This window comes from Macaca thibetana, chromosome 6 (genome assembly GCF_024542745.1).
Source record: "Macaca thibetana thibetana isolate TM-01 chromosome 6, ASM2454274v1, whole genome shotgun sequence".
Classification (NCBI taxonomy): Eukaryota; Metazoa; Chordata; class Mammalia; order Primates; family Cercopithecidae; genus Macaca; species Macaca thibetana.
In genome coordinates, this window is record NC_065583.1 from 63,349,216 (window position 1) to 63,421,304 (window position 72,089).

Below are 72,089 nucleotides of genomic sequence, written 5' to 3' on the forward strand. Positions count from 1 at the left end.
ATAACAATAAATAAATAAGGATTAAGTAAATAATATTCTTGAAACACGGACCAACACTTTTATTTTTTCTGTACCATTTATGTTACCTTCAGAGAATATTAGCCACATTTTAGTATATTATTTATGAATATTAAGAAACATATTTTTTAGAGATATTGCCACTTTAGGTTATAATATTAGTATGCTAAATCAAGTATTATATGGTTTATGTTTGTTCTTTACAAATTTTGTCATCCATTACAATTCTTTAACACAATTGTGAATAGCTCTATTATTTAATTAAAATTACTTTTTACTTATGAGTTTTAATGAATATGAATATATATACATATGTGTATATATAAATTCATATATTTCTAAATATATTTGTATACACACATACACTCCAAGGTCATCTCATAAATATTATTTAGCATAAATAACTCAGTGCTTTATTAAACTAAGTAAATATTTTGGATTTTATACTACCTAAAATCAATAGGCACGCTCCTAGCAGCATGCATTGCATACTTTTGATAAATACTATTGTAGAAATACTCTTGTACAAATAGCTACATTGACAAGAAATATGAAATTCCATGAACAGGGAGTCAAAAGCTTTTTAGTCTTCAAACATTTTTGTGTAAAAAGGATTACAATTTAGGCAAACTGAACTCTAAGGTAGATTATAATTAATAGGTATCAGGAATCGTGATTGTGGGGCCAAATGTAAGATAAAGATGAATAAGAAAAACAGAAGACAGCACTGAAAACATAGCCTAGGAGGGTGTCAAATGTAATATGAGTTGCTTTTATCAGTCAGTATTAGCCCAAGGTGTAGCAGAGCCATACTTCTTCCTTTATTGATAACTGAGATAGATGAATATTGAAACTAGGGTTTTCCTAAAGCTTACTACTTTTAGAAAATCCTATTCTAGTATCAATAACTTAAGGCAAAAAAAAAAAAAAAGTAGACATATCATTACCATCATTGGGAATAGGGTAACATTGACAATTTTAAAAGAGTTTTTGCTTTAGCAAAATGGAAAATTGCAATAGCATTGATATTGTTTGAATATGTGTCCCCACCCAAGTCTCATTTAGAATTGTAATCCCCAGTGTTGTAGGTGGTGCTGGTGGGAGGTGATTGAGTCATGGGGGTGGATTTCTCATGAATAGTTTAGTGTCATCCTCTTGGTGCGGTTCTCATGATAGTGAGTTCTTGCAAGATCTGGTTGTTTTAAAAGAATGTGGCACCTGCCCCACTCTCTCGTTGCTCCTGCTTTTGCCATGTGATGTTCCTGCCCCCACTTCACCTTCCGCCATGATTGTAAGCTTCCTGAGGCCTCCCTAGAAGCTGATGCCAGAGCTATGCTTCCTGTACAGCCCACAAAACCATGAGCCAATTAAACCCCTTTTCATATGAATTATCCAGTCTCAGGCATTTCTTTATAGCAATGCAAGAATGGTCTACTACAAGCATGTTACGATATTTCTTCCAAGTATATATATACATGCATGTTATGTTGTTCTATTGCAGTATCATGAATGCCTTCCAAGCCAATCCATGGTCGTAGGAACAGAACATATTTAAAGCATATTTATTGAATAACTCAAAAATCTTTTTAAAAAGTGCCTTGAAAAGGTTATATATGCTTATTTTTCAAAATAGTTTTTCACTAAAATCATTTGGTTTCTGGTTTGAAACATATACTTCTCCATATAATTATTCCCAGAAAACAGAATCCTCATGGGATTTTAATACCCTCTACCTGGAATATTTATTAATTTAGACTAAAAGCCTGTGTTATTTTAAAGATTCTAAATGGACAATGTTTCCACTGTTCTCAGTTTTGAGGTATATTTAGTTTTAGGTGTCTACTAATGCTAATAAATGGTGCTGAGAAAACGGGGTAGCCATAGGCAGAAAATTGAAACTGGACCCCTTCCTTACACCTTCTACAAAAATTAACTCAGGATGAATTAAAGACTTAAATGTAAAAACTACAACTTAAAAAATCCTAGAAGAAACTCTAGGCAATACCATTCAGGACATAGAGACAGGCAAAGATTTCATGAGAGACCATCAAAAGCAATTGCAACAAAAGCAAAGATTGATAAGTGGGATCTAATTAGATTAAAGAGCTTCTGCACAACAAGAACAAAAAACAATTATCCGTGTGAAAAGACGGCCTAAAGAATGGGAGAAAATTTCTGCAATCTATCCATCTGACAAATGTCTAATATCTGGAATTTACAAGGAACTTAAACAAATTTCCAAGAAAAAAACTCATCAAAATATGGGCAAAGGACATGAACAGACACTTTTGTAAAGAAGACATTTGTGTGGCCAACAAACATGAAAAAAAAAAAAGCTCAACATCACTGATTATTAGAGAAATGCAAATCAAAACCACAGTGAGATACTACCTCATGCCAGTCAGAATGGTGATTATTAACAAGTCAAGAAACAACAGATGCTGGCGAGGCTGTGGAGAAATAGGAATGCTTTTACACTTTTGGTGGGAGTGTAAATTACTTCAACCATTGTGGAAGACACTGTGGCAATTCCTCATAGACCTAGAACAGAAATACCATTTGACCCAGCAATTCCATTCCTGGGTATATACCCAAAGGAATAGAAATCATTCTATTATAAAGATACATGCATATGTATGTTCGTTGCAGCACTGTTCGCAATAGCAAAGACATAAAATCAACCCAAATGCCCATCAATTTTAGAGTGGATAAAGAAAATATGGTACATATACACCATGGGATACTATGCAGCCATAAAAATTAACAAGATCTTATCCTTTTCAGGGACATGGATGGAGCTGGAAGCCATCATCCTCAGCGAACTAACAGGAGCAGAAAACCAAAAACCACATGTTCTCACTTATAAGTGGGAGCTGAACAATGAGAACACTTGAACACAGGGAGGGGAACAACACACACTGGGGCCAGTTGGGGGGTGGGATGAGGGAGAGCATCAGGATAGAGTTAATGTCTGTGGGGCTTAATACCTGGGTGATGGGGTGACAGGTGCAGCAAACCACCATGGCACACATTCACCTATGTAACAAACCTGTATGTCCTGCACATGTATCACAGAACTTAATAATTTAAAAATATGTTTTACTGTTCCATCCACAGTGTCTCATTTGGACATGGGTATCGTTAAATTTGAATTGGTCTTGCAGAGAATATATAATATTTCTGACTACATACAGGTTGTAAGTGGTGCACAGATAATTCTAGCTATTGTATTTATAAAACATCATCATATGATATTTCCAGGGCTAGGGAGAATACTGCAGCAAAGGTTATACCCTTTCCTTATATTTAATTTAATGTAAAAATATGTTACATTCCAATTGGAATTTATAGTGTGCTGTGTAATTTTCAACGCCATTATAACATGTAAAGTCATGCTATAATACCTGTGCAAGATGTTCAGTAGAAGAAATAAAATTATGATTGGTGCTTCCAATCTTTATACCAAAATAGCATTTATTATATGTGGTTGAAAGAAATACATTTTTGGACTTAAAATAGTCAAGAGTGCCTTGTTTTCATCAAGGTTGGAAGATTCATATATACAACTCCAGTTTAGGCTGCAGGTGGAGACTGATGTTTATCATTATTAATGTAATTCAAATCCAAGTTCTGAAGAAATATAAAAGAAAATAAAAGTTCTTCCTTTGAAGATTGGCAACTTTCAAAAAGCAAGCAAGCAAATGAAATCTGTCTGATCTGATTTGGAAAATACTTAATGTCATATATATCTCAGAAGGGACAGATAAAATAAAACAATTTTTAGGGTCTATCCAATGTGTCATAAAAAGTTTTCTGACCTAAAACTTTACACCAAAAAATAAAAGATGCAGCACGTCTTTTGTGGGTAAAATGTAGTCAGGTATTCAGGCTCTGGGGATGCAGTAGCTAAAAGTGCAGGCAGGTATGGGATTCTTGGGGTACATTCTGGCTGTCCCACTTACTGATGTTGAACACTGACCAAGTTTCTCAATGGCTTTATACTTTAGGACCTAACATTCAGATTTGTTGTTTAGGATTAAATTTTAAAACATCTGCAAAGTACTTAAAATAGTGTAAATAATACTTATAGCTATTAACAGGTTGCTTAATAAAAAATGCATTTTTAGTGTATAGTTTCAGGTTAGTTTTCTACTCACATATGCTAAATATTTAATCAATACCCACGAATTGACCAGTTGATTATAGCTTAGGTTGGCTACTTTCATATTTGTAATAAAAGCACAGAAGCCAATGGGTTGGTTTGTAATGGTTAGTTTTCATATAGAATGCTGAAGTTAAAATATTCCAAGTAAGGTGGTTTTAATGATGACTACAGGTTTCTTCTCATTAACTGGCCAATTTTTCACTGATAGAAAGAAATAGAAGTAGAATACATGTCAAGATTAGTGGATATGCAGTACAGCATGGAAAAGTCTGAAGTATCCTAGCCCCAATTATGTGCAAAAGTTGGTTATACGGACATAACCTTGAACCACTAATCCAAAACACAATTTTAGCTTAATATGCTACCTTCAGGAAATGACTTAGGGTAATTTACAGGGTTTTCACCAGTAAAAATACTTCAGCTCACTTGTACATGGCAGCTGAAAAAGAACTCATTACTGATGGTAAGATTACTTCATTGTCATCAGTGGATTGTAATTTAGAAACACACACTCATTTATGAGTAAATTTCCCAAACTATATCCAAAAGAGTTAGCTTAAGCATCTTCACCAATCCTATTCTGTAATTTCTGAGCAGATATTTTAAATGACTGAGAAATTCAAAGGAATAGTTGAGGGGCATTAAACAGTATCCCTGAATATCTATTAAATGCCAGGCTGTGTCAGCCACTAGAAATACAGAGAGAAACATGATAGATTCTCTTGTCTAGGAGGAAACTAGCACACCATCAACATATTTTATAATAAAGTGGAGACAACATATCTTCTAGAACCATGAGCACTGTTCCAGTACTACCACTTCTAATAGACATGATTACCTTGAACCTACCACTGAAGCTGAACCTGCTTGATGGGCATTGTCATTTTACCCTCATAATAACACTATAAATTCCACTTTGTCCCTATTTTACATGTGATAAAATACTATGGGAGACAAAGGAGCTCAGGAGAAAATGTGTTGTCTACATTTTAGCAATGGCGTAAAACTCTGTGAAATGAAAAAATAGCCGTCTCCTAGAATTATTTTCTTACCTGTATGTTTTTCCTGTCCAATTTACTTTTCTTTTAACTTTGTTCTCTTGTTTTTATTAAATGTACTACTAAACCACCTTAATGGCATACTGGATAAACAAAATGTACATATACACTATCGAATACTATGCAGCAATAAAGAGGAGTGAAATCATGTTCTTTGCAGCAACATGGATGGAGTTGGAGGTCATAATTCTAAAGTAATATAGAAACAGAAAAACAAATAATGCATATTCTCATTTATAAGTGGGAGCTAAACATCGAGCATACATGAAAATAAACATGGAACAATAGATACTGCAGATTACTAAGTGGGGAGGGAGGGAGGCAGGCACAGGTTGAAAAACTACATATTGGGTATTATGCTCCTACCTACATGTTTTGATTCATACCCCAACCATCAGCATCACGCAATATTCTGATGTAACAAACCTGCAAGTGTGCCCCTTGAATCTAAAATAAAAGTTAAAATTAAAGAAAACTTATTTTAAAAAAAAGATTTGGAAGTATAACACCTTAAACCCTTCAAATTCTATTTATGAGATGGGAAATATATATAATTTTCTTTATTGGCTTCTGTGATGCCATAGGCTCCTGGTTATCCTTCCTACTTCTGATAACTTCTCTGGAGTTTTTGTGGGATCATCTTTTTCCAACTATTCATTAGATGTAGATTTTTCACATGACTAGACACAACCTTCACTTCCTGCTCTATAGACAAGTAGATGTGTCCCTCCTCACAGCCGTAATTTCTACTCATATACAACTGATTTACAATTTATTATCTCTAGTTCGGTTTTCTCTTCCAAGGGCAAAGTTAATGTGTTCAGTCACTTCATAGAAATCTCATAGTGGAACTTCAACAATTCATTCATTATTTCTACTCCATCCACCAATAAAATAAAACAAAATCATGGTCCTCTTTATGTAAATGGTGCCACCATTCGCTGAGTTTCTCAGTCACATAAGTAAAAGTCATCCTTGATTCTTACCTTTCCTTCACTAAACTCCTTCCATCCATCTCTGGAGTGACCTCAAATCCATCCACTTTTCTTCATTCCCACCACCAGCATTATAGCTCAAGGTACCCATCAGACCCCTCCTATACTTCTCAAATTGTCTTCTAACTGGTTTCCCTGTAAAAATAGGCTCTGACACCCAACTCCAAACCACTAAAGCCAAAGTCACATTTTCAGTGTTAAAATATTTTAAATAGCTTTCTAGGACTCTTAATGATGAGCAGAGAAGATGCCTTAAAATGGCCCACAAGGTCATTTATTGTCTGGGCCCTATCAGGCACAGTGGGCTTCTTCATTTATTTGTGATCATCCTGGTCCTGTTCACCACAGGATATTTTCACATGCTTTTCTCTCTGCCTAGAATATTTCTAACTTCCGTTTTATGTGTAATACAAATCTGTCTCATCATTCACGTCATCATTCGTGTTTCGGTTGACCAAGCCAATTTCCCTATTATATGTTGTCATAGTACCATGAACCATTATGTCATGCCACTTTTCATAGTTGCAAATTTGATATATATTAATTTACTATTCCACTAGATTTTGAGGTACATGAGACTAGGCATTGTCTTTTTTGCTCACTTAATATTTTCACTGCTTAATATAATGATGGTGCATAAAAGGTTCTCAATATGTATACTTCATTAAGGTTAAATACACGTATGTATTATATACAGAAGCACTCACAAACATTTTCAGTGATATAGAAAGACAGAGAAGGGAGCAACAAACTGTTTTAAAAAATGAAGTAAAACATTATTGAGTTCCAGATGTGTGTCCTAAAAGTTTGTGAATAATTATTGAATGGGGGTGGTAGGAATACAGTGACGATAGAAACAAACAAACCAAAAAGCTTTCTCTCTTCATTGTCAGCTGAACTGGTCTGATTGTAAACCCTGGGCTATGTATTCTCTTGTTGAATATAAATGATTTCATATAACATCAATATCAGAGAAGATAACTTTATAATCATGCTTAAGCACAGTTAAAAAAAAATACTGACCAAAGTTTAACAAAAAAATAATGATCAGACACCCACCCCATACCAGTCTGGTATGAGTGACTACTGCTTATTTACAAGATATAGCATTAGCCATGCTCCATTTCTTTTTTCTTCTAGATAAAAAATAATTAAGATATCCAGTCATAGAGTTGGTAGTGCCCCATCTAGAGTGAAACTTTACTTCCTTAAACACTTTCCAAAATCATGTAACACAAACACATATTCCCAAACAAACTTCTCCTAATTCCCTCTTGCTGAGTCATCCCACAATTCCCTATGGTATGCCATATCCCTTGTTTCAACAAGCCAATAAACCCAACTTTATTTGACTCCAGGAGAGTTCTTGGTCGGTTGGAGCCATCTTTGGTAAAAAGAGTGTTTAAGCAGATGTAAGATCATGTGCAAAGGAGATCTTCTAACATGGAAGATCTAGCACTTCAGCAGTGATTTTAGAGTGATAATAGTGCCATTAGTTGATGTTAAGTTAGGCATACTTAGGTTGTGAAGCCTTGGATGCCATTCTAAGTCAAATGTCCTTTGGAAGAAGGGGGAGATTTTGTAGACGTAACAATACAATATATACAGTTCTCCTCAATTCATGAGAAAATTGGTGACAAATTGTGTCTACATTATCCATAGCAAGATACAAATTACATATGTAAGTATAGTTTCCTGAGATCATTTTTTTATAAATAGGCCCCTATAGATATGTTCTTCTTCTCACGTGGAAGAATTCTGGTTTCCCTATGCATTTGGGAAATAATATCCAAGGATGACATCTAACTAAGGTCAAGACATTTAGAGAAAGAGTGTATGCTAGATCTGCACTTTTCAGTAAAATATCCCCTAGCACATGTGGTTATTTATATTTAAATTTAAATTCATTAAAATGAGACAAAATTTAACATTCATCTTCTCAGTCACAGTAGCCACATTTTAAGTGCTCGATAGACAGATGTGGTTCGTAGCTACCTAACAGTGCAGACAGAGAACATTTCCATGAGTGTGGAAAACTCTGTCCAACAACTTTGCTGTAGGTACCTTCTACTGAAGATGAAAGTGTTAAGTGGAATTAGAAAGAAAAGAAAGGATTTCCGAGGTAAATTTAATTGCTTTCAAAGCAAGAACTCTTAGAGAAGCTAAAAGTAATTTTAATGAATTTCCCTTAAGCAGTTTGTGCTGGCTTGTAAAATACAGTCATATCTTTCCAAAAGCCCTTTTCTCCTCAGAGCATTCTATTTATAGATACATGAAACTTTACTGATGTTTTCTACAAGGTAAATTGAATAACAAATTCAAAAACTCCCACTAAACTGCAGAATGCAGTTATAATAAAGTTTGACTTAAAAATTGCTAGGTGCAAAGATTTATGCAGAAAGTTATGTTCCGATTAAGAATTTAGTGTTTTCTATTAGATATGTGTTACACAAATAAGGCCTTTATCCCCTTCATCCCTGTTTCTTTTTATAGGGAACTCTTTTCACTTCCTGTTACTAAATGGTATTTGAAGGCAAAGGTAGAAGGTGCACTTGCTTTTTCTGGAGGATCAGTTGAAGCTTCTCATGAGAACTGTTGAGGACATTCATTCATTCATCTGACATGTGCTCACACACACTGTACTTTGTGCTGAGTCTTGTGATATACTCTGATGGAGAAATGTAGTGTTAACTGAAAGAAGGAGGGCCCTGGGAAGGATGGAGTATTGTGGGTACAGGTAATAATAAGCAAAGGACTGAAAGTGAGAGAAAACATATGCAAAAGTATGAGTAATTCAGTCTGGCTGAATTATGACATAGTTATCCCTAAGCACATTTTAGAGATAGGAAAACAGATGCACAGAGGAAACATAGTCACACTTCTGTGGAGAGTTATTATCAGAGATGGAAGCAGAACACATGTTTTTGAGTGTGAACCACTATTCATCCCAGTGAAACTGGTTTTTCATAATAGACTGAAAGCATCTGGAGACACAAAAAATACCTCTGAGGTTTGGGAAAAATAGAAATTTCTGGGTGCCTCGGACTAATGACTCAGACTTAAGATTAGGAAGGTTGAGTTGAAAATTGCTATATAGAATGGGACACAAAAAATTGCAATGAAAGGAACTGTGCTCAAATTCAGATTCTGGCTCTACCACTTATTAGCTGTGCAATCTTGGACCAGTCTTTAATCTCTGACTCTTATTTTCTCAATCTGTAAAATGTTTCTAAAAATAACAGTGTCCAAGTCATGGGATAGATCTTAGAGGTCCTACAAAGGCCATATATGAGCTGGATCTTTAGAGGTCACATACAATGTAGCTTTTTTTTTTTTTTTTTTTTTTTTTTTTTTTGAGACAGAGTCTCGCTCAGTCGCCCAGGCTGGAGTGCAGTGGCGCGATCTCAGCTCACTGCAAGCTCCGCCTCCTGGGTTCACGCCATTCTCCTGCCTCAGCGTCACGAGTAGCTGGGACTACAGGCTCCCGCCACCACGCCCGGCTAATTTTTGTATTTTTAGTAGAGACGGGGTTTCACCGTGTTAGCCAGGATGGTCTCGATCTGCTGACCTCGTGATCCGCCAGCCTGGGCCTCCTAAAGTGCTGGGATTACAGGAGTGAGCCACCGAGCCCGGCCAGTTTAGCTTTTAAAGGTGTTCCCCAAGAGGTGAAAATAAACATGGATATCCCAGGAGATAAAACCACATATGAAAATATGTAGGATCACCAAGGAGTATGAAGTATTTGGGGAAAGATGAGAAAATTAGTGTGACTGGCACAGAGAATGTGGATATTTGTGTTTGAATCAGATCAGTAGGAGTTGGGGAGAGTGGTAAGAGATAAGGCTGGAGAAATAATTTGAGGTCACTGAGCTAGGCATGCCTTGAAGGTAGAAACTTCACATTACCTTTATATTGTCAGCGCCTAGCAAGGAACCTTATCACTTAAATTCATGTTTTGGAAATAGATAGATGAGGGAATAGATGGATAAATGAATGGACAGATGGATGGATGGATAGGAGAGGACAGGACAGGATAGCATAAAGATGGGATGGGATGGGATGGAATGAGATGGGAAAGGATAGGATAAGATAGGATAAGATAGAATAGGATATTAAATACATTTAGTTAAAGTAAGGGTACCATTGATGTTATGTCTTAGCTAGCTGAGCTACAACAAAGTTTTGAAGCAGGAAAATGATGTGATCAAATTTGCATTTTCAGAATATAGTTGACAGTGATATGTAAAATTGACTAGATTGAGGAGTATATATAGGCAGATCAATAACAGAGGAGGTTATTGTGATATTCTAGGTAGAAGATGTTAAATGCTGTGAGTTGGGAAGTAGAAAAGAAATGAAATGTAATAACATTCTATGCAGATGGAATAGAATGTATAAAGGTATTTTCATGGGGCAGGAGACAAAGATGAGAGGGGACCAAATGGGTCTTTTCATCTGATAAAATAATGAAAAATGTATCTGAATAATTTATAAATACATTCTGTTCTTTAAAAAAAGTATGTGAGGAGATATATGTGTTACTTTGCTTGATTTCAGTAATCATTTCACTATGTATATGTGTAGCAAAACATGTTTTGCACCTTAAATATATACAATAAAATATTCACCACATCTAACTTTATCACCTGAACAACTTTTTTTTTTTTTTTTAAAGATGGAGTTTCGCTCTCGTTGCCCAGGCTGGAGTGTAGTGGCGCGATCTCGCCTCACTGCAACCTTCACCTCCCAGGTTCAAGCTATTCTCCTGCCTCAGCCTTCTGAGTAGCTGGAATTACAAGCGCCCGCTATCATGCCCAGTTTTTCTTTTTTTTTTTCCTGTATTTTTAGTAGAGATGGGGTTTTGCAATGTTGCCCAGGCTTGCCTCGAACTCCTGACCTCAGGTGATCCACCTGCCTCAGCCTCCCAAAGTGCTGGGATTACAAGTGTGAGCCACCACGCCCAGCCACCTTAGCAACCTTTTACATAACTCTTCAATAATCTATTCTTTTTCAACTTAAACTGTCTCCTATCTGCTCCCTTAACCCTCACTGTTGTAACTGACTCTTGACTTGCTTGTAACCCTTACTAAACTGTTTGCACCTTCTATTAGTATGTTTTCATACTGCCACAAAGTAGTGCCCTAGACTGGGTAACTTACAAAGGAAAAAGCTTTATTTGACTCACAGTTAGTATGGGTAGGGAGACCTCAAAATATCCAAAATCATCACAGAAGGTGAAGGGGAAGCAAGGCATCTCTTCACAGGATGGCAGGAGAGAGAATGAGAGCCAGCAGGGAAAATGACAAACGCTTATAAAACCATCAGATCTCCTGAGACTCTCAGTCACAATCATAAGAACAGCATGGGGGAAACCGCCCCCATGATCCAATTACCTCCACCTAGTCCCGCCATTGACACATGGGGATTGCGAGAATAACAATTCAAGGTGAGATTTGGGTAGGGACACAGGGCCAAGCCGTATCACTCCTTAAAGGTAAACACTGTTATTTTTCCATATTTTTATCCTCAGCTTCTAAATCAGTGCCTACCATATAGTAGGTACTCAACAAAGTTTTATTAAAATAATAGATGAATAAATGAGTGATTGATCACCTAACTAGGGGAAATTGTGAGATTCTTTGGCTCTCTCAGGGATATGTAGCTGCTACCCAAAGTTCTGAATACTTTAAGTCACTATCCTGAAATCATATGTAAATTTTAATTTGTGCTGTGTTCTGAGGGACTAACATTCTTGGGAATGACTTAAATTTTCTGGCACTGACCTCCTTCCTTGGATTTTTCTTTATCCTCTGTAGAACTGCCTGAAAAAACTAGCCTTTCTAGGCTAGTTTCCTCTCTGCGCAATGTAATAAAATATCAAACCTGGAATGTCACATTTGGAAAGCAAAGTAAACAAAAAAACAAAACCTTCATGAATTTGGTGCCTTGTAGGTCATATTTCATGATTACTTTCCTATGGGAAGATGTACATGGGTGATTATGAATAAATCAGAAAGAAATATACAATCACATTTTCAATACCAGCTCAGTGGTATTACAATAATTGAATTTAAGGTTAATGAATACTATATTGTAAACATCATATGATGTTTTACATCATTTTAATGGCCAAACTCCCTTGTTTCGAATAAGTGCATTGCCCTGAATAGGAAATAAAATTATTTCAACATAGATTCTCCACTACTTGCTTTAATCGATTGTATTACACCAGGGATACATAAAATAAGTATCTCTAAGAAACAAGAGTTTCATTTTAATAAAATTTTATATTATTTTTTGACTGAATAAAAATTTGTTTCTTCTCAAATTTGCATTTGGGGCTTCTTTGTCTATTTGAATTTGTCAGTTTATTTAAATTTTACAATACTGCTTGTGAATATGGCATTTATTAATATTTCACTGCATTCTTGTTGGTTTGCTTTGACTTTGGAGCTGATGAGCCCAAAATGAGAACCCAGGACTGCTTCTCTGATGATGATATTTAGATTACTGGTGGTGATTCTTAGATATCCCAGCAGAAAAGCTCTTAAATCGTGATAGGCACAAAATTAACACATGATGTATGAAATTAACAATTTAGCCGGGCATGGTGGCTCACGCCTGTAATCCCAGCACTTTGGGAGGCCGAGACGGGTGGATCACGAGGTCAGGAGATCGAGACCATCCTGGCTAACACGGTGAAACCCCATCTCTACTAAAAAATACAAAAAACTAGCCGGGCGAGGTGGCGGGCGCCTGTAGTCCCAGCTACTCCGGAGGCTGAGGCAGGAGAATGGCGTGAACCCGGGAGGCGGAGCTTCCAGTGAGCCGAGATCCGGCCACTGCACTCCAGCCTGGGCGACAGAGCGAGACTCCGTCTCAAAAAAAAAAAAAAAAAAAAAAAAAAAAAAAAAAAAAAAAACAATTTACTAGGCCATGCTTAGGTTACTTCAGAGACCTAACATTCTCTAGGCCAGAAACAAGATTCAGTTAATAGTGTTTGCTTCTGTCCTAATGAGACCCCACATTAACAAGCAAAGAAAGAACAAGTCCACAAAGAGGAAATGGTCAACATGCAATCTAGGAAAGATGACAAAAAAGATGACTGTTGACTTGCCCTTTCACTAATGTCCAGAAAGAGAGGTCACTTACAAACTGCTTCAACTTGCTTTCCTTATTGCCAGAGATGCCTGTAACAAGTCTTATACATTCATTGTCATAACCTGATGTCATGGGTCATTAAAATAGTACTGTGAATTCTCACTGCTGTGATTCCATGTGTACAAAGCAAAATTGGATTTAAATTTGGCTTTTTAAATAGATTTTCCTGCAGGAAATGACACAATTAGTTGATAAATGGGATTATCCCATCCCAATGAAATGTATAATTTTTAAGGGTAAAGTACAATTGAGCATTCTGGTTTGCAGGTTAATGGCTTATAAATTTGGTTTATAAAACTTTGCATTACATGGATCTTTGGTTTATTTGGAGCCTGAACAACTCTGGACACTAATGCAAGCAAAGTTTTGGACCTATATAGCACTGAAGATCAGAGTCAGAAACATGGCTAATTTGCCAAGGTGATCCCACCCTGAATTATCTGTGATTATGCCTAGGCTCTTCCATTGTAACTTAAGTATTCTTCTGAGAAACACAAAGGAGATCAAGAGTGAGCATCACAGGAATGAGTGGCAAAGTTCCAACCATGACTAAAGGATGCATAGCAAAAGTGGAACTGATGACAAAACCCAGGGGAAAAGATTGATGCAGAAATAAACCAGAAAATATAGAACATCAGCTATAAAGATAAATTTGAAGACAGAGAGACATTTCAAATATATCAACTAATCTTTAACTAGAAGCAGTATCTAAATTAGGGGGCTGTTCTGGTTATCTATTGCTAAATGGCAACTGCTTCAAAACTTTGTGGCTTAGAACAACAACTGATGCTCATGGTTTTATGAATTGGCCAGGAACAGCTGAGTAGTCCTCACTTGGGGTTTCTCATGGTGTCTGGGGTTGGAGATATTTGAAGGTTCAACTGGAACAGATGTCTAAGATAGTTTCTTCATTCACATATCTAAGGCTTAGCTTGGGTCTTGCCAAGCACTTCTTCCTCCTGTGACTTCTCTGCATCACTTGCTTGGGATTCCCTATACCATGGTAGTCTCAGGGAAGTCATACATCTTACATAGCTGCTGACTTCGTAGAGAAAAGTCCCATAGACCCAGGCAGGAGCTGCAAGACTTTTTATGACTTAGCCTTGGAATCCATACAGCATCACATGTGTCACCTTCTATCAGCCATATTCAGGTCAAAGATCTGAACGAGATTCATATTGAGGGGACTAAACGGAGGTTTGCTGAAGGCTCATATTTGTAGAATGGATACAACAAAGGGTTAAGAACTAAAGCAGTTTATTGACGCACTTAACAAACAGCATCCACATTTTGTATTACAGGTATCTATTTTTATATTGTGAATTTAAAAAATAATATTTAGACATGTATAGCAATACAAACATTCTAGAATGTTATCAAGTTAAAAGAAAATTATACCCCTACAAGCTTCTATAATCCCAGTTCTACATTCCTTAAAAGCATTTTTAGGCTACTTTCTTCATCACAATCATAAAACAGAATAACATGTTTACAGTTCTATTGCTTGATTTATTGCGTTAGATAATATATTGAAACTCCTGTATGAATATATATTCTTTATACTTCTTTGTACGTCCCACATCAATTTTATTGTTCTTATACTTCACGTATTTTATTGCTGTCCTTATAATTTTGAAGAATATATTTAACTCTTATTATATGCCTAATTAAAAGTACAGGGTATTTGTATTGGTCTGTTTTCACACTGCTATGAAGAAATACCCGAGACTGAGTAATTTGTAAAGAAAAGAGGTTTAAGTGACTTGCACTTCAGCATGACCAGGGAGGCCTCAGGAAACTTACAATCATGGCAGAAGGCACCTCTTCAACAGGGCGGCAGGAGAGAGAATGAGAACCAGCAGGGAAAAATGCCAGATGCTTATGAAACCGTCAGATCTCCTGAGACTAACTCACCTATCAGAAGAGCATGGAGGAAAACGCCCCCATGATCCAATTACCTCCACCTGGTCCTGCCCTTGACACATGGAGATTATTGGAACTACAATTCAAGATGAGATTTGGGTGGACACACAGTCAAACCATATCAGTATTTCTTGATTCATCACTATTAAAATGGAGGAAATTATTATACTCTGCCATTTCTTACTTTATACTTCACAGTAATAACCTTACTTTTATACTTTTATACAAATCTACTTAAATTAGATTTGTAATTTTTAAAATCTCTTTATAAAGTTAGTTAAATTTTTAATTCTCTATGTATTGATTCTAAAATTTTTGTTGGGAAGGTATAAAGTTGTTTAACTTATGTAACTCTTACTATTCAGAACCAAATGGTGTGATTAACACTGTAGGGAAGAATATGTAATCATGTATCATTAAGCCTGTTACATGACTAAGGATATTTCAATGTCAAGATAAAATAAATGTTCTTGCGTTAAACATAATATTTTGCTCAAAATTATAATGGTTCTTATTTGGATGATTTCTTTCTTGTGTGCTATTTTTACTGTTTTATGATAGCTTTTATTTCTTGACTAATGTTTTCTACTACTCAAAAAAATCACCAACTTGTCAAGCTCCTTAGTGATGGTATGTTTTTAAACCTAAATTCATATTTCTTTTTTTTTTTTTTTGAGACAGAGTCTCACCCTGTTGCCCAGACTAGAGTGCAGTGGCGTGATCTCGGCTCACCGCAACCTCTGCCTCCTGGGTTCAAGCAGTTCTCCTTACTCAAACTGGGACTACAGGCATGCACCACCATGCCTGGCTAATTTTTGTATTTTTAGTAGAGACAGGTTTTCACCATGTTGGCTAAGAGGTCTTGAACTCCTGGCCTCAGATGATGCACCCACCTTGGCCTCCCAAAGTGCTGAGATTACAGGCGTAAGCCACCGCTCCTGGCCATAAATTCATTTCTTAATGAACAAATTATATTTGAAGTCCTTTGACTTCTTGTGGTGGACAGTCTCTAAGATGGCTTCCAATGATCTCTTCTGTTTATCACTCCCTATGTAATCATTTCTTCTCACATGTGGGCTGCACTTCCTTGCTTCTGATGAACTGTAGTGGAAGTGATGGAATATTATTTCTAAGATTTTGTTATAAAAAATCATGGCTTCTGTTTTGGATGCTCTCTCTTGAGTTGCTGAACTTGGAGAAAAGCAGCTGACATTTTTGAGGAAGTCCTTTAGAGAGGTCTACCCGTAACCGTCTACCCGTAACCATGTGTACAAGAAGACCCCCTAGTTCAGCTTTCAGATGAGACTGCAGCCAGAGCCAACAGGTTTTTGCAACGTTTAAGTGTCCCTGAGCCAGAAATATCCAGTTAAGCTGCATCTCACAGACATGTGAGATAACAAATGTTTGTTGTTTTAAGCTGCTAAATTTTATGAGTAATTTGCGTTACATAGAAACAGAAAAACAAAGTAGGTTTTGGCACCAAAAGTGAAGTCCAACTGAAACAAAAACCTGAAATGTGAAAGAGGTTTTGGAACTTGCAGTAGACTTTAAGGAGAGTGTTAGGGAAGGTCTAAAGTGGATTAAATAAGTTATTAGTAGAAGACTCACAGTCTTTGATAGAGTTACTCATGAAGCCTTGTAGAAAAATGAGGTAAATATTATAGGAAGTTGGAGGAAAGGCAGTGCTTTTTATCTAGTGGCAGACATTTACCAACACTAATGCCTGCAGTAATATGGAAAGTGAAAAATAAGCCTAATGAACTGAATGATCTAGCAAACATTTCCAAGGAAAGAGATAAAAGTGCTATCTGGATTCTTTTGGTAAATTGCAAACAGAAAAAGGTAGATTAAGGGAAGGATTTTTAAACATGAAGAGTCAGGAATTGATGGTTTTTAAAATTCTCAGTTTCTACAGAAGGCCAGTTGTGCTAAATTAAGAAATGGCTTCCAAGCAAGAATCAAACCTAAGATATTGCTAGAAGGCACAGTGAAGCTGAGGGTACGACTGTAAGATCCTGTTTTGTTGTTTTTATTTTTTTTTATTTTTTTTGTTTGTTTTTTTAAGTTTCAGAAAGATCTGAGGTGGTATATCAGGATATTAAAAAACAAAATGTTCTAAAGAAAATAAGGGTGCTCCTCACAGGTCCTCTCAATAAAAATTAGAGCCTCTGAGAGGGGCTTCTCTTAAAGAGATTTGTGAATGTGGCTTTTAAAATATGGAGTGAATTCCAAGAGAATTCACCAGGGGGCCATTGCAACATTTGTAGAGATCCACACTGATTGCATCATTGCTCATTAGAGTCAATACTTCCCAGTGGATAGAGCACAGGCATCAGTACATTATATGCCAAATTCCTTTCACCCTTCATTTCTTGTTCTTTCCTTTATCCAAATACTTTAGTGTCTGCTATATTATAGTTTCTGCTGTATATGCTGAGATTACAGCAGAGAATAGAACAGGTCAAGTCTTTGTCCTAATGAGACTTTCCTACCAATAAATGGATCTTATGCTATAGCTCTTCATAAAAGAGTCTGCTTGCATTCCATCACGACTCTTGACTTGTAAAGATAGCTAGAATATGTAATCTAAAGATCTTTGATCCAGAGTGCAGTCATCAGTTCGCCAAAGACTAATTTTTACTGAAGCTAATGCTCAAGAATTGCTATTTCTAGGGGTGAAATACTGAGCTATTGCAACAGTAGCAACAGGATAAGGGGATTCTGGATAAGTCACTGTGTATAAGCCATGATCTGCTGAGAGAGGTTCCCACTCAGGAGTTAAGAGCCATTTTCTTTGTCATGACACTGACACAGAACCACACTGGGCGGTCCTCTCTCTGCAGAGGACTCTCCTAGGCACATAGGAATTTGTTGACATAGAAGATGCGGGAGATTGAGACCTTGGTGAAAGGCAGACTCTTTTTGCTTCCATTTATATCTGGTGGGCTTCTGCCTCTCATACTTCAAATTAAAAGTAACAGATGAGACTGCAAAGTAGTATGTCCCAGTCATATATAAAAGTTATTAGACATAACCTAAATTCTGTTTCTGAAGTTAGAACAATCTAATTTAACATATTAAAATGCCCTGAACTGACATACCCTTGATTAAGTTAAAATTTACTTTAATGAACATGAGTGAAAACTTTTTGTCAGTAAGCGTTAATTTTATAAGCCTATGGTTAATAGTTAAGTTAGGCTAAAATGAAGACTGTATTTGCAATGATAGGTAAAATAGTTTTAAAATATGTAAAAGTATACAAAGACGTTCATAAACTTTGAGGCAAATCCAAAAGGCAAGTATATATGCAAGGCATATATTTTGAAAATATTTCTGCCTTTCTCCCTGTAGTTGTTAAATGCTGGCCAAGGATTAGAAACTAGCAGAAGTTTGTGGAAATGTTAGCCAAGTAAGCACTCTGCTAGGAATGGCCAAAGTAAATGCAAGTTTTATTGTCAGTGCTTCAAACTAACATTCTTGTAAAGATATATTTACGAGGAAGTAAACATCTGCATTTGGAACCTAAGACATGTATATGACTGGTTTAAAAATATGCTTGTTATTTTATTTTGTCACTGTGTAAATTTTGGCCAAATGTTCATGTTTCATAAAAACAATGCATATCAACCTTATGTTATGTAGCATGGATATTTGTTAATGACTCACTTTTCCTTGCATCACTTACTTTTTAAAAATACAATTGCTTGGCTCATAGGCTCCACAGTTAGTTTTCCTTAAGGAATTACTTCCAAAATATATATTACTTTGACCATCATTCAGGAGGCTAGACAATTTGAATATAATATTTTACAAATAAGTTTTTTTATTTTCAAATTTGTCTTACAAGTTTTAGCAAAATATGCCAATTTTGCATAATTTTAAGATTATCATAAAATATGTCCAAGGGAGAAAGTATTTCTATGCCCTCTTTTGTTTTGCCACTTTTGAGACAAGAAGAAGTGATAAGACTTAATAGTCAGTAAATTTACTGACATAAGCACTTTAAGTTTTTATGTGTTCTAAATGAAGATTAGGAAGCAATTTCATTTTTTTTTTCTCACTAGCCAATCAAATCACATAATATTTTAAAGGACAAAGTAATACCAAATGCTATTCTTTATAAAGTACACAGCACATTTAAAGCACTGATAAATCATTTGGATGATACATATGTTAAAGAAACAGAAAATAGTTTAGGATTAATCACATCTCACAAATTGCTAACTATAATAAAATTTTAAAAATAGTACATTAGGCTGATATGGTTAATGCTATTTTAACTCACTACAATTTTAGAAAAGGTACATCACTTTATGGGCTAGATATTTTCATTTCATTTTTATAGAAAAGCACCTAATGAATTAAAATTTTGGTCAAAATAATATTATCAATCTTGTGGTTGGTTTGGGGAATTTCCATGTTTCTTGCTATTGAGCTCTTTTTTTTTCTATTTTAAAATAACTTTCTGCACCCAAAAGATAGGGAATCTGTGATGTTGTAACTGGATTACTTGTATTTATAATTATCAAGTCAATTGCCAGTATTTCTTACTATAGAAAAAAACTCTCTGCCTAGCTTTAAAAAGGAAAATAAAGTCCTTTCTTAGAAGTATATTTCTTTTGAAGTAAGTTTTAAATCTGTTGATGCTAATGCCTCTTTTGATCCTAACAAATTATAAACCAAAAGCTGTAATCTCTTTGGTGTATTTTAGTATTTTAATTTCTATTTTACCACAGGTTGCCTAGGAATAGAGCATCTAGCTCATCTAATGCTATTGAAACTCAGTGAAGGGTCAGAACTGAGAGGGAGCGATACAAGATTGCTGTGGTTGCTCGTCACAAAGTGACATGAAAAACAGATGAAGTTACAGTGGGTTAGTAGTTGAGTTTCCAGCCAAAGAAGCTTTCAGTGCAAAATATGGAAACTGGGATGACATCTGAAAGCCCTCAACTATGTCAGACTTGAAATAAACAAGGAGTGTACAGATTCTCTCTGTGTCAATGTATAGTGATTTCTGCTCATATCACCTTTATTTAGACTAATAATGCTTATCTTTGCTTGAATGGAATATGAATACATTTGTCTAAAATGTTTGAGGTATCAAGAGAACTTTTGTTTCACTGGACTCAAACCAGCAATTATAATTCCTTAAAGTAATATTTCTCCTGGGGAAAATGCATCATAATAGGCATTTTCTTCCAAATATATAATAAAAAAGGTCCAATCTGCATTTGTGTTCATCTTTTCTCAGTTCATTTTATCACTACCACCACCACCATCATCACCATCACAATGACACCAAAAAAAGATTACGTTAATACAGAAAAGCAAATTTTCCTAAGTAAAAAGGTGCCAGAAAAAAATGGACTAAGAAAGTGTTTCTTGTTTGATCACCAGTGGGATCACAATGGGAAAAAGAAAAAAGATAAAAGAAAGAAACTCTCCTCTAAGGAGTTTGACTCTGTGCTCTCAGAAAAAGGCCATTTGTGAAAGTCTAGCTGAACTGAACTTGGGAAATCAATCTTCATGCTACTTCAGAGAAAAGATAGGATGTAAAGTTGAAAAAATGTGTTCCTCTATGGAGTTGGCTTCTATCAGAATGAGAAGGCGACAGACATGGTGGTATAGATCAGAACTCTGTCCCAATGCTGCATCTTGGAGATGTACAAAATGATATGCAGAGTGGGTATTTGGGGAGGCCTGGTCATTCAATTATGTGACTTTGGGTATTATGCCAAAAATATTGTCAATGCAACTTCAAAGGGGTTGCTGCATGATCATTGTGGCAGTGACCTGGACAGATAGTGTCTGAGAGACGGTGATAGACAAGGGCAAGAGAGAGGCAACGTATAGCAGTACCTCAAGTAATTCAGTGGCATTGTGGTCTGAGGCCAGGACCCTCCTCTTTTAACTTTTCCAGCCCAGGTACTTTGTGAGATTCAATGGAGAGGGCAGGGAACACAAGTTGTGCCCAGCGTTGGGCCCTGTGCCGCCTTGATAAGCAGATCATCAGAACTGTATTTTCTTTAATATGAAAAAATAGAGAATATTGGCATTTCTCCTTGATTACTGCAGGGAAGCTAATTCCTGTCAAAACTCATAACAACAATTTAATTAGCTTCCTGTTATGTGCTCATATACATTTTATGTACAGTGCTTGCAAAAACCTTTTCAGATAAGTTTCCTCTTGATGTTCTTGAATGTCTTTATCCATTAGGATACTCAGTATGTCAATATCACAGTTATTTAATCATGCTTTTATGCATTCAACAAATAAGTATTGTTTACCTAGTATGTGTCAAACACTGCTCTTGGTGTTGGGAAAAAATACAAGAAATAAGGCCCCTACTGTCTAAAAAGTGACAAACACACTAAATCAGAGACATCTTGAAGACAGGGACCGTAAACTATTCATCTCCTTATTTTCAGGTTCCCAGAGATAGGATAAGATCACCAACATCTGTTTTTCAGTGACTTACAGCTTTGCTAAGCATTTCTATATTGTTTTAGTTAGGATTCTTAACCTACAACAAGGCAGCTTTAGCAGGAAGGCATTGTATTGGAAGGACTGGGCCTCAGGACAGCCCTTGTGACCTAGGGGCTGGAACTAGGGAAACTCAGTCACTCTCCAACCATCTTTTTTTTTTTTTTTTTTTTTTTTTTTAATCACCTTTATTCTCTCCTACAGTCTTTCCCTACTCGATGAGGTGTTTTTAACCAACATCCTTAGATTTGTCCTTCCAGTCTCATGATCTCATAAGCAAAGAGATGTGTACTCTAACTGTGGTTATAAAAAATTCTTGGAAAGGACACTGACTGTCCTGACATGGGGCAAAGGTCCATCCTTGGGAATTTACCAGGGATATAGGGTTACTATAGTTGGTCCATGTTGGATCTAGTGATCATTCCTAGGTCAGCACACAGCACTGACTCCCAGTAGAAGGCAGTAGAAGCCTGAAGTGGATAGATATATACCAGGCAGACTAATACAGACACCACATGTCGTTCTTACAACTCTCATAGAGGAAAATACCATATTGCACATTGTACCCAAAACTAAATTTTGTCTCAAAGACAGTCAATAAGTTATCTATAGTCACTGAGCTTATGGAGATGGGATTTAAACCCAGTTCTGATTGCTAGAAATCTGGTGCTCTTTTTTACTGTACTATGCTATTTCTATCATGCTTGGAACATGAAAACTCCTAAGAGGTAGTCACTGAATAAATACATGAGCATCAAACTATATGTAGCTAGGATAATCTAAAATAATCTATGCAATTTTTACCCAGAATTTAAATTGGAATACATGTAAGCCTATGAATTTTTAGATTTGAAAATGAGAATACATAGCTAGATAGATATAGAAATATGTATATGAACACACTGTGATATACTTGGGGAACTATGAATACACAAGTACAAAAATAATTATTCCAGTTCCCATGTACAAAGTGCTATTTTAAGTTCTTTACTTGGAGCATACTTTTTTTAAAGTTTTGAAATTGTCAAAATCAATTTTATTTTGATAAAATAAATCAGCTAAATGTACTCTTCTGGCACATCAAGGGGAATTTTCCTACTGAAATGATTTCTAATGGTTAATTGGGTCATTCGCCATTGTCATTTGGACTGCTTTCACCCTCCTCTAAGCTTGTGTCTTGTGGTGAGTGAAATTTATATGTTAGTTCCAACTGATTGGCAGCTGTCACTTGTCAGTGGCCATATGTGAGGATCAGCAGATGCCTTAAATATCGATTGCAGAAGCTTATCTAAGGTATCTCAGTGTAAGTGCTTATAAACAAGTGTGTTTCTGGGAGACACTTTACAAAAGCTCAGCTTCAGATGGCTAAGTCCAACATTATCTTCCTTACAGACCTGGTGGGTGTGCTTGCAGTGAGGCAAAGGCAGTGAGAGAAATGGAAACAGAGGGCCAGGAATGGGCACTTCTGAAATCTCTTCAGGCACCCAAATAAAGCTTAATTTTTCCCACTTTACTTCAATGTACTTTATCAGAAGTCAGCCCATTTCCTGTAAAAAGCCAGTCAGTATATATTTTAGGCTGTGTGGGCCATAGAGCATTTGCTTCAGCTATTCACTGTGGCTGTTGTAGCACAGAAACAGCTATAGACAACATGTAAACAAATAGACATAGCCATGTCCCAAAGAAAGTTAATTTACAAAAACAGGTTGGAGGCTGCCATGTTTGGCCTACAGGCCGTAGTTTCTGACCCCTTAGTTATATGCAGGCTATTATTTCAAGCATAGCATCTGTAAACATTTATTGAACTACTACCTATATACCCTGTATTAGATTCAGAAAAGAATATGATGATGTCAGTAGCTTTGAAACCTATAAATGTAATTGAAAGACTGGAAAAAAGGGCACAGTGTTTCATGGTGATTGCAAGTATAAACCCTCTTAAGAGATAAGAGGAGAGACTTGCAAACTGTATGGCGATGTGATCTAGAAGAACAGGTGGTAAAAGAACATGGAGAATATTTAAAATGTATAGGAGATGACAAAGAATAATGGTAGAAGGGGGAAAAGTAAGGGTGTGATTGAGGAAAAGTCATGACTAGCATCTTAAACAACAGGAAGAAATTTGAGATCAGATTGTGTAGGGCCTTGAGTGTTAAATTAATGAGTTCAGGTTTTATTTTTAAGCAATTAGGGGCTGTGGGGGTCTAGAAACAGAAGGGACATGATGTGAGCTAAAATGATGAATGTATAAGATGTAAGGAGTTTGGATTGGAGGGTAGAAAGTTGAATGTAGGAAGACTAGTTGAAAAGCAATTGAATATAGTCCAATATAGTCCAAATGAATGCAATGAAGACTTGAAGACTTGAATCAAACTGTTAGAAAGTGGAAGTGAGAGTGTGTGTGTATGTATGTGTGTGTGTGTGTGTGTGTGTGTGTGTGTATATATATATGCTACATCACTCTAAATCATGCTTAATAAGCTGGTGTTTGTGTATATATAATATATATAATATATATATGTATATATACTTGTACTTGTGTATTCATAGTTCCCCAAGTATATCACAGAAATACATATATATATGTATTTCTACTTTAAGTTCTGGGATACATGTGTAGAATGTGCAGGTTTGTTACATAGGTATACATGTGCCATGGTGGTTTGCTGCACCTATCAACCCATCACCTAGGTTTGAAGCCCCATTTGCATTAGCTACTTGTCCTGATGCTCTTTCTCCCCTTGTCCCTACCCCCGACAGGCCCCAGTGTATGCTGTTTCCTCCCTGTGTCCACGTGTTCTCATTGTTCAAATCCCACTTATGAATGAGAACACGCGGTGTTTGTTTTTCTGTTCCTGTGTTAGTTTGCTGAGGATAACGGCTTCCAGCTTCATCAATGTCCCTGAAAAGGACATGGTCTCATTTCCTTTTTGTGGCTGCACAGTATTCCGTGGTGTTCATGTACCACATTTTCTTTATCCAGTCTGTCATTGATGGGCATATGGGTCAGTTCTATGTCTTTGCTATAGTGAATAGTGCTGCAGTGGACATACATGCACATGTATTTTTATAATAGAATGATTTATATTCCTTTGGGTATATACCCAGTAATGGGATTGCTGGGTCAAATGGTATTTATGGTTCTTGATCTTTGAGGAATTGCCACACTGTCTTCCACAATGGTTGAACTAATTTACATTCCCACCAATAGTGTAAAAGCATTCTTATTTCTCCACAGCCTCACCAGCATCTGTTGTTTCTTGACTTTTTAATAATCACCATTTGGACTGGTGTGAGATGGTATCTCATTATGGTTTTGATTTGCATTTCTCTATTGATCAGTGACATTGAGCTTTTTTTTCATATGTTTTTTGGCCACATAAATGTCTTCTTTTGAGATGTGTCCATTCATATCCTTTGCACACTTTTTGATAGGTTTGTTTTTTCTTGTAAATTTGTTTAAGTTCCTTGTAAATTCTGGATGTTAGACCATTGTCAGATGGGTAGATTGCAAAAATTTTCTCCTAATTTATAGTTTCCCTGTTCACTCCAATGATAGTTTCTTTTTACTCTACAGAAACCCTTTAGTTTAATTAGATCCTTTTTGTCAATTTTAGCTTTTGTTGCAATTGCTTTTTGCTATTTCATGGTAAAATATTTGCCCATGCCTATGCCCTGAATGGTATCGCCTAGGTTTTCTTCTAGGGTTTTTATAGTTTTGGGTTTTATATTTAAGTCTTTAATTCATCTTGAGTTAATTTTTTATAAGGTGTAAGGAGGGGGTCCAGTTTTAATTTTTGCATAGGGTTAGCCAGTTTTCCCAGCACTGTTTACTATATCGGGATTCATTTCCCCATTGCTTGTTTTTGTCAGGCTTGTTGAAGATCAGATTTTTTTAAATAGAAAATGAAAAACAAAACTAAATGAATATGAGAGATACCTAAGCATTAGAATGATTGAATATAGGATGTTAAGGAAAGAGAGAAGTCATGGAATACTTTTAGAAGTCAAGCCTGGATAACTCGAAGAAAACATACATATTTAAAGAAATAGAAAAGTCAGGATATAAAGGCAATTTTAACAGAAATGTGGCTAATTTAACCTTAAATATATGATACAAAATGAGAAGAAAGAAAAGGCTGGGTCCAATGGTGTGATGCATTTTCCCCATGTTAAAAGTTTATCATTTAGAGTTGCATAATGGGGATATGAAACTGAAATTGCCTAACTCTTTTATATCATATTACTAGATCATGACTTATAATAGTAGGCTAGCAATTATACTACCAATCTTATTGGACCAGCCATCAGCCTCAAAGAATAGTAATGTTCAGTTTTATTTTATAAGAGTAAGTATATAGAAGAACAGATGTGATAGGGTATATCGGAAGTACAGTTAAGTGATGATTTTCATGTAATATATTTTATTAAATGTCAGTGATCATTGTTTTAGAGATTAATGGCTATCTCCTGGTTTAAATTACAGCACATTTCATTACTGATAGCGATCAAATGATGTAAAATTGTAAAAGCTACATCACTCTAAATCATGCTTAATAAACTGGTGCATATGTGTTGATAAAGAACAACAAAAAAAAAACCCTGCTAAATCATGCATCTCTCAATTACTGGCTAACACAGGAATAAAATTCTAGGTTACATTTTCAGAATGTATGTTTTTAATTAGAGATCATTGATAATGCCATTTGGTAATCAAATTTAATTCTAAATTGAAAATTAAGGACATGTATTTTTCAAGTGAAAAAAAGGGCACTGGTTAATGAAGAACAAGATAAAAAATGACATCTTAAATGCTTTAACTGATTAACAATTTATAGCATTTTAAATAGAATGTGTTTTTCTAAAAGGTTTGGACAATATTCAAGATGTTGTAAAAATTAATTCTAAGATCACTTCTTAGTGGTCTTTATGGGAACGAGCCCCAGTATTATCTGTAATTTATAGAGTGAAATCTTACTACAGGTCAGTTTAATAAATACCCATTTTTCCCCCAGAATCTCAGAAAATACAGGGTTTGTAGGGCATGAGAGAAGCAATGTACCCATCTTCCAGTTTTCTCTGTTATTATTCAGATACACAGAAAGGGGAGATATACATAGGAGGGGTAAAGAATTTTACTTTGCCTCTCAGAATCAGCAAATAATGTGATGATAACAAGAGTGCTGAATTTTCTTCATAATTCAGTAAATTCTTAAGAGAAAGAAATCTTCAAAATCAATGAATGTGCTATAAAGGAATAGGACAAAAATAATGTGGTAAAAATTCCTCTACTTGAATGACTAAAAGACACCAATTCAGTGTTGACATTTTTTCATGCATATAAAGAGACAGAGGAAATTAGATTCACCAATATTTGTCTTATGTAGAATTTGCAGAGTTTGAAACAAAATCTTTTTTTTTAAGGGCTGAATGTATGGAGGTGTGATTCAGGGAGGAGACTCCAAAAGCCACTTGAAGTCACAAAAGCTCGAGTGTCCTCATAGAAGGACACCTCACTGAAGTTGAGGTTTTTTTGTTGTTGTTGTTTTGAGCATTGTAATGAATTTGGATACATGTGTTTTGGGGTAGCAATTGTAGTGATGTTAATTGCACTGTGCAGTAGGTGTGGAAACTTTTAAGTACTCACGGAAAATACAGAGGGTTGGAGCAAGAGATTAAATACTGTGTAAGCGAAAAGGATATAGAAGAAAAAAAATCCATGATTGAGTAGAGATTTCAGTGTAAAAGAAAATAGAAGGATTTAATGTGAATTTAAGTAAAAATTCTTCTGCAATTCTGCAATTAAAAAGACTATTAAAATGACAACATGCTTGGTGAATCAAGTTTCTTATAAGTTTTCCCTTCAGGTTGGTGTGGGGACTTTTAGGGGTCACAGAGTATTCATGAGTGAATGGATGATAAATTTGAGTTTCAATAAGTATCTATGTCTTTGTTCTCTTTACTTGAAATAATTTATGGAAAAACCAAAATATCTTGCTGGATCAAAAATTCAGGCGTGGAATGATAAACACAAGTATGCGTGGTCCCAATTCTCCCTGTCAAAATGAATTTGCACCACCCAACACACAAACACCTCATAACGCAAGTACCACATTTGGTAATTCATATTATTTAGTACATAAGAGGTTTCATCCTTTTTAGATTATCCTGGACCTAATTCCTAATGAGAAAGAAGCTTCTACATTTAGGCAAGTGAGAGAAGGTTTAGAAAATTATCAACACTGATCCTTAAAAAAGACTCTTGCAAGGGCAGCTCCTAACTTTTCTCTGTTTTTCATCTAAGCTTTTAAATTAATTCTTACTCAGCTCAATTGGATCCTTAAGAAAGCCCTATGTACAGTTCAGCAAGTGAGATTGTGATAGAACTTAGTAAAATGTTTATTTTTCTGAGTAAAAAATGTAGCCAGTTTAGGAACAATGTCAATTATTAATCATAATTTTGAGCTCCAACTACTAAGCCACGGCCTGAAGTTATGATTTTACAGCAGGTAGGCTAGTAGAAATAACAAGTTTCTCAAGTCAATCCTGAACAATTTTTGCTTTTACCAAATACCTGCTGAATTTGTTGTGGTGTTTTGACTTTGGGGAACATTCAAAACCAAAAAAAAATCATTAGCCAAAATAGAAACCAATCAAACAGAAATGGATTGTAAGTTTTTACTGACAGATATGAGATGGAGAAAAGGCAAGAACAGAAAACATAAATGAAGAGAGGAAATTAATGATTTATCTGGTTGAGAAAAATAGAATAGGAAAGGTAGGAATAAGGAGGGCAAAAAAGACTGTGGAAACAAGTAAGTCCTGAAAGATGGTCAAGAAAAATAGTATTTCTCACAGGCATTAACTGATAAGTCCTGTGGAGGTGACAATATAAGTGTAAAGAACTACACTGTAAATCCCCTCAGAGAATCCTAAGCAGCCCCTCCATAGACTTCAGTGGGAGTCTTGAAAGAAATTTGTATGTTAAGTTGTAGTCAACCAAGTTTTCTGAGTTTACTATGAGGCATAACCCTATTAAAGTGTATATGTATATTGGTGGAAGTTTTTCAAATGCCAAAAGGATAGTGGTGATGGCATAGCCCTGTAGCAGCTGGCCATCCTCACTTTGGCTTTTACTACTGATTCAGGATTCTTGTTGGCCATATTGTGGTGAACAGTAGGCAATGGCCCTAGAGAGGTGGACACCAGGAGCTTCAAGTAACACACACAGAACAGAGGATTGAATAACCTTGGGAGGAGAGCAAAAAAATTACACATTTCATGTCCTAACCAGAAAAACAGTCACTGTTTTAAAGTATAAGCAGTTTTACTCATGCTAGCCCAGTTTTTTTTTTTTTTATTATTATACTTTAAGTTCTAGGGTACGTGTGCATAACGTGCAGGTTTGTTACATATGTATACTTGTGCCATGTTGCTGTGCTGCACCCATCAACTCGTCAGCACCCATCAACTCGTCATTTACATCAGGTATAACTCCCAATGCAATCCCTCCCCCCCTCCCCTCCCCATGATAGGCCCTGGTGTGTGATGTCCCCCTTCCCGAGTCCAAGTGATCTCATTGTTCAGTTCCCACCTATAAGTGAGAACATGCGGTGTTTAGTTTTCTGTTCTTGTGATAGTTTGCTAAGAATGATGGTTTCCAGCTGCATCCATGTGCCTACAAAGGACACAAACTCATCCTTTTTTATGGCTGCATAGTATTCCATGGTGTATATGTGCCACATTTTCTTCATCCAGTCTGTCACTGATGGACATTTGGGTTGATTCCAAGTCTTTGCTATTGTGAATAGTGCCGCAATAAACATACGTGTGCATGTGTCTTTATAGCAGCATGATTTATAATCCTTTGGGTATATACCCAGTAATGGGATGGCTGGGTCATATGGTACATCTAGTTCTAGATCCTTGAGGAATCGCCATACTGTTTTCCATAATGGTTGAACTAGTTTACAATCCCACCAACAGTGTAAAAGTGTTCCTATTTCTCCACATCCTCTCCAGCACCTGTTGTTTCCTGACTTTTTAATGATCGCCATTCTAAGTGGTGTGAGATGGTATCTCATTGTGGTTTTGATTTGCATTTCTCTGATGGCCAGTGATGATGAGCATTTTTTCATGTGTCTGTTGGCTGTATGAATGTCTTCTTTTGAGAAATGTCTGTTCATATCCTTTGCCCACTTTTTGATGGGGTTGTTTGTTTTTTTCTTGTAAATTTTTTTGAGTTCTTTGTAGGTTCTGGATATTAGCCCTTTGTCAGATGAGTAGATTGCAAAAATTTTCTCCCATTCTGTAGGTTGCCATAGACCAATGGAACAGAACAGAGTCCTCAGAAATAATACCACACATCTACAGCCATCTGATCTTTGACAAACCTGAGAGAAACAAGAAATGGGGAAAGGATTCCCTATTTAATAAATGGTGCTGGGGAAATTGGCTAGCCATACGTAGAAAGCTGAAACTGGATCCTTTCCTTACTCCTTATACGAAAATTAATTCAAGATAGATTAGAGACTTAAATGTTAGACCTAATACCATAAAAACCCTAGAGGAAAACCTAGGTAGTACCATTCAGGACATAGGCATGGGCAAAGACTTCATGTCTAAAACACCAAAAGCAACGGCAGCAAAAGCCAAAATTGACAGATGGGATCTCATTAAACTAAAGAGCTTCTGCACAGCAAAAGAAACTACCATGCTAGCCCAGTTTATCAAACATTGTAAGAGTGGTATCTGATGAACTCAGCTCATGTTCAGTTTCTTGAATTATTCCTGGAGAGTAATTTGGATGAGTATCAAATTAAGTGCAGCTTCATTAATAACTGCAGCAGCCGCTGTGGTCTCTAGAGTAGTTATACTAAATGTATTTACATATAAAAGTGATTATTCTTTAGTCTCTATGGAGATATGGAAATGTACATAGCTAATTCCAACTATTATGACCTGCTCTGGATGGAGGTGGTAGGATACTGAACTGTTAGATAACTCAGAAGGAAACTTGGAATTATGTTTCAGTGTTGACAAGTAAATGCTCCTGCTATTCCAAATTTGATAATATCTTTAGCAAATGTGGCATTAATTACTAAAATATGCTGTCTTGTAACTTGAACAATGGAAAACATCACTCTATCTTTTTTTGCAGTCCCCAACTCCTTTAACTTAGGAAACAGCAAAGTGAAAAATGACATAAGTGATTAGGAATGTAAGTAACTAGCCCTTGAATACAAGTGGCCTCTTTCTGTTGAGAATGGAGTTCATTACTTGCTGCTGTTCAAAGAATGACATGAAGCCAATAAAGCATTTTGTACGATTTTTCAATCACTCTCTACCAAGTGTACAGTTTCTGTGTGTGATCCAGTTCTAAATGACTGTCAGGGTAAAGTGCTATTTGGAAATTTATTGAATGTGACAAATATTTTTATTTTTCTAATTCACACTCTTTTCCAATTTTCCAACCTTTGATTTGGAGTTCTAAACAAATGAAGACATCCAACTCAGTAGCATTTCTACTGCTCCATGAAAACTGATGCTTCATGTAAAAAATACTACTGTTAATAGATTTTAAGAAATGTAAAACATTACTAATGCTCTTAAAATATGTAATTCTCTAGTTTCTTTCGCAGACATGCCTTTTGAACTTTGGAAGAGTAAATCCAGTGCCACTCTGATTCTTAAATCTCGGGGCTATTTTATTTCAACTTATTTTTTGAGTCTGTGACATCTTTCTGAATTTTGCTTATTCACCAAACTTGAAGTATACTTCATGCATTATTTTGTCCATTGACACAATCAGGTTGGCCAAGTTACTTTTTTTTGCAATGGGTAAGAAATAAGTTTTATCATCCAAAAAGTGAGGGTGTAGCTTAGATTTTAAAAATATCATATACCATATCAAGTTCTGGTAGTTTTTAAATGTTTCTTTTGTTTTCTTCATAATATATGAGGATTGTCTGGAGTCATTTTTAGTAGAGGAGGAGAAAAGGGGCAGTTTTGCATAATATGAGCATTTATTTAATAAGTTGTTTATCTCATCATAGGTTTGGTATACATTGATCATGGTTAGATCCCATTGATAAAACAGGTATTGTAAACAGAAGGAGAATAATGTTATTTAATTACTTCTATAACATTAATAGCTACTGAGCATATAGGTTTTCAAACAATAAAATTAGCACATATTGGTTTGTCATTCCAGAGAAAAAAAAATCAAATGCGCTCTTCAAGCAAAAATAAGTATTTATGTGTACACACGTACATCTCACGTGTGCATTCATGCAAACACACATTGAAATTAACAGTGATTTCCAAGTTATATTTCAATAGATTAATGATAGGAAAAGATATTAACTGAAGAGCAAAGAGTACAGAAGCTTGTGGGGAACTGAATAAAGAGAAATATCAAGCAAATCCTGAGCTTCCTACTGAGGTTCTGCCTACTTTAGTGAATATGGTATCTTGACCCTGATTCCTAGGCACATTTTATTTATGATATTTTGATATTTGATTTCTTTCATTAGAATTCTGTCATTTGTATGTATAGAGATCTTGTACATGTTCATTAGATTTAAACCTGAGTATTTTTGAGTGCCGTTGTAAATGGTAATTTTTTAAAAAAACCCTCAAATTCTAGTTTTTCATTGCTCATGTAGTAATACAATAACAACTGACTTTTGTATATTAACCTGTACCTGAAACATTGCTATTCTTGATAATTTCAGGATTTTTTTCTTTTTTTGTCAATTCTTTGGAATTTTCCACATAGACAATAATGTCATCTGCAAATAAAAGCAGTTTTAGGTCTTTCTTCCTTCCCAATCAGTATATGTCTTATTACCTTTCCTTGTCTTTATTATGAACTAGTACTTCCAGTCCAATATTGAATAAAAGTGCTAAGACAGGACAGCCTAGCCTTGTTCCCAATCTTAGCAAAAAGCTCTCAGTTTCTCACTACTAAGTATGTTGTTAGGTGTAGACTTCGTAGGTATTCTCTATAAAGTTGAAGAAGTGTATTTTTAGTCCTAGCTCGTGGAGAGTTTTATCATAAATACATGTTAGATTTTGTCAAATGTTTTTATCTACATCAATTTATTGAGCATGTAATTTTGTTCTTTAGCTTGCTGATGTAGTAGATTCTATTAATTGGCTTTCAAATGTTGAACCAGTCTTGTCTACCTGAAAAAAATCCCTTTAGTTTGGAATATATATATATATATATATATATATATATACACACACACACACACACACACACACACACACACTCCAACTAAATTATTCCAAACTAAATATATATATATACACACACACACATATATATAGCACATCAAATCCATATATATGCCATATATATATGCCTAAGACTGGGTGTGTATATATATATATATATATATATATATATATATATATATATATGGATTTGATGTGCTAATATTTTATTGAGGACTTTGTATTTTATATCTACTTTCATGAGAGATATTGGTCTGCAGTTCCCCCTCCCCACTTTCTTCTCCTTCTTCTCCTCCCTCTCCTTCTTCTTGTCCTCCTTCTTCTCTCACTGTTTCCTTCTGATCTCAAAGTACTGGGCTCAAGTAATCCTCCTAACTCAACCTCCTTAAATGATGGAATCACCAGTGATCTCATCTGGCCTTGGTGCTTTCTTATTTGGAAGCTTATTAAATTTTTTTAATCACCTTAAGATATATAGGATACTTCAGGTTCTATTTCTCCTTGTATGAGTTTTAGTGGATGTGCCTTTCAAATAATTGGTTTATCTAAGTTATCAAATTTGTGAGCATTGACTTGTTCATAATAATCTTTTTATTATCCTCTTAATGTTTATAGAATCAGTTGTGCCAACTTTTCTTGTATTTGTGATTTTGGCAATTTATGTTTTCTTTTTTTCCCTTGGTTAGCCTGGCTAGACGTTTATCACTTTCACTGGTCTTTTCAAATAAGCACTTTTGATTTCATTGATTTTCTCTTTCAGTTTCCTGTTTTCAATTTAATTGATTTCTACTGTAATTTTTATTTTTTAAATGTTGCTTGTTTTAGGCTTGAAATGATCTTATCTAATTTTTTAAGGTGGTAGCTTAGATTATTGATTTTAGAACTTTGTTTTGTAATATATGCATTTAATGCTATACATTTTCCTCTGAGCATAGCTTTCAGTGTATACCACAAGATTTGATGTTTTATTTGTTACAAAAAGAAAAACAAAAAACCTTAGACAAATTAATTTTAACAGAGCCTAATTGACCAAAGACTGTTTCACCACCGGGAAGCCTCCAAAGCCACAGTAGGCTCACAGAGACTCCAGTACAGCAGCATGGTGGAAGAAGATTTATGGACAGAAAAAGAAAAGTGATGTACAGAAAATGGAAGTGAGGTATAGAAACAAATAGATTGGTTACAGCTTGGTGTTTGCCTTATTTCAACATGATTTGAATGGTTGGTCACCCACCTTTAATTGACCAAAAGTTGGTAATTGGCACAAAGTAGGTTACAGTCTGTTTACACATTCAGTTAGGTTTTTTTTTTTTTTTTTTTTTGTCTATCGAATTAGTGAAACTTGTTTTTTTTTTTTTTAATTTATTTATTATTATTATACTTTAAGTTGTAGGGTACATGTGCATAACGTGCAGGTTTGTTACATATGTATACTTGTGCCATGTTGTGTGCTGCACCCATCAACTCATCATTTACATCAGGTATAACTCCCAATGCAATCCCTCCCCCCTAATGATAGGCCCCGGTGTGTGATGTTCCCCTTCCTGAGTCCAAGTGATCTCATTGTTCAGTTCCCACCTATGAGTGAGAACATGCGGTGTTTGGTTTTCTGTTCTTGTGATAGTTTGCTAAGAATGATGGTTTCCAGCTGCATCCATGTGCCTACAAAGGACACAAACTCATCCTTTTTTATGGCTGCATAGTATTCCATGGTGTATATGTGCCACATTTTCTTAATCCAGTCTGTCACTGATGGACATTTGGGTTGATTCCAAGTCTTTGCTATTGTGAATAGTGCTGCAATAAACATACGTGTGCATGTGTCTTTATAGCAGCATAATTTATAATCCTTTGGGTATATACCCAGTAATGGGATGGCTGGGTCATATGGTACATCTAGTTCTAGATCCTTGAGGAATCGCCATACTGTTTTCCATAATGGTTGAATTAGTTTACAATCCCACCAACAGTGTAAAAGTGTTCCTATTTCTCCACATCCTCTCCAGCACCTGTTGTTTCCTGACTTTTTAATGATCGCCATTCTAACTGGTGTGAGATGTGGTTTTGGATTTCTCTGATGGCCATTGTGGCATTTTTTGTGTTTGCATGAATTTCTTTTTTTTTTTTTTTTTTGTCTTCATGGCCAGCTGATGATGGCAGGATGGCATCTACTTCGTTTCATGTGTCAAAGTGCAGGGATTGTTGGCTGTATGAATGTCTTCTTTTGAGAAATGTCTGTTCATATCCTTTGCCCACTTTTTGATGGGGTTGTTTGTTTTTTTCTTGTAAATTTGTTTGAGTTCTTTGTAGGTTCTGGATATTAGCCCTTTGTCAGACGAGTAGATTGCAAAAATTTTCTCCCATTCTGTAGGTTGCCTGTTCACTCTGATGGTAGTTTCTTTTGCTGTGCAGAAAACTCTTTAGTTTAATGAGATCCCATTTGTCAATTTTGGCTTTTGCTGCCGTTGCTTTTGGTGTTTTAGACATGAAGTCTTTGCCCATGCCTATGTCCTGAATGGTACTACCTAGGTTTTCCTCTAGGATTTTTATGGTATTAGGTCTAACATTTAAGTCTCTAATCCATCTTGAATTAATTTTCATATAAGGAGTAAGGAAAGGATCCAGTTTCAGCTTTCTACTTATGGCTAGCCAATTTTCCCAGCACCATTTATTAAATAGGGAATCCTTTCCCCATTTCTTGTTTCTCTCAGGTTTGTCAAAGATCAGATGGCTGTAGATGTGTGGTATTATTTCTGAGGACTCTGTTCTGTTCCATTGGTCTATATCTCTGTTTTGGTACCAGTACCATGCTGTTTTGGGTACTGTAGCCTTGTAGTATAGTTTGAAGTCAGGTAGCGTGATGCCTCCAGCACTTACACTCTTCCAAGACTAAACCAGGAAGAAGTTGAATCCCTGAATAGACCAATAGCAGGCTCTGAAATTGAGGCAATAATTAATAGCCTACCAACCAAAAAAAGTCCAGGACCAGATGGATTCACAGCTGAATTCTACCAGAGGTACAAGGAGGAGTTGGTACCATTCCTTCTGAAACTATTCCAATCAATAGAAAAAGAGGGAGTCCTCCCTAACTCATTTTATGAGGCCAACATCATCCTGATACCAAAGCCTGGCAGAGACACAACAAAAAAAGAGAATTTTAGACCAATATCCCTGATGAACATCGATGCAAAAATCCTCAATAAAATACTGGCAAAGCGGATTCAGCAACACATCAAAAAGCTTATCCACCATGATCAAGTGTGCTTCATCCCTGGGATGCAAGGCTGGTTCAACATTCGCAAATCAATAAACATAATCCAGCATATAAACAGAACCAAAGACTAGAACCACATGATTATCTCAATAGATGCAGAAAAGGCTTTTGACAAAATTCAACAGCCCTTCATGCTAAAAACGCTCAATAAACTAGGTATTGATGGAACGTACCTCAAAATCATAAGAGCTATTTATGACAAACCCACAGCCAATATCATACTGAATGGGCAAAAACTGGAAAAATTCCCTTTGAAAACTGGCACAAGACAGGGATGCCCTCTCTCACCACTCCTATTCAACATAGTGTGGGAAGTTCTGGCTAGGGCAATTAGGCAAGAGAAAGAAATCAAGGGTATTCAGTTAGGAAAAGAAGAAGTCAAATTGTCCCTGTTTGCAGATGACATGATTGTATATTTAGAAAACCCCATTGTCTCAGCCCAAAATCTCCTTAAGCTGATAAGCAACTTCAGCAAAGTCTCAGGATACAAAATTCATGTGCAAAAATCACAAGCATTCTTATACACCAGTAACAGACAAACAGAGAGCCAAATCAGGAATGAACTTCCATTCACAATTGCTTCAAAGAGAATAAAATACCTAGGAATCCAACTTACAAGGGATGTGAAGGACCTCTTCAAGGAGAACTACAAACCACTGCTCAGTGAAATAAAAGAGGACACAAACAAATGGAAGAACATACCATGCTCATGGATAGGAAGAATCAATATCGTGAAAATGGCCATACTGCCCAAGGTAATTTATAGATTCAATGCCATCCCCATCAAGCTACCAATGAGTTTCTTCACAGAATTGGAAAAAACTGCTTTAAAGTTCATATGGAACCAAAAAAGGGCCCGCATCTCCAAGACAATCCTAAGTCAGTTAGGTTTCATTTCACTATATATGGGTAAATCTTTAAACCAAACTTAAAATATGTGAGAAGACAGCTTTAGGCTAAACTTGATTTAACATATAACTTTCATTTAATTCAAAATATTTTAAATTTCTCTTGAGACTCTTATTGACTCATGTGTTATATAAGAGTGTATTAGTCCATTCTCATATTGCTAATAAAGACATGCCTAAGACTGGGTAATTTACAGAAGAAAGAGGTTTAATTGACTCACAGTTGAGCATAGCTGGAATGACCTTAGGAAACTTACAATCATGGTGGAAGGGGAAGCAAACACATCCTTCTTCACATGGCAGCAGGAGAAAGAAGTGCTGAGAAATGGGGGAAAAACCCTTTAAAAAACCATTAGACCTCCTGAGAACTCACTCACTATCACAAAAATAGCATAAGCGTAACCACCCCATGATTCAACTACCTCCCACTGGGTCCCTCCCATGATACATGGGGATTATGGGAACTACAATTCAAGAACAGATTTGGGTTGGGAGACAGCCAAATCATATCAAGGATTGTGTTATTTAATATCCAAGTATTTGGGATTGTTCAACTTCTTTACATTACTGATTTGTAGTTTAATTCTTTTATAGTCTGAGAATATAATTTGTATAATTCCTGTTATTTTTTAATTTGTTAAAGTATGTCTTATGGTCAAGATTGTTTTATATCTCGATGAAGATTCTATATGACCTTGAAAAAAAATGTGTGGTCTGCTGTTTTTGGATGCAGGATTCTGTAAATGTTGATTACAGCTAGTATATTCGTAGTGTTATTTGAGTCAATTATATCCTTATTGATTTTCTGCCTACCTGATGTATCAATTACTGAAAGAGGGGTCTTAAAGTCTCCAACTATAATAGTAGATTTGTTTGTTTCTGTTGCAGTTCTATCAACTTTTGTTTCACATATTTTGATGAGCTCTTGTTAGGTAGGTTCATATACATTTATGATTATGTTTTCATAGAGAATTGAATTGTGTATCATGATGGAATACTTCTCTTTTTCCCTGATAATTTTCCTTGTTCTGAAATCTGCTTTAAGATTAATATAGGTATTCCTGATTTTTTTTTTCGATTAATGTAAATGTTAGTATTTTGCAACTATTTTCACCTCTTTACTTTGAACTTCTCTGATTTTTACATGTAGTTTTCTTGTAGCCAGCATTTAGCTGGGTCTTATTTTATTAATCTACTCTGACAATCTCTGCTTTTTAATTGGTGTATTTAGAAAATTCACATTTAAAGTGATTAATGATATAGTTGAATTAATATCTACCACGTGTATAATTGCTTTCTATTTTTGTGTTTTTTTTTCTGTTAGTTTTCTTTTTTTTCCTTTCCTGGTTTTATTTGAGCATTTTTGTATTGGTTTATCTTATCTCCTCCATTAATATATCACCTTTTCTTCATTTGCGCATTCGATAGTGATTGTACTAGAATTCACAATATACTTTTTTTTTTTTTTTTTTTTTTTTTTTGAGTCAGAGTCTCACTCTGTCGCCCAGGCTACAGCACAATGGCACGATTTTGGCTCACTGCAACCTCCCCCTCCCAGGTTCAAGTGATTCCCTGACCTCAGCTTCCTGAGTAGCTGGGATTACAGGCACCTGCCATCATGCCTGGCTAATTTTTTTACTTTTAGTAGAGACAGGGTTTCACCATGTTGGCCAGGCTGCTCTTATAGTCCTGATCTCAGGTGATCTGCCTGCCTCAGACTCCCAAAGCACTGCGATTGCAGGTGTGAGCCACCACATCTGGCCCCACAATATACATTTTTAATTTATCTAAGTCTACCTGCACTACTTCATTCATACTTTTAGCATAGTATTCCAAATTTCTTCTTCCTTTTAATGACCTTTATCTTATTTGTTTTGTTTTTTCACATTCTATTATCAAGTGATGCATTGTTACTATTACCACTTTAAGCCAATATTTACCTTTCAGATATATTAAGAATAAGAAAAAATATCTTATTTTTATACCTTTTCTCACATTCTTCCTTGCTTTATGTATATCTAGTTTCTCAGCTATATTTTTTCTGTCCCTGAACAATTTATTTGTTATTGTTTTAGTATTTCCTAAACTGAAATGATAGAAATTGAAGCAAAAATATTATGAAAGGTAAATTTTTAATGACAATGACCTGGTTCCAAAACCTTGCAGAAGATAATTCTCTCAAAGGGAACTTGGGTTCCTTAATTTAGTTTCAGGAATTTAAAAAATCTAACCAGGGTAAATATGCTATTGAATCTAAGAGTAGCATCTTGTTTAGTGGTCTGGTTCAGCTTTGCTTCTTACCTCCCACCTGTTGTAAAGGCATTTTGGAATTTCTCTTGGGTTTGATTATTTAACAAGAGTGAGATGATATGCTTCTATCATTCAGAGTCTATCAGATTTAGTTAACATAAATAATAAAAAATGACTCAATGAAAAATAAGATGTATTAATTTCCTATTGCTGCTCTAAGAAATGGCCATAATCTTAGTGGCTTAAAACAATGCAAATGTAGTAGGTTATCTTACAAGTCTGGAGGTAAGAAGTCTGAAAAGCATCTCATTGGCTAAAATGAAGGCACTAGTAGAGTTGTGTTCCCTCTGGAGACTCTAGGGGAGAATATATTTTCTTGACTTTTCCAGTTCCTAGAGACCTCCCTTATTTCTTGACTCATAGCCTCTTATAGTTTCAAAGCCAGCAAGAGCTGGGTTAGTCTTTGTCAAATTTATATTACTCTGATATTGACTCTTCTACCTTTAAGAACCCCTCACTTCTACCTTTAAGAACGCTTATAATTACGTTAGGCCTACACAAATAATACAAAATACTCTCCCCATTTTAAGGCTAATTAGCAACCTTCATTCTGTCTACAGCCTATTTCCCTCATGTCATGTAATATAACATATTCATATGTTCTGAAGATTAGGACATGAATATCTTTGCAGAAGATATTATTCTGCCTACCTTTTAGGTCATCCAGATATAATTTTCATGTAATGTGAAGGTTAAGTGTGGAGTATGAGGGTTGTGAAGTAGTAGGTAAGGATTATCCTAGTGCTCAATCTCTTTTTCCTTCTCATTGAAACTTGATGGTTGATTGGATAGACGTATTTATGTAAAGGAAGGAGTCAAGGATTTAGGGGGATTCTGGCTTGGCTGGCAGAACTTCTAATCATGGAGAGGAGGAGTCTCTTAGGAGCTGTAGATTTGGTTGAAGCAGGTGAAGAACTCCGTTTGACATTAAACTCGAATTACCAAATGGAAACATGTGCTGAAGGTAAAACTTAGGAGTGGTTCACATATAGAAGGTAATTAAAATAGGAATAGTGGCTAAAGTCTTCCTAGGAGCACTTGCATAATAAAAAATAAAAGGAGAGGGCCTGACCTAGAAATCTAAAAGTGAACATTTATAAGCTAGACTCAGACTGATTTTTCTGTGAAGAAGACTGAGAAACAGTGGACAGAGAGGTAGGGCAGCACTAAGAGGATGATGTCATGAAGCCTCAGGAAGAAAGTATCTCTAGAAGGTGGGCACATTCAGAAGTACTAAATGATATAGAAAACCAGTTAAGCTAAGATCTGAAAAGAAGCAGTTGACTTTCACTATGAACAGATAATCCTGACAAGCATTGGACCAGTGCTTTGGTGACAGCAGTAGCCACATTCAAGTGTTTTAAGAAGGGAAACAGAGGTAAGTAGCTAACTGGGGAATAATGGGGTAGTATTCAAAGGGGTCAAGGGGAGCATGGGAAAAACCTGAGCACTTGATGTCATGATAGAAGCCATCAGAGGGACTGTTGTTGAGGGTACAGGGCAGGGGCAGGGGTGGTGCTGATGAAACTTTTCCACCTCAGATCATCAGGCATCAGATTCTCAGGAGAATGCAACCTAGATTGCTTACATGCATAGTTCACAATAGAGTTCTCACTCCTATGAGAATCTAATGCTGCCGTTGATCTGACAGGAGGCAGAGCCCAGGCAGTAATGCTGGTTTGCCAGCTGCTCACCTCCTGCTGTGAGGCCTGGTTCCTAATAGACCACGGATGGGTAACAATCCATGGCATGGGGATTAAGGACCCCTGGTTTAGAGAGATTTGTGAGAAGTACGTTGAAAGTAGCTGTCCATGATAAGAAAGAGGCAAATCTTTTTACAGTGTTTGACAGCTAAGTCTAGCCACATTCTAGTGTACTGAGAAAGGAAGTAGAAGTAAGTAGCTAATTGGAGGGCAACAGGATGGTATTCAAAGTGTGTAAGACTAGCAAATAAATGTAGCAGATAAACTCTTACACTACGGTCTATTTTTTACTGAAGATTGCAATCTCTTTTGGCAGCTTGATTCATAAAGACATTGCAGTAGTCCTACTTCAAAAGTGGCTCCCAATGACCCCCAATTCCTGACATTCATACCTTGTGTAATACTCTCACTTTAAATGTGGGATGGACTTGATGACTTGCTTCTACCAAGTAGAATATACCAAAAGTGATGGATGTCACTTTTGATATTAGGTTATGAAAACCATGATTCCATGTTTAAGGCACTTACTCTTCCTTATTCACTTGCTCACTCTGATAAAAACCAGTTGCCATGTTGTGATCTACCCAATGGAGAGATCTATGTGGCCAAGCACCAAAGAGGGAGGCCTCTGGCTCACAACTATTGACAAAGTGAGGCTCTAAGTGCAGCAGTTCATGAGAAACTGAATCTTGGCAACAGCCAGGTGAGCAAGCTTGTAAATGGATCTTGCTCCCAGTTGAACCTTGAAATGATGAGAGCTCTAGCCAACTCCTTGATTGTAGCCTTGTGAGAGAGTCAGGGCAGAGGACCCAGCTAAACTTTGCTAGGATTCCTGACTTACTGTGACATAATGAATACTGTTGTTTTAAACCATTAAGTTTTTTGTTACTTACACAAATTTATAGGGTATATGTAAAATTTTGTTACATGTATATAATGTCTAGTGATCAAGTTAGAGCATTTAGGGTTTCCATCATCTGAGTACAATACATTTTTGTTAGCTATAGTCACTAGGTTTTCAGATAATGTGTTATACAGCTCTAAATAATAAATACAGATATCATGTTCTCTCTTAGGAATTTTTCTTTTATTATTTTCAATAGAGAGCAAGTTGTAAGCTAGGTGCATGGTGAACATGATGGTTAGTAGTAGGTGTCCACTGACTGGATTGAGGGATGCGTAGATGGCTGCTAAAGTATTGTTTCTGGGTATGTCTATGAGGGATTTGCCAGGGAAGATTGACATGTGAGTCATTGGACTGGGAGAGGACCACCCAGCCTCATTGTGTGTGGGCACCATCGAATTAGCTTTCAGCATGGCTAAAACAAAGCAGACAGAAGAAGAAGAGAGAAGCAGCTTGCTGAGTCCTCTGGCGGTCTCTCTTGTCCCAAGCTAAGTGCTTGCTTTCTCTCCTCCTGTCCTTGGACATTAGATTTCAGATTCTTTAGCCTTTGGACTCTGGGCTTTCACCAGTGACCTCCCAGGGGCTCTTGGGACTTCAGCTTCAGCCTGAGGGCTGCAATCTTGACTTCCCTGGTTCTGAGACTTTTGGACTGGGACTGAGCATGCTACCAGCTTCTCTCTTTTAGCTTGCAGACAGCCTGTCATGGCACTTTGCTGTCATACCATGTGAGCCCATTCTCCCTAATAAACTTCCTTATACATGTACATCTATCCTATTAGTTTTGTCCCTCTGGAGAGCGCTGAGTAATACAGTGAGTTTAAGAGGTAGTTTCTAAATAAAAATAATCTCAACTAAAGGTAAGTGCTTCAGGTGATTAATGCAAGTCCTTTGGGGCTTGGGAAGATTAACCATCAATCTTATTCTCCAATCTTCAAGTAAGATTTGCTGAATAAGTGGTCTATATGACTCTTTGCTATCAGTAAAATGAAGAATATCTGACTCTTAGGGTAAATCTCATCCAAGGCCTCTTGTTCTCAACTGAGGACTCAAAGAAGATTTATGTAAAGCAAGTTTTATCCTAATGGAAACAAAGGGATTAAGCACTAGACTCACAGAAACAATTTTTATACACGAAGCCTGGAATATAGAAAGTTCTTGCTCTGAAAAAACAAAGGCTCACTATATTCTTGATCATATCATAGGGAACATTATTGCTTCATGCAATAATGAATGGCTTTCCTTTTCCTTCAAATCCAAGATGGGCATCTCCTCCAAAAGAAGACACAGTGAACAGAAGATGAAATCAATCTCACCAGGTCTCATGCTTATTTCAATTCTATAAGGTGAAGAGTAAGCAGTATTTAAATGAAAAAAAAAATGATCAGGGGCCATGAATAAGGTGGCTGTATGGTTGCAGAAAGCACTGAGCAGCTTAGCTCATTGCTATTAGATGCAGCTGGAATCCATCATTCTTAGCAAACTATCACAAGAACAGAAAACCAAACACCGCATGTTCTCACTCATAGGTGGGAACTGAACAATGAGCTCACTCGGACTCAGGAAGGGGAACATCACACACCGGGGCCTATCATGGGGAGGGGGGAGGGGGGAGGGATTGCATTGGGAGTTATACCTGATGTAAATGACGAGTTGATGGGTGCAGCACAGCAACATGGCACAAGTATACATATGTAACAAACCTGCACGTTATGCACATGTACCCTACAACTTAAAGTATAATAATAATAATAAATAAATTAAAAAAAAAAAAAAAGAATTTACAAGATAGACTGGATATGTCAGGGTGATTTATCCCTTTGAAAAAGTAAAAGGATATTTAGGGGCTGTGTTTTTCAGATAAGAAAGCTGAAGGGACCAGTTCTTTATACTCTTGTTAAATACTACTCTGATCTGTATCCAGGTTGAAAATGTTGAGTCAGGCAGTTTAGGCTCATTTGTTCTATTTACTGAGCATCTACCTTGTGCCAGATTCTGTGCCTCAAAACAGAGAGTTATGTGTGAACATAACACATTTCTGAATTAAACTAAAAAAGGGACTCTATAGCTAAATGACTTTCACCCAGCAGCTAATACAAGCAACCAAATACGAAACACAATTACCTAGCATGTAAAATATATATACCATTAATCCCTACTCTCTAGGCTGTTGTTGAAGACCTCATCACAGAATGGCTAGCATGTTGTCTCTGTCTTGGTATTGATAGAAATCATTCTCTTATCAGTATGTCTTCAATTGTTTCTGAAAACATTTGCTACTTTTAGGTAGTAGTTTTGATATCCATTGCAGAAAGCACTTAGCTTCTTAATGTCACCAGTGTTGGTTAGGTATTTAAAAACTACACAAATTTAGATTTTTTTCTGCTCTGTATATTTTTAATTATTGTAACTGTTACTAGTCAGGACTATTTTTGATATAAATAAAGGAAGACCCAACTCTAATAGATTAAGTAAAATACAAATCAAAACCAAAACAAAGCAAAACAAAAAAATAATTCATGGTCTTGAACTGAAAAGCCCAGGAGTAGGGATAGCTTCAGATATCTGCAGTATTCAGGGCTCAGCCTCTCACTGCCCCATACTCTGCTTTGTTCTGAGTTGACACAATTGTGGATACTTTCACAGTGGCAAGGTGGTCTTAGCACAACAGCCAGAAACTTTTTCTATAAAGGCCTACATAGGAATGCTTTTATCATTGCAGAGACCTATGTTCCAATGACACAACTCTGACATTGCAGTTCCAAAGCTGCCACACATAATACATGAAAGAATGATGTACTGTTTCCCCCGGAATCTTTGTTTACAAAGACATGAACTGGGCTGACATTTGTTGACTCTGCAGAACTTATTTTTACATCTTCTCTCATTTGTGTCCAGAAGGGAAAGTGATTCCTTACCCCCTAGTGAAATATAAGTCATGGACCTCATACTTGCATACTAATGCCAGCATTGGAACACAAATTGATAAAACAGTAGCAGATGAGGAGAGGTTCACCAAAGTGATTCTTTATACTAAGGCCAAGGAGAGGCTGAGATCCATGGTTACCTGCATTGTCCAGTACAGCTTCCTTTCTATGCTGCTAACTGCTGTCTGCCACCCTGGTGGGATGGGTTCTATTATCTTGTTATCCAAACACCTGTATGTCTAATGATGTTTCCATTATCTCACTACATATTTTTCTATAACTCCAAATAAGGCAAGACTTCTAGTGTTGTTATGTATGTAGGAACTCTGGCACATGCCTGTGAGCTTAACACTACTTTACAGTCTCCTAAAGCCTACATCTTTACTGAAGTCCTATATGCTCATATTTGCTGAACATATATGATCATGTGTATCAACTGGGATGTGTGTTAGCATTCAGATTTCTGTGTGTGTGTGTGTGTGTTTTTAATAGACCTACTGAATCTGGGGTGAATCAGAAGATTTTTTTCAGTCAGGAGAGGGCCATTTTCAACAATTGCCCTGGGTGATTATTATAATTAGGCAAGCTTGGTAAATATTACTGTAAGTAATACTGCTGTGACATCCACCATGGTCAATTTGCATTATATTTAGGGTGAAAATTTATACTTGCTCTTTTTAAATGTGATGCAAGTGTTTACATTCTCTGTTTTGTATATGAGAGGAGTCTTCCCAAAAGGCTGGTATATTAGAATCACCTGGAAGCTTTTAAAAATACTGATTACTGAGCTCAAACCTCCTCTGCAAACATAGTGACCAGCTAGATGGCTGAAACCACAGTTATAAGAAATGGTTATACTAAATCATAAAAAAAATTCTTCTTTACTTTTTTTTTTTCAAACAGAACTTACTCGGCATTAACATAACTGAAAAAAAAAGCTATTAAAATACCTTTACCACTACAATCTTAGAAACTTCATCTAACTATTTAGGACAAGCTGTGGTAGTTGTAAGACTCTAGATAAATACACCTATCTTCATTATACCGGAAAAAATCAAATTTTAAATGAGGAGTTGTCCAAATTCCTACCATTGTTTCTCCTCCCCAAATTATGTCAATAATATATTTTCATAGGTTAATATTCAGTTAGCATTTACTGAAAATAAGCAACAGTTTTTCCAAAAATAATTAACTTCGATTTTAAAAGTTAAGTTGTAATATAAATATTCCTCAATTTACAGTAATTAAAATTGCATACTATTCATAGGCAGCTGCATAGCTCTTAGGTTCTTCTTTTAGAGATAGGAATACAGTTCAGAATCAAGGACACCCAGCTGAATGCCCAGGCTGAGGCCACACTCAAATTCTCATGGGAACATGGAGTAAGTTAAGTAGGATCATTGAGAGTGTACATATGATATAGAGGTGGGCACTATGGATAAACAGAACAAATACCTGGATTGTTCTAATTACTTAACAGAAATAATCTCTGTAAATCTCAAAAAAACCTTTAGGTAGTACTGTTATTTTCTACACTCTTGGGTGAAGAAACAAACACTCTAGCATAGTCATAAAGTGTATCATTATTACAGCAATGATTTTATCCAAATACACACTTAGTCTCTACTCTTCTGCCTCTTACAGCAGGTTTAGATAATTCACATTGGGATGAGGCAGTGGAGATTGTTAGAAATGAGGCTTAAAGATTATTTCAGATAATTTATCATCCTATCCCATCTCAAAGTTTGCATAAATTGACTTGTAGCATGCTTAATGGGTCTAGACAAGTCCTAGAAAATAACCATAACAAGATGTAGACAGGATTTCAGGCTGATGAGCAAGAAGCTTAAAGAACAGAGCCATCAAATCACTGTGAACAGTGACATGGAGGCTGTGAGTCAGGGAGCTCTGTGCCAACAGTAGGAGGAACAAAAAGTGGGACATCCAGGTCAACCAACTCAAGGCAGGCAGGCAGCAGCATCAGAATGGCTGAACGCATGTGCAGGTGTCAAGTCCACAAAAAGGTGTCAAGCAAAGCAGAGCCTCAACCCTGTCTAGATCTAGAGAGAATAAATAATTAAGCAGATGCTGTTCAGTTTTTACCATCTCATGTTGAATTGGTCCTAGGAACTGAGAAAGAAGCTTAAGAGTATAGGGGGAGTTCACGTGGTCGCTGTCTGTGGGGAGAACTGGGCTTACCAACTTTAAGAATCGGCCCAGCGTGGTGGCTCACGCCTGTAATCCCAGCACTTTGGGAGCCTGAGGTGGGCAGATCATGAGGTCAGGAGTTCGAGACCAGCCTGGCCAACACAGTGAAACCCTGTCTCTACTAACAATACAAAAATTAGTTGGGCACGTTGGTGGGCACCTGTAATCCCAGCTACTCTGGAGGCTGAGGCAGGAGAATCACTTGAACCTGGGAGGTGGGGGTTGCAGTGAGCTGAGATCATGCCACTGCACTCCAGCCTGGGCGACAGAACTAGATTCCATCTCAAAAAAAAAAAAAAAAAAAAAAAAAAAAAAAAAAAAAAAAAAAAAAAAGCAGAGAGAGAGAGAATCACGATTCTCCAGCTTCTCCAGCCCTTTCTACAAACATTGGCTCATAGGCTGACCTCCGCCTATCCAACATAAGCAACTCTCTTCTAGTCCTACTATCTGTTTTATATATTTTAAAAATCTGGATTTGATGTTATTAATTGAGTACAGTCAATACGGGGTAAAACTCTTGATGTAATTCATCTGTCAGTTGTACATGGATCTGCTACTTATCATTGAAACAATTTGGGGAAGACTTTAGGTCAAACTTAAATTATAAGAGGTAACAGAAGAATGAAACTTCAATTTTTCTGACTTCAGATGGAAGAATAAGCATGCTTAGTGTTCTCCCTTCATCTAAGAAGCAATTTGTATAATAGTAGAAAAAAATATTTAAAAGGAATAAATTTATGCCAGTAAAGATAATATGATGTAGGGAGGTTATTAGTGGATGATGGATTTCAACAAATTTCTAGAAGACAGAAGTCAATGGGAGCATTTTTATAAATCAAGCATAGAGAACGAAGTTGTAGCCCAGAATACCCAGAGGGACACCCCAGTGAAGGGAGACAGATGATCTCTCCTTGTGGCATTCACAGAAGCTCCAGATTTGGGTTCAGGTGGTGGTGGAAGAAGAGGCTAAAAACAGGGTGATTGATTGAAAGTCTATCATGAAGCATATGCGCTAGCATTCTCATCTATCTCTTGCCTCCGCCTTCCGCACTAGCTTGTCAGCATATTGATATGTGCCCTCCCATTAAAAAGAAAGGCTCTTCTCTAAGGAGATCAAGTTAACTGATCAAAGAAGAATAGGGCTACTTGGATAAGAATTTGTGTCCAAAATGATGTCCTCCTTATTCTGAGCTTTGGGAAGTTCCAACTTAGTGAAAATCTCCTCCTCCTGTCACATATAGCAAATCCTACAAGTCATCAAGCTATAGCTATATACTGAGAACACTAAGTTAATCTTTCTGTCCCCCTTATTTTTAACTATAAAAGGCTAAAACCTGATGACCATATACTAAATAAATAAATAAATAAATAAATAAATCAGCAATATGAAAAAGACAAAAAAAGACACGACTGATCCTGGAAGAAAAAGTGAAAATTCAGAGGACAGAAGAAGGAAAACAGAAAGCATAAAAATTTTCAGAGAAACTCAAGTTCACCTTGTATCCATAACATTGTAAGAAGATGTTGAGAGAAAAAACATTAAGAAAATAAATATAATGTGGATATTTGAAATTATTATTATTGAATAGAAGGTTTAGCAATGGTAAAGATAATTAAATGGATATAGACCATATAATTAAAAGAAGGGACACAGAAAATGGTAAAATGTTTTGGGAATAATAGAATCAACCTAGCAGGAGTAGAGGGACATATCATACTGCTCACCAACGGCCTTAGGAGTTAGAATAAAATTTTTAAAAATCTTCAAATATCTTCAAGGGAAATCAGGTTTGAGCGTATAATTCTAGACACAGCTAAATTATTAATCTAGTATAAAAGCAAAATTAAAACATTTTCAGATCTACAAGGACTCAGAAAGGATGTTCATACATTATTCCTAAGGAAGTCATTTAAGGTATATTCCAGGAAAACAAGGACAAGGACCAAAAGGGTTAGACATAGCTTACATAAAATTGTGGAACTAAACCAAGAGTTCAATAAAAGAAATTCAAGGATGATGGCAACGAAGAGTGATATAGTTTGGCTCTGTGTCTCCACCCAAATCTCATGTGAAATTCTAATCCCCACGTGTTGGAGGAGGGACCTGATGGGAGGTGATTAAATCATGGGGGCGACTTTTTCCCCTTGCTGTTCTCAGTATAGTGAGTGAGTTCTCATGAGATCTGGTTGTTTAAAAGCACTTCCCCCTTTTCTCTCTCTCTCCTGCTGCCATATGAAGATGTGCTTGCTTCCTCTTCACCTTCTGCCATGATTGTAAGTTTCCCGAGGCCTCCCCAGCCATGCCCCCTGTACAACCTATGGAACTTTGAGTCAATTAAACCTCTTTTTCTTTATAAACTTTCCAGTCTCAGGTAGTTCTTTATAGCAGTGTGAGAATGGACTAATACAACTATGTGTAGAGAATGATTCATTTAAATTAAAACAGAAAATCTGTGAGCTCTACAGCAAAAACAGTCCTTCAGATATAAATAATTAATTAAAATATCCCACAGGAAGAGTTAGTAAGAGTTGTAAAATATTGTTAATGTGATGAACAAGGCATGGGCCTTCTGTCAAAAAATGAAAGGAGACAACTAGAAACTTTAGGGGAGGATGTCGTGGGGAGATGCAAGCAGGAAACTGACTGGTAAAGTCATGGTCTAAATAGGTGTGGTCCGCTTTGGCAGCACATTGAGGTCATCTAGGGAGCTGTTGAAATAGTGATGTTCACAATACACCCCAGGCCAAGTACATAAGAATCTGGTTTTGGGGAGCTAGGCAAACATATATATATATAAAGTTCCCCCAAGTAATTCCAACGTGCAGCCAAGGTTAAGGACTAGTATTCTAAACATAAGCAAGCTAAGTTTTGATTTGGTTTCGAGGAATTGAGCAATAATAATAGAATGTAATTATTTTGACTTTGATTTTAGGAATCAGAGAGATTCTCAGAAAACAGAAATTATTATCCTTCACTATATAGTGAACTGTGTTTACACAGTTAAAAAAGACAAAAATTCATTTTAATTTCTAATAAATTTTAGATGATGTTATGATAAAAATTCTTTTAGATTATCATTCATTTTTCAATTTATAGCTATTTACATATTTTAGAAATTTTCTTGAAGCACTCTTGTAAGACAGAAATGAATATTCATATTATTGTTGGTTGTGGCCCGTTATAAATTAAGAATAATGAAATGGGCAAACTTCCCTTGTTCCCCTTGCAGGGCGTGCTATGGGTGTATGGCTCGCTCCTTCAGTGCCCCACTGCTCAAACCTCTAGGGGAGCATACAGACAGGCAGGCAGGCTGGGGGGCTCCAAACCCATGGCAGTGTCTAGGGGTGAATGTTTATAGCTTCTGAAGCCACAGTGAGCGTGTGTTACATGGTGCTCTTTTAGTTTAGCTGTCTGTAAGTGACTTGTGTTAGTCAGCTCAGTTAGACCCCTGCATTATTGCAAGGACAGAGAGCTTTCTGTATCCCAGAGTTCTTGCCTTGTTATACCAGAATAATCGGATCACATGTGGGCTTGGAAAATGAGTGTAAGGTTTTATTGAGTGGAAGTAGCTCTCAGCAGATTGGGGAGCCAGAAGGGAGATGGTTTTCCCCTGGAGTCAGGCTGCTTGGTGGCCGGGCTGTCCAACTACCCTGGCCAGCCTCTATGGCCTTCCACTGGTGGACGGCCAGCATCTGTCGGTGTGCCCTTCTGCTGCATGCTCCCCTCAACATTCTGTTGCCATCCAGCTGCTTGTGTCTTCTTCTGCCAATGTGTTCCTCTTGACATCCAGCCACTTGTGTGCCTGCCTCCTAGAATCCCAGGGGATTTTATAGGCATAGGATGGGGGCATCACGGGCCAGGGTGGTCTTTGGAAATGAAGCATTTGGGCACAAAGGCAGGAGTGCCTATCCTCACCTAGTTCCATGGGCACAGGCCCAGGGCTGGAACCTTAGCTAGGGACCCGCCCTTCTCTTCTCAGCACTTTCCTGCACCCTTTCCATATCAATAATACTCCCTTCTCGCTTCATTCTACTCCTGACCCAAACGTAAAATTTTTCGTAGAAACCCCAATCCAGCACATACACACAAACCAGGACCGTATAAAATAAGAGCCTTCATAATTTTTACTCTTCTTACTCCCCTTAAGTTTTCTTCTTAGCACTTATTAACAGCTGACTTTATGTATCTATTTTTGTCTCTGATTTTTCTGAAAAATATTCTAAGTGAAAGGCAAAAATCATTTACTGCTTGTCTCAAGGGTGGATACTGAAAAGACACTACGTACATACATATGAAATTATTTAAAATGGAATAAACTGTATGCTCCACAAGGATGTGAGCTCTGCCTTACTCATCTTTGTTTTTTTGTTACTAATCAGAATGTTTATTGAATTGAGCTACAAATGTGCACAAGTCCATGGTACAAGTAGAACAAGACATATGGACTTTGGAGTTCTAGTTTTGAATAAATTCTCATCTTTTTATAAAGACTCTGCCATATTTCCTGCTACCAGATTTGCAATAATTTGGCAGAACTTTGCAATAGATTAACCTTGTTTCCGTAGTGACTATGAAAATGTGCAGGGATATGACCAGTCTTTGTAAGACAGAGTATAGGTCTGTTCCAAGGGAGCAGTTTAGTTGATTTAGCTGATCTAAGACTTCTTAAATCTTTACATAAAAATATTCATTAATACTCTGTAATTTTCAGAGCCCTGGATAAGGTAGCAAAAAAATGTAAGTCTTGTTGCCTGATTTCCAAGATATGATTGCTGACATTACCGTGTTCATTTGAGTTTCATTCAAACCACTGCCTTTCATCCAAGTTAAATATGAGATGAAGAAAAAATGTAGATGAAATACTTAAACATGGATTCATTTCATTTACATGCAAATGTATGACTCTCAAATTGTTAAAAAGTACTCATACAAATAGGTGGCCTGTGTCAAAGTTTTATTTAACTAATTACAGTCATATGGGAACCCACAGAATGAAAACCTGATTCAAAGAGGACATGAGAAATTAAGATTTACAAGGTCAGTGGAAAAAGAAATCTGGAATAAGATTTCCTAGTATGATGTGAAACACATTAAAATACTACAGGAAGATAAAATTATAACCTTTAGGGGTTATCTTCTCTATCAAAGAGAAAAAAATGACACCTGGTTAATTTTCTACAACTCAACCTCTAACTTTACAGTTATAACACATGTGAATCCTAATCAACTGTAACAAGTAAATCAGAATTATATTCCATGAGAGAATGAGATGACTCTCAGGAAGTCTTATTAGAAAATGTTCTAGTATAACATTTTTTTAAAAACTAAAAAATCTTTTTTCCTTATTTCCAAGTTGGGTTTTATTCGTTTCTTTTCCCTGAACATATACTAGTTAATCCCTAAATGGTATTGGTTTGAAAAATGTCTTCTTACTTTAAAGGGAAGAAAATTCTTTGGGAAAAAAAAAGATAATATAGAACAACATGAGTATTTTGGAAGATAGGTCAAAAGTTATCTTACTTTAAAAGCAGTAGAGGTAATTTCTATTTAATTACACTTGTTTCACTCTCTAGTGGATAAAGAGATTAGTAAGACAACATTAAAAGCATTTTTAGCTTCTCAGAAGAATTATGTTAAAAAAATATAGTACTTCTCCTTCTTAAAAAAATACAGTTGTTTATGTCTACTTCTAGGCTAATAATTGTTAATAAGAATAAAACTGCCAGGACAGTAGAACATACTCTGTCCAAGGTGCTAGAGAGAATTAGAGAATTAAACTGCTTCTACTTCGTGGTGTTTGCCTGAAGGTTACTTCAGTTATTTCCTTGTTGAATTCTATTATTTTGGTATTTGGGAGGCCCAGGGCTAAGTGTTGATGCTTCTACCTTGAAGTTCCTCTATTTGATTCTTTGTGGCTTCTACTGGACTGACATTAACAATGCTACATGTAGTTGATCATATTCTGTTTGGTGCTGTTTTCTAATTGTTACACAACTTTAAACCATGTCTTCCTCAAAACCCTGTATTCCACTTGAGTTTATACATTTTATCTGTCCTCATATAGACCTTATACAGAGCTAGGCAATAGGATTCAAGTAACTTCAAGCCCCTCTTAGGGCAGGGGATCTATTCATCTGTCTTCTAATCCCCAAAGGATGAGGAAAAACAACGGTGTCCCATTTTAAGGTCAAATTTAGGAGAAATTGCAGTAAGTGAAATGGTTACTAACTTTCCCTTTCCTCACATCTCCCACTTTCTGGTACTTCTCTTCTTTAGCCTGACACCACCAACTTCCTGTCACTTCTTTGCTCTCAAGGGTCTTTAGTGTGAACCACCTGAGAATGTAAACCTCTGGATGGCTTTGGAAATAAGTTGTTATTTAGGCTTACTTGGATATACTACTGAATATAATTTGTATTAACATTAGGAAAAAATTAATTTCCCATAGGTTGGCAGAAGGTTTGGCTAAGGAAATTGAAACACAGAATGCCTCCTGCATACTGTCGTGAAGCAAGTCAGGTTGATACTAACAATGTTTCTCATTCCTATCCAGATTAGTTCTGTTAAAAATGTCAAACATTGGTTCTGAAGCTGGGATGCCTAAGTGTCACTCTGAAAATTGTCCTTGATTCTACCAGTGATTCTCCCATGTGGCCCCTGGAATGGCAGCATCAGCATCACAGGAGAACTTGTTAGCAGTGCATGTTCTCAGGCTCTATTCCAAACCTTCTCAATCAGAAATTCTGGAGATAAAACCTGGTACTCTGTATTTCAACAAATTATCCATATGTTCTCCATACTAAAGTTTGAGAACCACTGGACTACACCATTTGTATGATCCATGAGTTATTTAACTCCTTTGAGCATCAGTATCCTCACTGATAAAATGAGGTAAATAATATCTCTCCTCAGACAGTGTTCCTAAAAATTAAATGAGAGAATCCATGTAGGTAACTTAAGAGAGTGCTTGGCACAGAGTAACTGTTTGATAATTTTTAGCCCTTATTAGCTGTTAGACTCTGATGCTTAAGCCACTTATAATTGATTGAGTAGAGCCTAACATGCTTTGCCACTCTTCTCAGTCCTGTCTCCTTTAACCCTTATTCTTATAAATAGAAGAGGAGATTCTAGGATGGATGAAATACATTTTTGGTTCAAGTGGTAGGCACAATAGTGGTTGTGTATGTTTCTAAAGTCCTCTAGTTTTTATCTTCTTCCACTATGAAATTGGGGTAATAAATTCTTTGTGTGCTTGTTGAGAATTAAATGTGATCAAATGCATAAAGCCTCCATCCTAGGGCACATGCTAGGTGCCCGACATAAAAAGCTGCTGCTTCTGTTCCTTCAATGTCTTACTCTTTTGCTCCTCTCTCTCCTTCCCTTTTCGGGGCTATTATTTGCATTTTGTTCTCCAGGATTCTAAAGAATAATACTGGAGGTATGCCAGGAGTTTGAAAAATAGTTTTATTCTTTCTTCTCAATCCATCTAAATTAGATGCTTCCTGGAGACCCTTTCATTTAGATAAGATGATGTTATAGATATCATGTGGATGGATCAAAAATTCAGTAAGAATTTGGATAGCATTTTTGGTTGAGGCAAACAAAATCCATTCATATCTCCACTTCAACAATATTAATAGATGCCCTTCCTAAGACAGGGATTGTCCAATGTAGTCAACTTGCCACCAATTGTCTAGTTGGACTCTTCAAAGAATGGTGTTTTATCTGGGACTCAGTATTAGTTTCTATTGCAGGAAGGTTTGAGATTTAGTATCATTAGTAGCTGAGTCAGTAATGATCAGCAGTATTTGCTGTTGGGCTCATGCATAGCCTCCATTTCTGCCACCAGGGATACTATATTCATGAGCTCATTTTGCAATCACTGGGGTGGGCAATGGCACAGCCTAATTGACACAAGCTGGTTGAGTCACTCTTCTGTTGTGGTTGCTCTCTAATGGGTATTAACATATGATGCAGTAACCTTCATCCTTATGTGCTCTTCCATGTCTGCACTAACATTTTCTTTTCCAGAAATCCTTTTCTATAATAGACCAATCTTTTCTTCCCAGGACTCTGGCCATCCAGACAAGCCATTCATTACCACTGCTCAGTAGTCCAAGTTCATTAATATTGTTAGCACTGCCCAGTGAGGGTTTCTCCTCATAACTGTTCCTCAGAGGCACCTGGAGTTTGCTCCCATTAACAATTCATGTGGATGATGAAATTGATTCAAATTTTGCCAGTGGAGTCTGTTCAAGCTGCTTTCTATGTTCTTTCAGTGTGTCCCACCATTCTTGAGCATATTCTTACTTTGTCTCAAAAAGATGTTCCAGCCTCACCTTGTACTTCCTCTGACCCAGCCCAGAAACTAGTCATTTCTAGTCATTTCTCTAAGTAGTTCTGGTTCCTTTAAGTTGATAATAAAATTTAGAAGCCAAAATATGGGTGTTAGGTATATATATTGCCATTGGGGTATCACTGCTATCAGGTATTCTCATGGCACAGAGCTATAGTATGTATATATAAAATGTATATACACAGTGGCATTTACATACATTTTATCTCTCTCTATATATGTATCCTATATATATATCCTATATATATCCTATCTATCTATCTATCTATCTATCTATCTATCTATCTATCTATCTACATAACCAATACTTTGCCTCTGTTCAACAATGGCCTACAGTACTCACACAGACATCCTACCAAACTCACATTGACAGATTCTTCACCCTGAGCTACTGTTTCACCATTCCTTATACAGATGTCCTTCTTGCTCTGTTTGGGTTTCAAAACCCAATGTTGAGCTTGCACAGGACATTATATTCCTGGAGGGACTTTTTTCTTACCCTTCCTCAATTCTAATAGTCCATGAAAGGCTGACCTCTTCTGTCAGGTAGAATTCCTCTTCACTCCACTTCAGATACTCTATACTGGTCACTCTCTTCTCTGATGTCCTCCTTACTCTGCTGAGACTTTGGTTTACCCCTTTGTGCCACTTTCTACTTGAATGTCTACCTTGCTCACTCTCTAACTTGTAATGTTGTGGGACTTCTGGTTCTTCCTCCTATCCCTACACCTTTCTCACATTGTTCCACCATAATCTACTGCCTATTTTAGAGTCTGCATGCAAAGACCACTTAATACCCAGCTATTTTAGGTTAGGTCCCCTGATAAGTTGATTTTATTAATAATATGGAGAGTTAATTGAGGGAACTTTACTGGGGAATGCTCCTGGGAACAATGCTTGTGAGGGAATGAAAGAAATATCCAATCCCACAGGGAGTTTTACAGCTGTTACTCCTTCAGAGTTACTCCAAATAGAGGCATGCATGAGGTCTTTGTTCTATCACAACATCTAGTAATTAGATGTGGGCTGCACCCAGGGAGAGACCAGTGTGAAACAGTTGGCTCTTGCGGAAGGGAGAATCTGAACAACAAACTCCAATATCCACCTGGTTTGGTTTCTGAACCTGGACAATAATAAAATCAAGGAATTTCTTTTCAAAAATACCTATTTTTTGACAACACTCCCAGAGAGTATATTTTAATGACACCTGGACAAGGCCTAGAAATATGATTTTTTTAAGTCCCTGGATGACTCAATATTTGTCCTGTTCACCTATAGTTGGATATTAATTAATATACTGACTGCATATATGTTTGAGTCTAAGATTTTTGCTCTCAGAATAGGCAGATGGCACATGAAATTCAGAACTCTTCATTCTTATAATTGTTCTCTTTGGTTATACTTTATATACCATCTCTTCTGATGGTTGATCAAGGTACAAAGAATTATTTTTGTTTATTTTTTCTATTTGTATTCTGTAGTCATGAAATGGCGATACTTCTGATGTGACCACACTTGTCATTAACATCACACAGAAGAAGCTTAACTTTTTAAAAATGTTTTAATGGTTTTGTATGTTTTAACACAGTACATAAATTATTCTATATTTGTTAAAAAGAAAACCATGGATTGCATATTGCATAACCCTTAGTTTAAAACATGTTGAAATCATGTAATTGGTGTTTTCAGCTGCATGTTTTCAGATCAGTACAAAAAGGTTTTAGTGATGGCCTCTTTCCACACTGGAACGATTCTTTTGAATGTCAACAAGAAGAGCAATCTTAGAGGAACCAGGTACAACCTCATAGCACAAATGCTAAGACATGTCCAAGTCTCTCAAATGAAGAAGTGTCAAGATGAGCAGTTTCCCTGTGCCCTTCAGAAGTTCTTTGCAGGGATAGCTAGGTACACATGACAGCTCTATACGTAGATACCTTAGTCTCAGAAAATTCACTGAGCTGAAGGAGCAAAGCAAGGGAAGGGAGCTCTGCAGGATGAAACCTGCAGCAATGTGGGTGTCTGAAACTGTGGCAAGTATAGAGAAACTGGAGATATTGGAGCAAATGATTCTAAACAGCATGAGCAAGTATAGACTTAAATTATTGCTCTACACAAATATACCTTATGCTTTCTCCATGGTGGAGGTAATTCATAACTCGTAACCCTCTGATGTCAAAGGAGGCATTATGAATTTTATGGCACTTCATAAAAAGCATCTTGAAAAATTTCTGAAAGCTTTTTCTCCTCCATTAGGAGTAGGCCTGCTTCTTTACTATTTCCTCCACTCTGTACCATATTACAGGTTTGATAGAGGGAAATTAGAGAGTCATATGGAAATATGAGGGAAAGCTCATCCAGCATTAGTTAATTATGTATCAGTCTTTTGCTGAGGCTCTAAAAGAAGGAGTTTCAAACAAAATCAGAAACTCTCCATTCCTTTCATTAAATGACTGCCTAGATACACCCTAGAGAGTGTATAACAATCAAGAAATAAAGAATGACCTGCATGTCTCCATTTCATGAGAGATGTCTATTTGATCTGTCTGATAAATATATTATGAATTTCATATATGTGCTATTTCTCAGTACAGAATTGTGGAATCCCATGGTAAAAATGTGTATCATGTACTTATTATGCTGAAAATATAAATGGAAACTGACATTTTATACACATTAAATTTTCCTATTTATATTCATTCAGTCAACAAATGTTTGTTTGATAATTATGATACGTGAGATACTACGTGAGGTGCTGGGAGAAATAAAGGTGTTTAGGTTCAAAGTTAACTGCTGATTAGCTCTCCAGATCTTTTTTGAGAAAGGCTTATCTATCTGTGCTTTGAATACCTTCATTGTTGGGGAATTCTGCCTAATTAACTACCATATTAGATAGCTTTGTTGACATTTCTGTCTAACTTCACACATTATCTTAATTCTGTTTCTTGGAATCACATAATAACATCCTAATTCTTTTTTCTCGTGATTTTATTTAAAATATTTGAAAACAGCTATCATTATTTAGCAGACTACACATCCGGAATAATTAGTTTTGTCTTTCAAGTAGTAAAATCATGTACTATGGTAGTCATTTGGGGCACTTGTGAATATAGCACTGAGAGAATGTAGGAAGTGGTGATAGACATTATGAATCCATAGTACCACTGAACTAGCTCTGGTATAGACTGTGAGCTTCAGGCAGCAAGTTATCTTCAATGAGAAATACCTAATAATCTATTTACCCTTTATTATGAACTATAAGGAAAACAAGGTGAAAAAATTGCCAAATTATTGGATAAATTTAAAATTCTTGTATATCTGAATTTATAATTTTTTTGTGTTAACATATTTGTGCCATCACATGTTAATGAAAATCTAGGAAAATATAATATGCGGTATTTGGCTTTGATTAGAAAGCACACAGGAAATAAGGATGTAGAATTGAGGATAAGTATCTGCCATCCTATATCACAGTTTGAAGCACATTAAAGAAGAATCCTTGTCAAGACAGGAAAAGTAAACTCAGAGAGACCCATGAAGCTCCGAGCTCCTAGCTTGCAAGTATAGACTTAAATTACTGCTCTACACAAGTACACCTGGGGCTGGGAATCCTCTTGGACATTCACATGGTTGTTGGCAGAATTCACTTCCTTGCAGCTGTAGAATTCATGGAGACTGTGGCTTTAAGGCCAGCAGGAGGTGATATTTCATTTTCTTTTAAAGGACTCACCTGATTAAACTAGGTCTGCTTAGGATAATCTTTTAATTAACTGGAAGTCTTCCAATTAGTAACCGATTATGGAAACACTATCCTATTTTATTTATAAGTTCTACCCACACTCAAGGGAAGAGTACAGAGGATGTGTACACTAGGAGACGGTGAATCTTATAATTCTACATAACACAATATCTGACACATATTTCCAAGAGAAAAGCCACCACACATAAATAAATGATAAATTATTTGGAATTTCAATCTTTCCCACTTTCATATATTTAGTGCAACAACTATTTCCACCAAAAGTAACCAACTCAAGATGTGATTAGTCCATCTTCACTTTCAGCTGCTCTGCCTCTTCTAGATGTACCCGTTATCTGTCTCTGGACCACCGGCAATATCCAAAGAGTTATTTCTAGGAGCTAGTTTCCCTTCAAAGTAATGAGAAGCCAGTAGGAAATGCAAGCATATAATTAACAGATGCTGACTGATATATTCATTCTTTGAGTGATTCAGTGCATATCCTGTGTTCTGTCTCCACACCCTCTGACAGATGATCCATGAACCATAGAGTAAGCCTGTCAAGAAATCAGAATACAGTGACTTCTCTTCATGCATAGAATATTGCCATATGTTGCCATAGAAATTTATTGGAGATTCATTTTTTTTCATATTTCCACAATCTTCCCTTTGACAGTTAATGACAGGGAAACATGGTAACAATTCTTCAGAAGGTTTTAACCTCATGAAGCTTTCAGCTAAGATATACTAGCTAAAGAAAAAAACAATCTTTGTATACATTTTGACCCCTTTTATTCTTCTTCCTTATATTTTTGACAATTTGTATATCTTTAAATCATTTTTCCACCCTTTTTCTCACTTGAGTAATTTCTTTACATGGCCAACACCTCATAATGTGATGGAATTAAACTTGCTTCAAACTGACCCTCAATTATGATGCTGCCAGGCTATTGTTGATGGATATTTTGAATTGTTATAAGATGCTGGACTGAGCAGTTTTTCCACAGCTCAGCATCAGCATAATCTAATCTGTTTTCTGGCTGCAACGTCAGCTTGCAAAGATGGAGCTCAGGCAGAATTCCAGGAGTCACAGTCAAAGCACCTGCAGGCTGGTGGTTTTGCCAGAATACCAAAAGGAATGATGGAATTAAGAAGTGCTATAGTCAGCTCACATAATGAAGATAAAATGATAATTAGCCTTGTGGTAATTTGGATTACTGAACTATATCTTTGCTGTGCTCCAAAATATTCTAGCAATAGATATTGAATGGTTGAATGGTTTAATCTGTTGAGATTTTGTCATTTTAAGAAACTGAGGGTAATGTGTTTTTTTTTCCAAAATGAAAATAAATTGACATAATTTTACACACAAAAATTTCAGCCTGTGTAGAGCCCAAGCGTTGGGCATGGCCCCAAGTAAAATTCAGTAGAAATGATCATCAAACTGTTCTTATGCAATCTGAGTATATTTTGTTCTAAGTTTACTATAGAAGAATATTACTATCATGTGTACATGAAGGCGAACTCACATAAAATATGACCATCTTAAACTTTGATAATTTATGCTGTATCTTAAATATTGTTATAAATGTATGACTTTCAATTAATCCAATTTATGAAACACACTATTTACTTTATCTGAGCAGTAACTGTTAAAGGATCTGATGAGATACACATTTTCTTTTCACACTAGTTTTAAGTCATCCCACAGTGATTAATAATCATTTCAAAATATTTCAAAAATTCTCAGTATCTGTAGGATTTGAGTGTGGGTATAAAACTAAAGAGAGTTTTGTAGCAATTCAGAAAGTAGAACCAAGTCTTCATTAGGAAAATTTTCAGATAAATCCTCTAAAGTGACTGAGTAAATACATGCTTATGTAATTGTTTAAGGTAGTTTAAAGGTACATGAGTTTAAGAAGCACATTTGTTATCAGTGAAAGTCTGCATATAAAATAATCTTTGTAGGGTTGAGACGTTGTAAATTTACCAATATACAAGGCAAAGGGAGCAGATAAATACAAATACTTGAAGAGGAAAAATTATTCTGAATATTTCTACAAATTGTGAGTCCATACAATTTTATAGTGGATGGACTGAGATTTTATCTTCTCTCTACTATTTGCTAACTGTGTACTCTTACAAAGTTTCCTAATCTTTCTGTGCTTTGCTTTTTAATGGGCAGTAATGGAGATACCAAATAGTATCTGTCCCGTTGAAATATTGCTAAACATGCAATAGAAAGAATGACACCTGCTACAACATAAACACACTTAAGTTCAGAGTCCACAGGCACTGTAAAGGAACTGTGCCATCAAGTCTACATAACAACCAGCTAACAATATGACAGAATCAAAATTACATATATTAATACTATCCTTGAATGTAAACAAGCTAAACTATCCACTTAAAAGACACAGAGTGGTAAGCTGGATTAAAAGACAAGGCTCAACGATCTGTTGTCTTCAACAGACCCATCTCACATGTAACAATATCCACAGCTGCTAAGTAAAAGAATGGAGAAAAATCTACCATGCAAATGAACACAAAAAAGAGCAGGAGTTGCTATTCTTATATAAAACAGATTTTAAGCCAATAAAAATTAAGGACAATGAAAAGCACTGCATATTTATAAATGGTATAATCCAATAGTAAGTATTAACTCTGCTAAATATACATGCACCCAACATGGGAGCACTCAGATTCATATAACCAGTTCTTCTTGGCCTGTAAGACAACTTAGACAACCAAAAGTGGAGACTTGAACACTCCACTAACAGTGTTAGACAGATCTTAGAGGCAGAAATCCAACAAAGAGATTCTGAACTTAAATTCCACAATTGACCAATTAGACCTAAGACATATGCAGAACACGCCACCTAACAACCACAGAATATATGTTTATATTATTCTCATCTGCACACAGAACATATTCTAAGATCAACTACGTATTTCGTCATAAAGCAAGTCTCAATAAATTCAAAGAAAATTGAAATACACACACACTCTTGGCCCACGGTGCTAAAACAAAGAAATCAATATCAAAACAATCTCTTACAACTTCATAAATACATGGAAATTAAACAACTTGCTCCTGAATAACTCCTAGGTAAACACTGAAATTAAGGCAAAAATCAAAAAAGTCTTTGAAATTAATGAAAACAGGAACACAACTTGCCAGAGTCTCTGTGACGCAGCTAAAGCAGGTTTAAAAGGAAAGCATATAGCTCTAAATACCTTCATCAAGAAGTTAGAAATATCTCAATTTAACAATCTAAGCACCAGAAGGAACTAGCAAAAAAGGAACAAGCCAAAGCTAGCAGAAGAAAAGAAATAAAACTAAAATTAGAGAAAAACATAATGAAATTGAAATGTAGAAATCCATATACAAGATTAATGAAACCAAGATTTCTTTCTTCAAAAATATAAACAAGACTACTAGACTGCTACCTAGATTAACAAAGAAAAAAAAGATAGAAGATCCAAATAAGTATAATCAGAAGTAACGATGATACTACAAGTGATCCCCGAAAAGCAAAATATCACCAGAGAATATTGTGAACAACTCTATGTACACAAATTTAAAAATCTAGAGGAAATGGATACATTTCTAGAAACATATAACCACCCAAGATTGAATCAGAAAGAGGTTGAAATATTTAATAGAACAATATTATGCTCTGAAATTGAATCAGCAAAAACAAAAACCAAAAATACCAACCACAAAAAGCCCTGAATGGATTCACAGCCAAAATTTACCAACTGTACAAGAAGAACTGGCACCAATTTTACTGAAACTATTTCCAAAAAAGAAATTGAGGTGGAAGGACTTCTCCCTAATTAATTCTATAAAGCCAGCATTAGCCTAATACCAAAATCAGGCAGAAACATGACAAAGAAAGAACTTCAGACCAATATGCCTGATAAACATAGAGGCAAAAATCAACAAACTACTTGCACACTGAATCCAACAGCACATCAGAAAGTTAATGCACCATGATCAAGTAGGCTTTGTTCCTGGGATGAGGTTGGTTCAACATACAAAAATCAGTAAGTGTGATTCGCCACATAAACAGAATTAGAAGCAAAAACCATATGAGTATCTCAAATGCAGAAAAGCCTTTCAATAAAATCCAAAATCCCTTCATGATAAAAACTCTCAACAGACTGGGTAAAGAAGTAACATACCTCAAAACAATAGGAGCCATCTATGAGAAACTCAAAGCCACATCGTACTGAATGGGCAATAGCTGGAGCTATTCCCATTGAGAACTGGAACAAGGCAAGATGCCCATTCTCACGACTCCTACTCAACATAGTACTGGAAGTCCTAGTAACAGTAATCAGGAAAAAGAAATAAATAGGCTGGGCCTGGTGGCTCACACCTGTAGTTCCAGCACTTTGGGAGGCCAAGGTGGGTAGATCACAAGGTCAGGAGTTTGAGACCAGCCTGGCCAACATGGTGAAACCTCATCTCTACTAACAATATAAAAATTAGCTGCATGTGGTAGCAGGTGCCTGTAATCCCAGTTGCTTGGGAAGCTGAGGCAAGAGATTCGCTTGAGCCTGGGAGGCGGAGGTTGCAGTGAGCCGAGATTGCACCATGGCTCTCCAGACTGGGTGGCACAGAAGACTCCATCTCAAAAAATTAAATAAATAAATAAATAAATAAATAAATAAATAAATAAATGGCATCCACAAAGGAAAAGAAGTTTATCTCTATTCACTGGCGGTATGATTCTATACTTAGAATACTCTGAAGACACCACCAAAAGGTTGCTAGAACTGATAAATGATTTTAGCAAGGATTCAGGATACAAAATCAGTGTACAAAAATCAGTAGCATATCTATACACCAATAACATCCAGAATGAGATTCAAATCAGGAATGCAATCCCACTTACAATAGCCACACACAAATGAATTACCTAGGATAACAGCTAAGCAAGGAGGTGAATGCTCTCTGAGAGGAGAGCTACAAAACAATGTTGAAAGAAATCAGAGATGACAAAATAAATGGAAAAACATTCCATGTTCATGGGTTGGAAGAATGAATGTTGTTAAAATGACAATATTGCCCAAAGGATTGTACATTTTCAATGCTATACTTAAACTGCCAATGTCATTCTTCACAGAATTAGAAAAAAAAAAAAAAAACTATTCTAAAATTTATATGAAACAAAAAAAAAAAAAAAAAAAAAGCCCAAATACCAAACAATCCTAAGCAAAAAAAGCAAAGTTCGAGGCATCACACTATCAAACCTCGAAGTATACTATAAGGCTACAGTAACTAAAACAGCATGATACTGGTATAAAAACAGACACATAGACCAATGGAATAGAATAGAAAACTCAGAAGTTTTCCCAACATACAGAATGGGAGAAAATATTCACAAACTATGTATCTGACAAGTACATAGATATCTAGTCTGATATCTAGAATCTATAAGCAACCTAAATCAACAAGCAGAAAACAAATAGACACATAGACCAATGGAACAGGATAGAAAACTGAGAAGTAAAGCTGCACATCTACAATCATCTTATCTTCAACAAGGACAACAAAAGCAAGCAATGTGGAAATCACTCCCCATTTCAGATATGGTGCCAGGATAACTGGCTAGCCATATTCTGAAGAATGAAGCTAGACTCTTAACTTTTCCTTTCAATATATACAAAAATTAACTCAAGAAGGATGAAAGATTTAAATGTAAGACCTTAAACTGTAAAAACCCTAGAAGTAAACCTAGGAAATACCCTTCTCAACATCGCCCTTGGCAAATAATTTTTGGTTAAGTACCCAAAAGCAGTTGCAACAAAAACAAAAATTGACAAGTGGAACCTCATTAAACTAAAGAGTTTCTTCAGAGCAAAAGAAACCATTCACAGAACAAACAGACAACCTACGGAATGGGAGAAATTATTCACAAACTATGTATCTGACAAATACGTAGGTATCTAGTCTGCTATCTCAAATCTATAAGCAACTTAAATCAACAAGAAAAAACAAATCACCCCATTAAAAATGGACAACATTCATGAGGAGATACTTCTCAAAAGAAGACATTCAAGTGGACAACAAACACATGAAAAAAACCAGTCATCATCACTTATCATTAGAAAAATGCAAATGAAAACCGTAATGAGATACCATTTCACACCAGTAAGAATAGCTATTATCTAAAAGTTGAAAAACAACAGATGCTTACAAGGCTGTGGAGAAAAGGAGACTATGGGAATGTAAATTACTTCAGCCACTATGGAAAGTAGTTTGGAGATGTCTCAAACAACTTGAAACAGAGCTACCATTTGACCCAGCAATCCCATGAGTATATACCTAAAGGAAAATATATCTTTATACCTAAAATACACTTGAACTCATATGTTTGTTGTTGTGCTATTCACAATAGAAAAGACACAGAATCAACTTAGGTGCCCATCAATAGTGTATTGGATCAATAAAGTGTAGTACATATACACCATGAAATATTATGCAGCCATAAAAAGAATGAAATCATGTCCCTGGCAGCTGGAGGCCATAATTTTAAATGAATTCATTCAGAAAGAGAAAACCAAATACTGCATGACATCACTTAAAAGCAGGAGCTAAACATTGAGCATACATGAACATAAACATGAGAATATAGACAGTGTGGACTCCTGGGGTGGGGTAGTGATGGGGGAATGGATTTAAAAGTTACTTGTTGGGTACTATGCTTACTACCTGAGTGCAATATACCGTTGTGATAAACCTGCATGCACACATATCCCCTGTGTGGAAAATACAATTTGAAATTAAAAAATAATTTTATTGCTTTTATAAAATTACTCAGAGCAAAAATATAAAAGTAGAGTCTATCACTAATTTTCACTACTAAGGAATAACTATTATTACTGTTTGATGTCCTCAAAATAAAATATTTCTCTATAAAGACTCAAGGATAGAAAGACAAATAGAAATAATTTTTTAGCCTCCCAAAAAGATAACATATTTGTAAACCATACGTCTGATACGTGGCTATTATAAAAAAGCAACTCAATGGCAAGAAAATGGGTAACCCAATTAAAAAAAAGGGCCAAGGACTGGAATAGACATTTCTTAAAAGAAGACACACAAATGGCCAATTATATGAAAAAAAAGTTCAACATTACTAATTATCAGAGAAATGCAAATTAAAATGACAGTGAGATACCACCTCACACCTGTTAGAATGCCCGTTATCAAAAATACCAGAGGTAGTGTTGAGGAGTACGTAGAGAAAAGGGAACCATTGAACCCTGTTGGTGGGAATGTGAATTAGTACAGCCACTATGGAAACAGTATGCAGATTCTTTAAAAAATTAAAAATAGAACTAATATGTCATCCAGCAATCCCACTTTCGGGTACATATCCACAGGAATTGAAAACAGGATTATGAAGTGATATCTCTACTCTCATATTCATTGCAGGGTGATACAAACTAGCCACAATCTGAAAATAACCTGTATGTCTATTGACAAATGAATGGATTAAAAATGCGGTATATATACACAATTGAATACTATTCAGCTTTAAAAAACAAAATTTTGTCTTTTGTGTAAACATGGATGAACCTGGAGTGCATTATGCTGTTAAATAAGCCAGGCACAAAAAGGCAAACACTGTGTAATATAATTATATGTAGAATTTAAAAATGTCAAACATTTGAGTTGAGTGAGGTTACTAGGAGTCGAGGCTGGTGGCGGTAGGGGATTGAGGAGATGTTAGTCACAGTATGCAAAGTTTCAATTAGACAGGAGGAATAGCTTTGAAGATTTATTGTACAACATGGTGACCATAGTTAATAATATTATTTATGCTTTGTAATTCCTAACAGAGTAGATTTTAAATGTTAGCACAACCAAAAGGTGGTAACTATACGAGGTAACAGATATGTTAAGTAGCTTGATATAATTATTTCCCAATGTATACATATATCAAAACAACATGCTGTATACCATAAATATTTACAATTTTTATTAGTCAATTAAAAATATAAATAATTTTAAAAGGAAATTAAACACATTAAATAAAGGTAGAATATATGGAGGAATTTACTTAACTAAATGTTTAAGGTGATCAAATGTTATTAAAAGTTATATGATTTACAACTTTTTAAAATTTATAAACAGAACCCTTCAAATTATAAGTTGAACTTTGAAGCCTAAGAAAAATTAGGCTTGCTTTTACATTTCTTGTTATATGACAGTTGAACAGAGATGTGATTTCTGGGATAATCAGTAATCAGAGGATTAAAATAAACCAGAAGAAAGACTCTGTGGTAAGAAAAAAGAAAAGTAATAACAATAGTTATAAGAACAAAAACCTGGTGTAACCTGAAAATAGTAATAAAGATGTTGTGAGTACAGCAGAATTGAAAGGAGATAATTTCATGCAATAAATTATAGACCTTATTAAGATGTATGGGTGTTATTCTAAGCAAAACTGATAAACCTTTGGACTTTATATAGCTATTTTTAAAGGAAGGGTTCACACAATACATGATTTAGATGTTAAAATAATCACTTTCTTGCCCTAGTTGGAAAAAACAAATTACTTCAGACAAATAAAAGAGGACATAATTCCAAAACCACTTAAATATTGTGATATATACAGATTGCCAAGAAAAAGGAAAATATGAACAACTGTATTACTCATCAAGTAGATACAAATTTTGGTAACTGTAGCATAACCAATATTCATAGACATGGCTTTGGGAAGTATAAATTGGTGCAACCAGTTTGCAAAACTACCAGCATACATTAAAACTACCTATTTGTATAGCCTTTACTTTTGCAACATACTACTTCTATTTATACACTCAACAGAAACAAACACAGATCTATACATCAGTGGATATATTTAAGAGTGTTCAAAACAGCCCTACTCATTATTTCCCCAACCTGGAAACTACCTCGATGCCCATCAACAGTGAAATAAATACCTAAATTATGCTATAGTAATGTAAAAAGAATGAAAAAACTGTAAGTATGCCTGGCACATTTGGATGACTCTCTCAAACATAAGGTTGCATGAAAAAAACAGACACAAAATAATACTGTTGTTTCCATTTATATCTGTTTCAAAAAACAGGCAAAATTAACTTATGCTGAGAGACATGGTCTGATTTTTTGCGTTATTGACTATTTCTGATGCCCTGCTTGTATTCTATTTCTTGACTTGAAAAGTATATACAATTTGAGAAAATGAATCAACTTGTGCACCTATGGTTTGTGCATAATTTTCCCTTTTTCCCTTCAATAATATGTTGGAAATGTGAAAGAAGAAAATTGAGGCTTTAAAATTTTGTATCTTGAAGGTGAATTTTAATAACAAATCTCCACTATATATGATTTTCTCTAAAATTATTTTTTTATTTTAACATAAAGCATCTAAAGTGAAATGAGAAGTGTGCTATTTTGCTAAAAGTACTCAATTTCTTCACTATAAGAAATATCAATTCTTTAATGATTTCTATAATGGTAGGTAAAAGTAATTTTGAGGGTGGAATTGTGCTGTTTCAATTTTAGATTGTGTTTTTTGAATTTCAGATGTAAAAGATAAGGAAATTAGTAAACTTTCCCCAACCTTCTTGATCTTTACCTTCATATTCTGATTTGTGTTACTTATATGACTATTTTTATGTGGTGAAGTTTAACAACATTTACATCCTCTTTGCTTCAGGTAGGAAGCTTTCAACAAGTAACCAAGGACTGAAACCACAATGGCTTAAGCAATAAGAAAAATTTATCATCCAAAGGTGATGGAGGGATCCAGAGTTGGCTAAAATCATCATCAGGTAGGCCAGGTGCGGTGGCTCACACCTGTGATCCCAGCACTTTGGAAGGCCGAGGCAGGCAGATTTCCTGAGGTCAGGAGTTTGAGACCAGCCTGGCCTCAACATAGTGAAACCCTGTCTCTACTAAAAATACAAAAGTTAGTCTGGCGTTGTGGCGGGCACCTGTAATCCCAGCTTCTGGGGAGGCTGAGGCAGGAGAATTACTTGCACCCAAGAGGCGGAGGTTGCAGTGAGCTGAGATCTCACCACTGCATTCCAGCCTGGGTAGTAGAGCGAGACTCTGTCTTAAAACAAAAACAAAAACAAATATATATATCATCAGCTTTTTCTGTTATATGTTGATTTATCCTCTTGGCTCGACTCTTGGTCCCAAAATGATGACCACAATTCCAAATGATACATTCAGATGACAACACTGAGTGAAGAACTGTTTCTTTCTTTTTGTCTCTGGTCTTGTATGGAATTGAGACGACTGAGGCCAATTTGATTTTCTCCTGTTGTTTATAAGTTACTTTCTATGCCACAGTACCTGTGTGATTCTTTATTCATCTTATTTCAGCATCTTTCTGAGGATATACTTTTTTCTTAAGTATTCTGTTATTTTTTTCCTGGTTCAGATCTTTCTTGTTGTGCTTTAGAGACAAGAAGTAAGTGTTTACTGGATATTCTTTGTTTTCCTATCACTGCCTCTGTCTCTCTTTATTTCTTTGTCTTTTTGTCTCTATTCTTTCCTTCCATTTCTAATTTCCTCAAGATCATTCACAATGTGTCTGTATTTTTAGTTTTTATTTTCTTGTTTAAGCCATATCATACAGGATACTCTGTGTAGTATATATGTGTATATATATATATATTTTTTTCCATTTATTTTCTGAATACTGCCACTCAGTTTCTTCTCTGAATCAAAATCTCTTTCTTAACACTTGTCTCATTTCTGGTCTTATTGTCATATTTCCAAAGAAATAAGGTGCCTATGATTTCAATGGAGGTAATAGAAATTGATTTTTTCAATCATTCTGTATTTTCTAAGATACTTCCTATATGTTATTCATCCATCTTTTATGTATGTTCTTTTCTTTTTTTCTTTTTTCTTGGATTTAGTTTTGTGTTGTGTTTGTCTGTTTAGTAGTTCTTATATAGGGACATAACACTTTTTCATCTTTAAATGGGGCCAATAACCTTTTGAAGGTTAATGTGGGTGGAAGCGGAGGAATGGATTGAAATAGCTGGCAGCTTCCATCCAGATGTTTTGTACAGGATATTTTATTACAAACTCTGTTATTTCCTTTGACTTATTTCAGGTTTTGCTGATTTCTTGAATTTTTTTTCTCATATTGCGGGACCATCTGAATTCATTGCACATGAAGCTAAAAGGGAGAACAGGTCCATTAATCTATTGAGGTGATCTACACTGAGATCAACCATATAACACTTGTTTCATTTTAAAATAATATGAAAAATAGCATAGTAAATGTTTTAAAATAACAATTAAAAATTCAGGGGGGTGGCCTCAGTTTTATGAGAAAAAGGTAATAAAAATTACAACTAGAAAATTATGTATAAAAGTTAACATTTATGAAGAAAAAATAAATTGCCATAAATTACAAATTATAAAAAGCTGTCAAGTCCTGGTAAAATTACAAAACACAGAGGACAGTTATTTTATTTTAATTAAATAATTGCCTGATAGACTTCTTGCTCTTTCCTACTTCAAACTTTGATTGCCACTTTAGATGTCAATGATTTAGATTTTATAGAAACTAGAGAGCAATTGAGTCATTTGATTGAAATTTATTTTTACATTATTGATAATTTAAAATATTCTTTTAGCTTCACGACTATTATAATGTCTGATAAATGTCATGCTATTGCTGTCAAATATGAGTAGAAGTTGTATTAAAATTTCTTTTATTTATGATAGGTAAGAGTTGGATAAATTTTTCAGTCCAGCTTCTCATACTATGCATTTCAACCCCCTTTTTCTTTGTTACTTGTATCTTTCCAGTGCCACCCCCAGTAGAACAGGTTAATAGCTCCACGAGACCTCTTCTCTGTATCTTTGTGTCTCAGCACTGAGGGAGTTAACACAGTGGGCTGCAGGAGTAACCCTGAAAGCCATATCTATACCAGGATGGCCAACAATAACTCAAATATATGCAGACATGACTGTGGTCCATGTGGACCACAATATCAAACCCAATTGTTTCCAGCTCAGCTACTTCATAGACACTCCAGATATGATCCTATACAACAGAAGTGTGTTGAAAGTTAAATCGAAGTGGAAAGACGCAGCAGTCTTAACTCATTTTGATTGAAGTGTCCTGCTTTTTCAAATCCTACAAAAACATGTAGAGCAAGTTGCTAGAAGGGGACCATACAAGGAATGGCTCTGACATTTAAGCTTCATTAGCATGTTGGTTAATCACATCTGAATAAAAGGCAGATATGGGAGAGAAGTGTTTTTTTTTTTTTTTTTTTTTGAGACAGAGTCTCGCTCTGTCTCCCAGGCTGGAGTGCAGTGGCGCAATCTTGACTCACTGCAAGCTCCACCTCCCGGGTTCTCACCATTCTCCTGCTTCAGCCTCCCGAGTAGCTGGGACTGCAGGTGCACGCCACCATACCCGGCTAATTTTTTGTATTTTTAGTAGAGACGGGGTTTCACCACATTAGCCAGAATGGTCTCTATCTCCTGACCTTGTGATCCGCCTGCCTTGGCCTCCCAAAGTGCTGGGATTACAGGCGTGAGCAACCGCGCCCGGCAAGAAGTGCCCTTTTTTGACTTAATATTTAAAAAACCAATTCAAGCAAACAGTAAATACTGCAGAAGAATAAAAAATCATTACAACTGGTATTTGGATGAGCAGATTTCCTAAGAATCCACAAGATTAACTTTTAAGA